Source organism: Pleurodeles waltl, chromosome 1_1 (genome assembly GCF_031143425.1).
Source record: "Pleurodeles waltl isolate 20211129_DDA chromosome 1_1, aPleWal1.hap1.20221129, whole genome shotgun sequence".
NCBI lineage: Eukaryota > Metazoa > Chordata > Amphibia > Caudata > Salamandridae > Pleurodeles > Pleurodeles waltl.
The window spans coordinates 579575689-579647777 of record NC_090436.1 but is presented as its reverse complement, the minus strand read 5'-3'; positions in this window follow the sequence as shown (position 1 = coordinate 579647777).

The window sequence follows — 72089 nt, the reverse complement described above, 5'->3', positions numbered from 1 at the left end:
AGTGTAGTCAAGTATCATAGAGTCGAGCGGCATGAAATACAGCGGCATGATGTGTCGTACAGTACAGTAGGGTGTTGTAGTCTATCATGGAGTGGAGTAGTGCGTTGTAGAATGGAGTGGTACAGAGTGCAGTAGGGTGGAGTAGAGTGTTGTAAAGTAGAGTGAGGCTGAGTGGAGTGTCGTCCAGTACAAAGGAGGAGAGTGTTGTAGAGTGGAGTGTTGTGTCATATAGTGGAGTGTCATGTTGTTGAAATAATTGGAGTAGCATGTTGTTGAGTATTATACAGAGCAGTATGGGGCATAGAATGGATGACCATATAGAGGAGTAGAGTGGCACAGAGTGACATGGAGTGTAGTACAGTGCTGTAGAGTGGAGTTGCATACAGTGGAGTAAAGTGTATTATAGTGGAGCAGTGCAGAGCTGAGTATGGTACAGTGGCATGGAGTGGGATAAAGTGTAGTACAGTGAAGCATAGTAGAGCAGAGTAAACTGTATTGAGGTAGCACAGAGTGGAATAAAGTGTCATTAAGTAGATTGGTGTGTCCCAGAGTATTGTGGCATAGCATGCAGTAGAGTGGAGTGGTGACGCTTACAGTCAAGTAAAGTGTCATAATTGGAGTACTGTTATATAGCACAGTGCAATGGTGTATTGTACAGTGTTGAAACGTGCTATAGGCTACTGTAAAGTAGGGTGGCATGTAGTCTAGTAGAGTATGGAAGAGTGGGGGGCCTACAGTACAATATTGTATGGTGTGATAGATTGGATTAGCATGCATTGTTATAGAGTAGAGTGGCATAGAGTAACAAAGAGTGGAGTGGGGTATAGTGGAGTGGAAGAGTAGAGTGTTTTACAGTAGAGTACTGTGTCATAGTCTAAAGTGGAGTAAAGTGGGGTGCAGTGGGATACAAAGAGTTAGGGAGAGTGTCCTACACTGGACTACAGTTTGCAGAGTGAGATAGAGTGGAGTAGAGTGGCATACAGTGGCATACAGTATAGTACAGTGTTTTACAGTGGAGCGTAGTGGTATAGACTGTAGTAAACTGTGAGAGAGTGGCTTACAGTCTATTAGAGTATTGTGGAGTGAGGTTGCATAGAGAACAGTAGTGCATACAGTGGGGCTGTAAAGAGTGAATTGTTGTGCAGTGGCTCAGAGTGAGGTAAAGACCCCTAAAGTGGAATAGAGTGGAGTAGAATTGAGTGTGGAGTAAAGTATAATAGACTGTACTGGCATGTTATACAGTAGAGTGGACTGGAGTGGAGCGGAGTGTTGTGACATAGCATTGAGTCAAATACACTGTTATAAATTGGAGTACTGTTTAGTACAGTAGAGTGGAGTGCTGTGTTTTTGAGTACAGAAAAGTGTTATATCATGTAATAAGAGGGTTGTACAATGGAGTGTAGTAGCATTTTACAGACTGGAGTTATATAGACTAGAGTACAGGGTTGTACTGTGGAGCAGTGTAGAGTGGAGTGGTGTACAGTGGAGTGGTTTATGGTATAGTGAATTAGCTTAGAGAGGTGTAGCATATATTGAAGTGGCGTACAGTACAGTCAAATAAATTGTTATAAATTAGAATGGTATCTTGTACAGTAGAGTGGAGTGCTGTGTCATACAGCATTGGAAACTATTATAGGGTGGAGTAGAGTGGTGCACAATAGACTGTGCAGGCAGAGAATTGAGTCCAAATTTCGACAGTGGAGTGTACACAGATTGAGTAAGTATGGTCTAGTAGAGTGGCATAAAGTGTAAGAGAGTTCTGTAGAGTGGACTTATATAGAGTGAAGGAGGTCGCATAGAATGGCGTAGCATACCGTGGAATAGCCAACACTGTATTGTTCTAGAGTGGCATGCAGTAGAATAGTGTTGAGTGGAGTGGCCTACAGCGGAATAGCATATAATGGAGTAGCATATACTGGAGTGGCATACAATGGAGTAGCATAGACGAGAGTGGGATACAGTGGAATGGGGTAAAGTGGAATACCATACAGTAGAGGGGTGAAGAGTGGAGTTGTGTACAGTGTAATAAAGTAGAATGGAATCTCATAGGGTGGGGTGGAATACAGTGGAATAGCAAAGAATGGAGTATGTTGAAGCAACAAAGAGTGGAACAGTGTAGAATGGAATACGGCAAAATCGAGTGGTGCAGAGCAGAGTGGTGTAGACTGGAGTGGCGTACATTTGAGTGGGATAGAGTGGAATAGCATCTAGTAGAGTGGCATGAAGTAGTGTACAATGGACTAGCACAGAATGGAGTGGTGTAGAGTAAAGTGGCATACACTGAGATGGCATAGAGTGGAGTAGTGTATAGTGGAGTGGCATTTTGTGCAACAGTATACACTGCAGTGTCATAGATTGGGGCATTATACAGTGAAATAGCATAGATTGGATTAGATTATAATGGAGTGGCTTATGGTGGAGTGGTGGAGACAGGAGTGGCGTACACAGGGGTGGGGTAAAGTATTATAGCATACAGAAGAGTGGTGTACAGTGGAGTGGTGTCCAATAGAACAGTGTAGAATGTAATGGATTATAGTGGCATACAGTGGAGTGGCACAGAGTGGAGTAGCATACAGTGGAGTGGCATACAGTGACATAGTGTAGAGCGGAGTGTTGTATATTGGAGTGGCATACTGTGGAAGAGGGTGGAACAGCATGGAGTGTAATAGCATACTGTGGAGTGGTGGACAGCGGAGTGGTGGACAGTGGGGTGATGTAGACTGGTGTAGCATACAGTGGAGAGAGATAGAATGTAATAGAATACACTGGAGTGGCATACAGTGGAGTGTCATTCAAAGGAATAGTGTAGAATGGAGTGGCATATAGTGGAGTGGCATACAATGGATTGGCACATAGTGGAGTAGCATATGGTAGATAGGCATACAGTTGAAAAGCTTGCTGTGGAGTTTTGTAGAGTTGACTGTCATACAGTGGAATCACATAGAGTGGAGTGGTGTACAGTGGAATGCCAAAGAGTGGAATAGCGTATAGTGCGGAAGCATACAGTTGAGTGGCGTACAGAGGAGTGGAGTAGACTGGAGCGGTGTGGAGTGGAATTGCATACAGTTTAATAATGTAAAGTGGATTGGCATACAGTGGAGTTTTGTATAGTGTAGTACCATAAAGTGGAGTGGAGTGGCATACAGTGTAGAGGCATTGAGTGGAATGGGGCAGAGTGGAATAGTGTATAGTAGAGAGAGGTACAGTGGAGTGGAGTTGAGTGGAATGACAAAGAATGGAATGGTGTACACTGGAGTGGTTCTTGCTGAAATACCATAGAGCAGAGTGGTGTGTAGTATAGTAGTGTACAGAAGAGAGGTGTGAGAAAACAGGGGTGATTGCAGAGGCCCACTAACTTTTTGCCCCCATTTTTCACTTTTTGCTGGTGGTTACCTGACTCTGATGGTGCCCTGGGTACTGCTAACCAGTCCCAGGGCCTGTGCTCTGTGTAAAATCAGTATGCAAATTAGGCTAATTATAATTGGCTAAGTCAAACTACCTATAAGTTCCTAGTATATGGTAGGGCATGTGGGTTTCGGGAACCCAGCATAGGTAGTGCACCCATAGGTGCACTGCTGAGGTGCCCAGTGTCATTTTAAAGGCAGGCCTGCCTTACTGGCTGCTTTTAAATAAGTTGAAGAGGTGCATTGTGGGAGATGTAGTCCCAGACCCCAAGAGGCATACCAGAACCTCTGAACCCTTGGCTGGTGCTGTGGACCACTTTCCTGAATCAAACACTTCTGAAAGTAAGTGTGACAGTGTTACCTCGTGGGTGGCCTGAACTCTGGACTTTGTTCCTTTCCAGTGTGACCTTTTTTAACTCTTTGAGCGATATTTGCTTCAATGCGCTAGAAGGCATTAATTCTTTAAAAATTAATATCTCCGGTTCCCCTTATCCGATTTTCTTTGTTGTGGTGTCATTTTAAAGATAAAAATATAATCTATTTTTATAAATTGATTAATGATGTTTAAACTGTTTCCTGTGTTTTACTTAATTACAGTTTTGTGATATTTGAATGCTTTGCGCTTTGTCTCCTAAGTTAAGCCTTGTCGCTCGTTGCCAAGCTATCAAGGGTTGAGCTAGGTTTAATTTACTGAGACCTGACTGCACCAAAGTGGAGGTTAGAGGCCTACTGCTAAGTGTAGGTACTTACCTGCCCTTACCAATAACCCATTTTCCAACATTTGTGATGCGCAGTGGGGGGATGTTGTACTTGTGTTCAGTATCACATTATAGTTTTAAGTAAAAAAAAAAAAATCCTTTAAATTTCCATAGTGCAAAAAATGTTTTTAATTTTTAATTTGGATTAATTTCAATTATTGAATTTTTGTGATTTTTCTAAATTCTTGTTTCCAATTTTTGCAAAAAGTTTTTGTTGACACAAAACTAGGGAACCAATTAGCTTGATCTGGCTAGCCTACCCACACTGACAGTAGTCCAGCTTAGGGGTTTGTGTACTGAGAGGAAGTTGGCTGCAACCACTGACCTCAGGAAACATGTCCTGATTAAATGCTTGACAGCATGGACTGAGGCCCAAGAAGAAGGCCCAGAGGAAGCTCCAGAGGAGGAAGAAGCGGGGGAGGATGCTAGTTCCAACCACTCAGGGGAGGGAGGGCATCTGAGCCTAAGTGAACATGAGGAAGACCGGTCCTCACTACATACAGTCACTAGGGTCATACCTAAAGCTAGTTGGGGGAAAGGGGTCCCTTCAGGAGGAGAGAACCTGTCCCTCAGGGAAAGAGAGCTGGAGGCCCAGCTAGCATTTATAGCTTTCGAGGCAGAGAAGCTGGTCCTAGAAAAGAAAAAGTGGGCAAGGAAAGAAAAAAGAGATGGTGGCAGCGACAGAGAAGCTGAGGTGTCTATGGGTGGGGGTTTTTGCCCCAGATTACCCAAGGGGTGGTTCCTGCCTATGTAGATGGGGATGACATAGATAAGTGGCTGGAGGCCTTTGAGAGGGCCCTCCAGAAGGGAGAGGTAAGCCTCAGTACTGGGATTCACTTCTTTGGGAGTTGGTCCCCAACTCTAGGAGGGATAGGCTCCTAACCTTGAGGGGGAAGGAGGCAGATTCATACCCCAGCATCAAGAGATGCTCAACTAAAAAGTTTGGTCTGACCCCAGAGCAGTATAGGATGAAGTTCAGGGACACCCAGAAGGTCAATACCCAGTCTTGGGTTGACTTTGTAGACACCTCACTTAAGGCACTAGAGGGCTGTATTCATGGTAACAAAGTAAATACTTATGAGGGGTTATACAATATGATCATGGGAGAGCAAATCTTGACCAATTGTATCCAAGAAAGGTTACGCCAGCATCTAGTGGACTCTAAACTGAACAACCCTAGAGACCTGGGGGAGGCAGCTGATGAGTGGTTGAGAACCAGGGTGGTTGTCAAGTCCCAGGATGGAGACTCCAAGAAGGTGGGGTTAGGTCCCAAAAAACCTTAGGAGTGAGGTGGTAAGCCCACCTCAGAGACTCCCTCTGTACCCCAGAAACCTAACAAGGAGGAGAGTAAATCCCACTTCCACTCTGACAAGCAGAGACAGGGATACCCAGGGATAAAAAAAACTCTTGGACAGTAAGGCTTGCTTTGACTATCAGCAGACAGGTCACTTCAGAGGAGATGCAGCCTGTCAAAAGAAGGTCGTTAGCATTGGGCTGTCCAGTGTAGCCATGGAGGAGGATTCCTCAGATGATGAAGTCCTCCTAGCATTGGGCTGGGAGACAGGACCAGATGGTAAGCTGGTGATCCCTGAGGGTGTGAGTAGGCACTTTCACCCCATTCAGGTGAATGGGATCCCAACCACTGGCCTGAGAGACACCTGTGCCAGTCACACTATAGTGAGTGACCGGTTAGTGACCCCAGACATGTATATCCCAGGAGAGACCAGGAAAGTCAGGATGGCGACAGGGGAGGCCACCTCCAAACCTGTAGCCATAGTGCCCCTAGAGAGGGAGGGTATCCTAGGCTGGTTTAGGGTGGTAGTCAGTTCTGACCTCCACCTAGATTGTATCCTGGGCAATGACCTCCCAGAGGTGAGTCTGGTCCTAGATGGGGCAGTCGCCCAGGGCGCCCCCCCAACCCAAAGTCCTGAGGAGTCAGTCTCTACAGTTAGGAGACAGAGGTCCCCAAGAAAAGGAAAGAGGAAAAGGAAGGGTGGGACACTCTTAAAGAGAGTTCCAGGGAGACAAAGGCCTTCTGCCCCAGTAGGGGGGGAGCCCAGATTTGGCACTGGTGAGGCCTCACCTGACCCCAAGGAAGTCCTGAGTAGTCAGGCAGCTGTCCAGATGCAGGGTGTTGACCCTACACTGACAGAAGGGAGAGTGGAAGAAAGTTGTCTGCCACAGGAGGTAGTATCCCCCCACTCTAGACACCAAGAGGAGTGCCAGGACCCCACAGTTGCCCCTAAAGCAGCTCAGCCACCTGTCAGTGGGGAGTTTAGGGTGTGGTTCTGGGTACTGACAGCTGTCAGTAGCCTCTGCTGGGTGCTAGCGATGCAGGGCCATGCATGGTGGTCTAGTATTGTTTTGTAAATTTGATAGAAGTATTGTGTTGCCCATGCTACACCATGCAGGATGCAAGGGTACTTCAATATAATAGTACAGCTAGGCCATAGTTATATTTATGGGCACAGTTTACCAATGTAACTTTGCGGTATAACATATGACAAGCAAGTGTATAATTGGGTAATGGCTGTTTTTGGAAAAGTAACCGGCATCCAAACTGTTTTTCTACACTTTGTTGGAGCCTTAGATATAGGTAAGTAGAAGTCTTAACCAGTTCTGTGCCACGGACGTAATGGTTACGTCCTGCGGCACAGTGCTGCTGTGCAGAGGACGTAACCATTAAGTCCTCGGCACACAGCCCAGAGGGAGCGCTCTTTTAGTGCCATTTAGGCCATTTCTGCCCCCCCTCGGGCCGGCTGAGCTAGAGGCCAAAATCCACAGGTAGGCACTCTTTTCAATGAAAAAATGTCATGTGTCCACGTTGTGTTTTGGGCCATTTCCTGTCGCGGGCGTTAGGCCTACCCACAGAAGTGAGGTATCATTTTTATCGGGAGACTTGGGGGAACGCTGAGTGGAAGGAAATTTGTGGCTCCTCTCAGATTCTAGAACTTTCTGTCACCGAAATGTGACGAAAATGTGTTTTTTAGCCAAATTTTGAAGTTTGCAAAGGATTCTGGGTAACAGAACCTGGTCAGAGCCCCACAAGTCACCCCATCTTGGATTCCCCTGGGTTTCTAGTTTTCAAAAATGCGCAGGTTTGCTAGGTTTCCCCAGGTGCCGGCTGAGCTAGAGGCCAAAATCCACAGGTAGGCACTGTTTTCTATGAAAAAATTTGATGTGTCCACGTTGTGTTTTGGGCCATTTCCTGTCGCGGGCGCTAGGCCTACCCACACAAGTGAGGTATCATTTTTATCGGGAGACTTGGAGGAACGCTGGGTGGAAGGAAGTTTGTGGCTCCTCTCAGATTCTAGAACTTTCTGTCCCAGAAATGTGAGGAAAATGTGTTTTATAGCCAAATTTTGAGGTTTGCAAAGGATTCTGGGTAACAGAACCTGGTCAGAGCCCCACAAGTCCCCCCATCTTGGATTCCCCTAGGTCTCTAGTTTTAAAAAAATGCACAGGTTTGGTAGGTTTCCCTAGGTGCCGGCTGAGCTAGAGGCCAAAATCTACAGATAGGCACTTTGCAAAAAACACCTGTTTTCTTTAAAAAAATGTGATGTGTCCACGTTGTGTTTTGGGGCGTTTCCTGTCACGGGCGCTAGGCCTACCCACAGAAGTGAGGTATCATTTTTATCGGGAGACTTGGGGGAACGCTGGGTGGAAGGAAATTTGTGGCTCCTCTCAGATTCCAGAACTTTCTGTCACCGATTTTTGAGGAAAACGTGTTTTTTTAGCCAAATTTTGAGGTTTGCAAAGGATTCTGGGTAACAGAATCTGGTCAGAGCCCCACAAGTCACCCCATCTTGGATTCCCCTAGGTCTCTAGTTTTAAAAAATGCACAGGTTTGGTAAGTTTCCCTAGGTGCCAGCTGAGCTAGAGGATAAAATCTACAGGTAGGCACTTTGCAAAAAACACCTCTGTTTTCTTTAAAAAAATGTGATGTGTCCACGTTGTGTTTTGGGGCGTTTCCTGTCACGGGCGCTAGGCCTACCCACACAAGTGAGGTATCATTTTTATCGAGAGACTTAGGGGAACGCTAGGTGGAAGGAAATTTGTGGCTCCTCTCAGATTCCAGAACTTTCTGTCACCGAAATGTGAGGAAAACGTGTTTTGTTTGCCAAATTTTGAGGTTTGCAAAGGATTCTGGGTAACAGAACCTGGTCAGAGCCCCACAATTCACCCCATCTTGGATTCCCCTAGGTCTCTAGTTTTAAAAACAGGTTTGGTAGGTTTTTCTAGGTGCCGGCTGAACTAGAGGCCAAAATCTACAGGTAGGCACTTTGCAAAAAACACCTCTGTTTTCTTTAAAAAAATGTGATGTGTCCACGTTGTGTTTGGGGGAACGCTGGGTGGAAGGAAATTTGTGGCTCCTCTCAGATTCCAGAACATTCTGTCACCGAAATGTGAGGAAAACGTGATTTTTAGCCAAATTTTGAGGTTTGCAAAGGATTCTGGGTAACAGAACCTGGTCAGAGCCCCACAAGTCACCCCATCTTGGATTCCCCTAGGTCTCTAGTTTTCAAAAATGCACAGGTGTAGTGGGTTTCCCTATGTGTCGGCTGAGCTAGAGGCCAAAATCTACAGGTAGGCACTTTGCAAAAAACACCTCTGTTTTCTTTAAAAAAATGTGATGTGTCCACGTTGTGTTTTGGGGCGTTTCCTGTCACGGGCGCTAGGCCTACCCACAGAAGTGAGGTATCATTTTTATCGGGAGACTTGGGGGAACGCTGGGTGGAAGGAAATTTGTGGCTCCTCTCAGATTCCAGAACTTTCTGTCACCGAAATATGAGGAAAACTTGTTTTTTCAGCCAAATTTTGAGGTTTGCAAAGGATTCTGGGTAACAGAACCTGGTCAGAGCCCCACAAGTCACCCCATCTTGGATTCCCCTAGGTCTCTAGTGTTAAAAAATGCACAGATTTGGTACGTTTCCCTAGGTGCCGGCTGAGCTAGAGGCCAAAATCTACAGGTAGGCACTTTGCAAAAAACACCTCTGTTTTCTTTCAAAAAATGTGATGTGTCCACGTTGTGTTTTGGGGTGTTTCCTGTCGCGGGCGCTAGGCCTACCCACACAAGTGAGGTATCATTTTTATCGGGAGACTTGGGGGAACATAGATTAGCAAAACAAGTGTTATTGCCCCTTGTCTTTCTCTACATTTCTTCCTTCCAAATATAAGAGAGTGTGTAAAAAAGACATCTATTTGAGTAATGCCCTGTAATTCACATGCTAGTATGGTCACCCCGGAATTCAGAAATGTGCAAATAACCACTGCTCCTCAACACCTTATCTTGTGCCCTTTTTGGAAATACAAAGGTTTTCTTGATAGCTATTTTTCACTCTTTATATTTCAGCAAATGAATTGCTGTATACCCGGTATAGAATGAAAACGCACTGCAGGGTGCAGCTCATTTATTGGCTCCGGGTACCTAGGGTTCTTGATGAACCTACAAGCCCTATATATCCCCGCAACTAGAGGAGTCCAGCAGACGTAACGGTATATTGCTTTTGAAAATCTGACATTGCAGGAAAAAGTTACAGAGTAAAACGTAGTGAAAAATTGATGTTTTTTTCACCTCAATTTCAATATTTTTCTTTTTCAGTTGTTATTTTCTGTAGGAAACCCTTGTAGGATCTACACAGATTACACCTTGCTGAATTCAGAATTTTGTCTACTTTTTAGAAATGTTGTGGTATCTGGGATCCAGCATTGGTTTCATGCCCATTTCTGTCACTGACTGGAAGGAGGCTGAAAGCACACAAAATCATAAAAATGGGGTATGTCTTAGTAAAATGCCAAAATTGTGTTGAAAAATTGGGTTTTCTGATTCAAGTCTGCCTGTTCCTGAAAGCTGGGAAGCTGGTGATTCTAGCACAGCAAACCCTTTGTTGATGCCATTTTCAGGGGAAAAAACACAAGCCTTCTTCTGCAGCCCCTTTTTCCCATTTTTTTGAAAAAAAACAAAATTTTCACTGTATTTTGGCTAATTTCTTGGCCTCCTTCTGGGGAACCCACAAAGTCTGGGTACCTCTAGAATCCCTAGGATGTTGGAAAAAAAGGACGCAAATTTGGCTTGGCTATCTTATGTGGACAAAAAGTTATGAGGGCCTAAGCGTGAACTGCCCCAAATAGCCAAAAAAAGGCTCGGCACAGGAGGGGGAAAAGGCCTGGCAGCGAAGGGGTTAATTGTTGTTCAGTAGCTATTACCACATTATTAAAATGGTATAATTAGGGATTTAGTTATTTTTTTACATCTTTTGAAATAAGTTTATGGAGTACCACACTTTTACCTAGTAAGAACTGTCATTTTATTTTTATTGAATGTTCCTTTTTTTTAAAAACAATTAAGTTGTGCAAAATTTGTACTGTATTTGGTAGGTAGTTCCATGGATCTGTACCCTTATTTTACAGAATTAAATATGATAACATTATAAATGCACTGAACTACACTATATTTGTGAAATGTATTGAATTACAATGTTTTTTTCAATTTTTTAAGATGTGTATTTTTTAAGTACAACAGTAGTACTGTGGTACTTCTTAACATTTAGGTAGTACTGTGGTACTTCTTAACATTTTTTAAAATATATGGAAACTTAAAATTCTTTTTCCCCACTTATTACCACTGTACTAAATTGGTAATAGGTATGTGAAAATATAAAACCTAATACTTACCTATATCTAATGTCAAAGGCCAGAACACAGGCAAAGTGGCTTAAAAATAACATGGATATGTTTACCTTCTGCCAGATTATAACTTGTCATCACCATGTAACCTCGGTAGTTTCATGAAATTTGGTGAAATTAAGCAAAAGTACTGCAGTCACAGATATCATAAGTTTAAATTCCTTATAGCTTTTAAAAAACCCTACCTACCTGTAATATAAAAGTGATAATCTTCACACTGCAATCCCTACTCCCCACCTTATTCCCCTATGAAATTTAACTTTAAAAACAAATACAGTATATACAAACGAAAACAAATATAACACAATACTTTTTAAATTATGTTAAAAATGTTGTAAAAAATAAATAAAGATTATAATCTTACACATGATAATTTGAGACACAATATTTCTGACATCACAACATATATGACATATTGTTGTGTTTCACAATATTTCTCTGATATTATATTGTTAAAGTATCCTGCAAAATACCCACACAGTGTGTCTTTTGCAAGTTCAAAACTGCCCTTGTATGAAATTGAAGTGATAGTTGAAGGCTGTAGGAACCAGCCTCCAATAATTCTCACAATCCTTGTTAGTGTGAGCTTAATATGTTATTAAGTCAACCTGTGCTTATCCCTATGGTAGCTTGGCACACAAGCAGTAAGGCTTAACTTAGAGGCAATGGGTAAAGTAGATATGTATTACTGAAGCAATAAATATGTTAAAACCCCCCACAAAAAACAATCTCAAACCAGTTTAGTGAAATAGAGTGCATTATAATGAATTAAATGACACCAAAACAACAGAAATCCAATCAGTAGAATGAGAGGTTTGAGATTTTAAAGCTGAAGGTTAAAATAGGGATCAAAGGGGGTAACAGGACATGCCTTTTACCTTCTGACTTTGGTACAAGGATTGTACTGCACTGCACTGCACTGCAATATTCTTGGTCACTCTGTATCATATCCGATGAAACCTTCAGATAGGCAGGGAGAAGTATATTCTGACCACAGACAAGGATGCAGAGCTTTAACGACAGCATAGTAGGGTAAGGACTCACTCCCTCAGAGGCCAGAAGAGTGGATCAGGTCAGGTCTAGTTGTCTCTGTCCAGCTGGAAAGCAGGAATGGACTCTGGAATATGTTGTACACTTGTATTTTACACAAGAGCTCAGCCAACTGAGGCTTGGAGTCACATTTGGGGCCCTGGGTTCATAGCTAAAGGGACTGGTAATTCTTCAGGCTTTGAAAATCAGGGCAGTCTCTCTTCTGAGTCTTCACAGGACCAGGTGCATTCTGATTTCAGGGTCTGGAGATACCACTCTTTAATGACCAGTGCCAGCCTGAAGTTCTGGAACACCCATTTGTCTAACTCTAACACTGGTTTTGGTCAGTTCTTCCATTTCCCATAGGTCTTGCTTCTGCCTGGGTAGTGACACAAAGGATAGGCAGGCCCAGCTAAGTGCTGAATCTGCCAGTGACAGGGTAGGCTTCTTCTGAAGACAAGAAGCACTGGGTAGAGCTAGATGCTACAATGTAATGTGCAATTAGGGTATGTCATGCAGGCCTCTCTACACCCAGGTCCTTTGAACAATGTCTGGGAGCAATATACGTCACACCACAGGATATCCATCAATAGTGTAGAGACCCTTTGCACTTGCAGAAATGCATGTTTGGCTTAAGCAGAAAAATGCCAACTTTCTTATTGTTATCAACGCCATTGGGGGTACCATTTGTGACACAGATAAACAGATTTTGGTCCCATTTGACATAAACCTGTTATACACAAATATTCTGCAGCATACAACCCTTAGTTTGATAAGGAAACAATGGAATCTTACCCTGATAAAACCATGCAATTAACTTCATTATACAACTAAGTGAAATTCCCTTCCCAAAATAAACTATGTTTAAAAATTGAAGCTATCTACAAAAGTGATAGTGAACCTTAGGTAAACTTACCCAAATGTGTAAATTACTCAGAAGTATAAGTTAACCCTTCTGAGTCATGCCTATGAACTTATTGATGGCAACACATTATTTTATTATTTTACTGACTAGTGCTTTGACTTAGAATTCTCTAATGTGAAACAAATACTTTAACTAGGTACTCATGTTGCAAGTTATTTGGCTTTTTAACAAAAAATTCAATCCTGTTTGTGATTAACATCTGAATTACATCCCTTGCTAATTCAACATTATCCTCATTGTGGTGGAGGCAGCTTTGACAAAGTTAGCTTTTGCCTTGGAGATCAATTCTATACCAGTGAGAATTTCAGAATAGGGCTGTCTGTTTAAATGTTCATACACAATGTGCAATATGTACCCATCTTGTGCTTACATATACTTAAGATTGGGCTGAGCATTGGAATGAATAAGATGGCATGGCTGTGACACGCAATGGAAGATAATTGGTCAAAGAATCTAGACTAATTCATAAGCCAATTTTCTGTTGAAAGTAAATAGCATGTGGAAGAGTTTAACCACTGCACTCTAGAAATATAATAGCAAACATATATCCAAGTCACCTTGCAGTTCGTACCAACTGTTCCAATGGGAAGCAGGGACTGATTTGCTAATGGCTGAGTCCAAACTGGGATGAGCAAAAAAACAATGGATTAAACCCAGATCTGTGACTGGAGGTGAATTATTTATTCTACATTCCGTCCATCATCTGTTCTTTTTGCATTTGTCATCCTAAGTGGAAAGCGTATGCACAGATGTGGGTCTTGTGATCATTGTGCCACTGGATTAAAGATAGCCTGGCTGATGAGGGGTGATACCCAAAACTGGTCCCAGGATGCTTGTTTCCGGTCCAGGGAGGACCTGGCCTGGCAGTTCGGGCTGGACTGATCCGATAGGGAGCACGGTCACGCCTGATTTGCATATGGCTAGGTCCAAATTGGAGTGGTATGGTAAGCATAAAAATAATAGATTAAAACCAGATCTGTGACTGGGGGTGAATGATTGATTAATTCTGCATTTCACCCATCAACTGTTGTTTTTGCACTTGTGAAGTAGGGCACTGTACTGTGCCCAGCCAGTTTTCCGCCACCACAAATCTGTACTCAGATCTGGAAATATCCATGCAGGGGCTGGAAAAAGCAGCTTACATAATTCTTGGGCTGAATATCCCTCAGTGGCTTGTTCTAATCAGTCAATGAGTAGCATGTAAGCATGTCTATACACTATGGCCCTCATTATGACATTGGCGGTAAATGCTGCTTACCGCCACACTGACAGCCACCAACATACCGGCGTAGTGGTGAATATCCGTTCACCATTTTATGACACACACATACCAATCTGACAGAATATGGCCACATACACAAATCCGCCAGACCAAAGGTCAGTGCAAAAGTAGCAGTACCAACACCCATTCCATTACGCCAACAGAACAACGCCCACCACATTATGACCCACAAATCACCACAGCGAACATTCAACGGTGGTAAACCTTTGGCAGTACATACCACAACGCTCAGATTGGACATCTACATACAAAACAACACTACATTAGCCAATACGAAAAACACACACCTGACACTAATACTCACATAACACCCACCAAGTCACAGCACTATAAAACACACACCATCATTACCCACAACCCTTTAGGAATACAAATCATTGCCACCAGACTGACACCAAGACCACTTAAACAACTAGACACATACCATTACACCCATACATCCCTCACACACCCCACATTACACACCCCACCAAATTACTCAACATACTCTCACCAACACACATCACACAACACTCATGTCCCCACAGAGGCACCCCCGTTTCACAGATGAGGAGTTAAGGGTCATGGTGGAGGAAGTTGTAAGGGTAGAGCCACAGCTGTTTGGAGCACAGGTACAGCAAATATCCATTGCAAGGAAGATGGAGGTATGGCTGAGAATTGTGGACAGGGTGAACACCGTGGGACAGCACTCAAGAAGCAGGAAGAGGTGGCACAACCGACGTGGGAAGGTACGTTCCATAGCAGCAAGGCACCAGCTCGCCATACAGAGGACTGACGGTGGACCCCTACTTATTCTCTCACAGCTCACAGCATGGGAGGAGCAAGTCTTGGCAATACTGCATCCTGAGGGACTCACTGGAGTAGCCGGAGGACTGGACACTGGTAAGTCAACATTTACCACTTATCACCCCCATACCTCCATGTCATCACATCCCCTCAATCTCCCTCCCATCACTCCACTCCATCCCACATACTGCACCTACACATATGACTGACACTAATGCCAGGCCCTGCATGCGATACCAATGCATGGACAGCCCTCCCAGCCCTGCATGGACACCCATCACAAAAGCATGCACAGCATAGGGAAACTAACAATCCCACAATACATCACCATACACATACAAAAGGTGGCAGAACAACACCAAGGATAGCGGGAAAGCCATGGATGTACAATATGTCATACACATGAAGCATAATACATCACTTACATCCCCACAGGTACTCCAGCCAATGTCAGTGGAGAAGAGGTGCCAAGACTATCCAGTCCCCCAACAGAAGATGCACCCAGTGATGATAGTAACTCTGGACTTCTGGATCTGGATGACCTACCTGGCCCATCAGGGACCACTGGACAGCCGGTCACCCAAGCCCACTCACAAACCACCACAGAGCCTCCCCCATCAGGATCCAACATCACAGCACCCATCCAGCGTACCCACACCTCTGTCCCCAGGACACGTCAATCAGCAGTGTGCCCACCTGTACAGGGACCCCAGGCCACACCTCGCCCCCAAGACAATCAGGGACCTGGGGTCAGTGGCAGTGGGCACACTGTTCAGGGGACAGAGGCATAGGCCAACAGGGACAGTGGGAGGACTGCTGTGCACCAGGGGGAGGACAGGACCAGGGAACCTACTCTCCAGGAGGCCCTCTTCAAGATCCTGGGAGCCTACCAACATTCCCAGGACACGATGGGCCAGATCCTTGACAACGTGCAGGAGAACAGGCAGCTGTAGGAGGGATAGTATAAGGGGATCAGGGAGGACTTGCAGGCCATTAACACCACCCTGATCCCCATAGTAGGGGTGCTGGACGACATAGGCAACAACATGAGGGAGGCAACAGCACACCAGTGGGCCCCTACCAATAGCCAGTCCATTGACCAGCCTTCCACTTCCACTGCCGCTAGTGGGCCAGAGGCCCTGCCACAGGACCCACAGGACACCAGCACCCCTCCCCCTGGAGGTGAACAACCCCACAAACATTCCCTGTGACCCAGACAGAAGCCAGAGACACTTTCCAAGACCACCACCGGGAAATTAGACTCTCCTGATTGTCCCCCTTGTGTCCCACTCAGTCACCTTGTCTACTTTGAACTGCCATTGCTCCCCTCCTATGGCCCCTTGGACACTGGACCTGTGCTACAAACAGACTGTTACAATACCCTGCACTTTCCTCCATCACCATCCTTTCCCATTGCACTTTCCCCTAAATATCTTAGCACTACAATAAACACCCATGAGCACAACTCAACTACTTGTATGTCATGTGTTGAAAATGTGAATTTATGAAAACGGTTACATTCATTGAACATTAACTGTACATTGTGAGAGCATAGAAATAATGACCTGTAGCTGGCTGTAGTCAGCATATCAGTACACAGTTGTTATATCACCAACATCTGAAAAAATAACAAACCATAGGTCATAGTAAGTAGAGGTAAAAGAAAGTTAATGGCATTATGCCACAGCCACACAGAATACACCAATAGTCATAGAAATGTGAAGCTGCACTGTCTCACCTGTGTGTCATTGGAAGTACTGACAGATAACTGATGTTCTGTTGTCCTCATCCTCATCCTCAGCCTCTTCATCCTCACTGTCATCAGCGCCAACTGCTGCCACAGGGGCATCTCCTGTCTCCTCCTACTGTGGAAAGGGTATGTGACGTCTGAGCGCCAGGTTGTGTGACATGCACCATACCACCACTATCTGGCAGACCTCCTCGGGTGAGTAGCACCTGTCAGATGGAGGCACCTGAACCTGGCCTTCAGGAGCCCGAAGGTCCTCTCGATGATCCGTCTGGTTCGCCCATGTGCCTCATTATAACTTTCTTCAGCCCTTGTCCTGACATTCCTCACAGGGGTCAGCAGCCACAATAGGGTTGGGTAGCCAGATTCACCTGCAAGTATTGAGGGACAACATTTAGCCACACACAACCCTTTGGGGTTAACACCAGAGGCATACACTAACATACAGTGGTTGGGGACCAAGGCTCACCTATTAGCCACACCCTGTGCCTCTGTAGTTGGGCCATCACATGAGCGATGCTGCTATTCCTAAGAACAAAGACATCATGCACTGTCCCAGGTTACTTAGCATTGATGTGGGAGATGTACTGGTCCGCTAGGCACACCATCTGCACATCCAGTGAGTGGAAACTCTTATGATTCCTGAACACCTGTTCATTCTGATGGGGGGGGACAAACGCAATATGTGAACCGTCAATTGCCCCAATAATGTTGGGGATGTGTCCCATTGCATAGAATCCGGCCTTCGCAGTGGCTAAATCTTCCACTTGGGGGAAAACAATGTAGCTGCACATGTGTTTTACCAGGGCAGACAACACTCTTGCCAGCACTATTGAGAACATTGGCTATGACATTTTTGCTGCCAAGACCACTGTCATTTGGAAAGAACCTGTTGCCAGGAAATGGAGCACTGATAGCACTTGCACAAGAAGGGGGATCCCAGTCGGATGATGGATAGATGAGATCAGGTCAGGCTCTAACTGGGCAAACAGCTCTGTGATTGTGGCCCTGTCCAGTCTATAGGTGAGGGTAATGTGCCTGTTCTCCAGTGTAGCTAAGTCCACCAGGGGTCTGTAAACGGGGGTATGTCTCCACCTCCTATTCATCCGCAGCAGAAGGTATCTAAGGGACACAGGAGTGAGTACGCTGTCACAATTGGAACAACCAAACCACAACTGCAGTCCACATGGTGCACAAATGTATTGGGACAGTGTTAATGGTGAAGTATGTGTCAATCTAATCTGTGACGCAGTATTGTCGATCTGCCTGTTTCCCCCCACCGAAATGGCGAACGGCCTGTCCTGAATGTAGGTGGAAATGAGGTAATTCTGCCGACTTTGGCCGTCGTGGCGGAAAGCAGTCTTGCACCACCATGCAATTCCACATTGGATAATATTGGGCTTTATGGAGTATAGTGGCCAGTGGGGATCTACGCTGGCTGTGGTGTACACCGCCGCGGACTTGATCGCCATTTTCTATCTGATTCCTTACTTGTTTCCTGACCTTCAACAGGAGAACACCTACACTGCGTGTGCTGTTGTGACCTGTGTCTAGAACCTACCATGGCCCGTGTGACTGAGGAAAGGGCCCCAGTCTTCACTTCGGAGGAGTTGGAGCGACTGGTGGATGGGGTCCCACCCCAGTATGGGCAGCTGTATGGGCCTCCAGACCAACAGGTGAGTGCACTTTGGGCATGCTGCATGTGGGAAGGATGCATGGAGATGTGTGTGCAAGCATTATCTAAGGGAGGTGGAGGGGTGGCGGGAATGTCCTGTGGCGGTGTACATGGTGTGCGCTGGTCTATGTGGGTGGCAATGGTGATGAACTGTTTGTTCTCCTGTCTTTATTGCCTCTGCAGGTCAGCGCCTATCAAAAGAAGGGATTATGGTGTGCCATTGCCAAGGACGTGCGGACCCAGGGGTCTATGGCAGGCAGAGCACCCACCGTCAGAAACAGTGGGAGGACCTGAGAAGCTGGGCACAGAAGACCGCGGAGGCCCACCTAGGGGTGAACATTGGACCCTGACACACTGATGGACTGCATTCTGGCAGTGGCCTACCCTGAGCTGGATGGGCGCTTGAGGGAATCACAGCAGCCACAAGGGGGTGAGTACAGTGGGTATCATTACATATTTTGGCTGGTGCGTTGGTATCCGGGTGGTGGATGTGTGTTAGTGGATGCCCCTAAGGCCAGGCCAGACATTGCAGCGTGGGTCATCTGAAGGGTAATGGATGTATGGCAGATACAGGTAACCTAGCTTGTTAACAGTCCATTTCAGCCAGGACATCGTGCAGTTGGTGGTGTGTGGTCCTTATCTTGCCTTAGTGACTAGTAGTGCAGCGCACAGTGCTTAAGCCTGTTCCCTGTGTCTAACGGTGATGTGTATGCCAATAGTGGTGTTGGTGCAGTCATTGACCCAGTGTATCCTTTGTCTCTCCCCCCTTTCTTGTTTTGTGATCCTGTCCTTGTGTGCATTAGCATCATCTGGCAGAGGAGCAGGGGCACCGGTGACAGAGGGAGCTGCATCCCACAGCCCCAGGAGGCAGAGTCCACTGACTTCGAGGGAACCAAGCGGACGGAGAGCGAGGGGAGCAACACGGCGGAGACTGGAGGAGACAACACAGACTCAGATACCTCCTCCGATGGGATCTCCCTGGTAGTGGCGGACACCTCCTTGACCACCCCAGCTCCAGGTATAGCTGCCACCCCCGTACCAACACCGCCCTCCCAACAGCCAGGATTTTCCCGTGCCCACTCACCCGGGAGGGTGGGCATCTCCTTCACCCCAGGCACGTCAGGCCGTGCCCCAGTGAGCCCTGCTGCCCTGAGTGAGGAGGCTATTGACCTCCTGAGATCTGTCTCTATAGGGCAATCAACCATTGTGAATGTCATCCAAGGATTGCCATCCCAGATGCAGCAATGCAATGCATTCCTGGAGGGCATTGACTGTGGATTGGCAGCCCAACAGAGATTGATTCAGGCTCTGGCCTCCTCTCTGATGGCAGCCATTGTCCCTGTTTCTACTGTTCCCCCTCCAACTACCACTTCCCAGTCCCATTCTCCTCAACCCAAACCCATCCCAGGCACACATACAGAAGAGCATGCACACAAGACAACACCCAAGAGTGGCACAGGCAAACACAAGCACCACACTTCATCCCATAAGCACTGACACAAACAGCATACAGTTGCAGACATGACAATACCCACTGCCTCCACTGTCTCCCCTCTCCCTCCTCCTCCACCTCCCTACCAGTCATGTCCACACTCACACCTGCATGCACTACATCAACATCTACCACCAGCATCACCACACCAAGTAGCACACACACCTCACTAGCAGACATCTCCACAACAGCCATGCATGCATTCCCTCTGTCCTCTCCCACCCTGTCTGTCCCCCCCTAAAGGACACAAACGCAAGCACTCACACACCCAACAGCCATCCACCTCATATCAGCATACAGCCCGTGCACCTGCACCCAAATCAGCATATACCTCCTACAACCACTCTCTCAACCTCCACTCCCATCATTTCTCCCTCCTCCCACCCCACCATCCCTAAGAAGCTTTTCCTTGTCCAACTTGACCTCTTCCCTAACCCTCCCCCTCCCCCTGTCCTGCCCATATGAGCAGAGTACCAAAGACCCAGCCCGGCACCTCAGCCAAGCAGTCCACGGGGACAGTGGTAGCACCACCTACTCGTGGTGGTAAGGATACCACACCTCCATCGAAGAAGGGGAAGGAGCCTGCACCTACAGGCAAGAAGGGGAGGGAGCCTTCACCTCCATCCAAGAAGGGGAAGGAGCCTGCTCCTCCATCCAAGAAGGGGAAGGAGCCTGCACCTCCAGGCAAGAAAAGGAAGGAGCCTGCACCTCCAGGCAAGAAGGGGAAGAGGCCATCCACCCCTGCCAGGAAGGGTAAGGAATCCACGCCCCATGTAATGGAGGAGACAACGCACACTACTCCAGCAGGGCTGTCAGGGTGACACCTCCACCACCACCAGCTGTCACAGGGCCCCCACTGCCAGCTGATGAAGTGCAGCCATCAGCAACTGCAGAGTCTGCCCTGGAGGCACCTCCATCCACCACAACACTGCAGCCATCAGACAGTGCAGAGGCTGCCCAGAAGGCACCTCCATCCATCAACACACTTCAGCCGTCACTGCCAGCAAACGCAATGTAGGCCACCCTCCAGGGGCTGCTGTACAAGTTGTCCCATCCAGAATCAGTGGGAAAGTCAACCACTCCAGAGACTGTGGCCTTGCACTCCCCAGGACAGAGCAATGGGCATGGTCCCCCATCCAGAACCAGTGGAAAAGTCACCCACTCCAGAGACTGTGGCCTTGCACTCCCCAGGACAGAGCAATAGGCATGTTGCTCCATACAGAGCCAGTGGGAAAGTCACCCACTCCAGAGACTGTGGCTTGCACTCTCCATGACAGAGCAATGGGCATGTTGCCCCCATCCAGAGCCAGTGGGAAAGTCACCCACTCCAGAGACTGTGGCTTTGCACTCCTCAGGACAGAGCAATGGGCATGTTGCCCCATCCAGAACCAGTGGGAAAGTCACCCACCTGAGAGACTGTGGCCTTGCACTCCCCAGGACAGAGCAATGGGCAAGTTGCCCCCTCCGGAACCAGTGGGCAAGTCACCCACTCCAGAGACTGTGGCCATGCACTCCCCAGGACATAGCAATGGGCATGGAACCCCATCCAGAGCTAGTGGGAATGTCACACATTCCAGAGACTATAGCCTTTCACTCCCCAAGACAGAGCAATGGGCATGAAGCCCCATCCAGAGCCAGTGCACTTGTTCCCGCATCCGGCTGAGGTGCCCCCTGAGGTGCCTGCCCATTTTCAAACTGATGCCCCTGCAGAGTACTATCCAGATGAAGTCAGGATTCGAGTAGGGTCTTAGACTGTGCCCTGTGGCCATATGGGCCCTTTGAACATTAGACTAGGCAGTGTCTCTTCGTGTACATGTGTACATATCTGTTTCATTAACAAATCAATTATGTTTTTTAGATGTTGATTTGATTACAATCACTTTCATCCATTCCGGTTGTCCTTGCATTATTCTGCCGTGTTTCGGGGACAAATAGTTTTTTGTGTGCCGCTGGTTGTGTGTGTGGTGTGTGTGCCGGGTGTGTGTCGTGCGTGTGTGTGTCACTCTCGTTTTCCTCCCTTCTTCCCTTGTGTGTTAGGCTGCTGTACTCACCGTCATCGTCTTCGTCGGCATTGGTGTTCCAGGTGGAGCATAACGTAGAAGATCATCGGGAAAACTTGCAGTTCAGGTTCAATGGTGGCGTTGTTCTTCCCTGTGTCTCTGATCGTGAGTCCTTTCTCTTCTGTGATGCATTTCCACCAGGCATTGGTACCGCCTCAGGAAAGGTGTCGGATTTCAGGATCAAAATATGGTGGGCGGTACTTTGTCTTACGCCTGGCTGTTGGCGTCTACCTCCATGGAGAGTGTTATTTCTGCCCTGGCGGTTGGTGTGGTACATTGGCTGTCTATGGGAGTTATCACCGCCATGGCCATAATTTGGCGGTACTCACCGCCACTTTATCGAGTCGTAATGAGGGCCTATATCTGTTTAGGAGAGCACAAATGAGAGCTGTTATCTGATTTGCTGATTGCAGCTAAGCCTCACCAGTGCGAGCCAAGATGCAATCAGGTAATCAACACCTTTTTTTCCCCACATTTTTTAGTGTGTCCTAGAACATTGCAGCCTGCTGCCCCCTAGAATATCGTACTTTTACTGCACTAGCTGCAGTAAACTCAGATTAGCACAACAGCAGAGCTTACTCGCAAGACTGGTCAAGTAGACCTGAAAATGGTCTCTCTCTCAAAGAAATTGATTCACTATAGCGAGTTGTCGATTATATGTTTCAAGAACTGAACCCGATGCTGGGAAACTGCTGGTCAGATCATTTCCCAGTGGGTTCATGTGAAGCTTTGGATCTCAGAAGGGAAAGTTTGAAAAAAATTCTGAACTTTCTTCTGATGCCATAGGGGTCCACCTCTAAGGCTGTAGGTCCTCAGGGGGAATTTAGAGGCTCTAAGGGTACCAAACAAAGACCAATAGCAAAGTCAGGTCCAGTTGCCACTGGTCAGCCTGGTACTTCATGAACAAGGCTTTCTGCAACTTGTTGTGTTCATGTGGCTACACCGGAGGTCAACAAACTGACCCTTGGAGCCCACTTCTTTGGCCTGGATACTTGCATGCAGGTCCAATCCTCTTCTGATCCTCTGCAGATCCATGAAACTTTCTAAAGGTAGTGCCTGGGGATGCCAAATTTATGCCCGACACCAGCTAGTGAGTAGGGTGACTCCTAGGCAATCCCTAACCAATGGGTTGAAGGTTTAGGGGCCATTCTGCACATATTTTCAGGAATTAATGTTTGTCTACGACAGACAATTCCACAGTGCCCCTTACTCTTAAAATCCAAGATGGGAAAACTCTTCTAATATTTTCCAGAGCCTGTGTGTGTACTCAGAGGTGTGGCCAGGATAAAGAGAAGCCCACTCCTCTGAGGTCACTCAAAACCAGTTCTAGGGGTAAGTATCCTCCCACTTGGTTCAGTGCCAGCCTGACTACGGGGACAAAGGCGGAGCTTTTCAATGTGTAATCTAACATGTTAGAAACAGGCCAGCCCCCTTTGAATTTAGTAAAGTCCCTTGGTCCACCGTAACTGGTCTTCGGCAAGGGGAAGAAAACACCTTCCCACTCCCAGACAATTGTCTCTCCTCTGGGAGCAGTTTTCACACCTCTTTCACACCTCATTAAGGCCAAGCTCAAGCTATCAGTGACCTGAGAGCTAATGCAAATTAGCAGCTTCAGGTAGGGTAAAGGTAACGTTTTAAAAGGTGCATTTACAACATATTTGAATAAAAATTCAACCTCATCACTAGATTGGATATTTTAGAAATATACAAACAAGTCTTTGAATGGAGTTTGTAGCTAGTCTCCATCAAAAGTCATAACTTATACTTTGACTTTTCTTACATGTCAGTTACAGCCTTACCAGTGACAGTGACATTTTCGACCGAGTCACTGAGTGAGCAGGCCATTTCAAGTGTCACATATGTTCCGCTCTTACATTTTATGCTCTTCATCTTGTGGGAAGAGAGACATGCTTAGTGTGTCTTATTTAATATTTAAAATCAGGTATTCCTGCCTGTCAGATGGTGACTTTGCCAGATAGGTGCAGCAGGGTTCAAACTGATGCTACCAAACTGCACAGGGTAGGCCTGAAATCATATTTTCTTCACCATTGTAGTGGATGGCAGAATAGTTCCTGCAGTCCAAAGGTGGCATTACCTTTCCATGCTATGCCAGGGATGTAATTCTGCACATATACTATGGTTTTATAGGAAAGTTTATTGTGCTAATCTGGATTAAGCCGATTTTTACATGTTTAAAAGGGGAGAACCAGCACTTTACACCGGGTTAGCAGGTGTTTTAGTTTTTATTTGATTCATCCCATCTTTGCTGCTTTTATATATTGCTTGGTAATGCTTCTTCAATTGCACATACTTGATCTCTAGCTAGTGATAGCTTACTTTTTTCTCATTCTGTGAACTTTTGTGTAGCACTTTATTTACGCTTGCCCAAATGATTGCTTAGGAACACATAAATGCTTGTTTTCAGGTGATGGCCTACACATTGCTTTCCTAATGCACTTTGGAACATGTGATTTCACACGTACTAATTACATATACTATATATTGTACAGATTCAACTCTAGATGCACATCATACTGTAATGTGCCCAACGAGAGACAAAGGGCCTCATTCTGAGGGTGCGGGAACCGCCAAATGGCCGCTCCGCGGTCAAAAGACCGCGGAGGCCATTCTGGTTTTCCCGCTGGGCTGGCGGGCGACCGCCAGAAGGCCGCCCGCCAGCCCAGCGGGAAACCCCTTCCCACGAGGAAGCCGGCTCCGAATGGAGCCGGCGGAGTGGGAAGGTGCGACGGGTGCAGTTGCACCCGTCGCGAATTTCAGTGTCTGCACAGCAGACACTGAAATTCTTTGTGGGGCCCTGTTACGGGGGCCCCTGCAGTGCCCATGCCATGGCATGGGCACTGCAGGGGCCCCCAGGGGCCCCACGACCCCCCATACCGCCATCCTGTTCCTGGCGGGCGAACCGCCAGGAACAGGATGGCGGTATGGGGTGTCGGAATCCCCATGGCGGCGCAGCTTGCTGCGCCGCCATGGAGGATTCTGTCGGGCAGCAGAAAACCGGCGGGAGACCGCCGGTTTTCCTCTTCTGATCGCGGCCAAACCGCCGCGGTCAGAATGCCCTGCGGGGCACCGCCAGCCTGTTGGCGGTGCTCCCGCCGACCCCGGACCGCCGGGGTCGGAATGAGCTCCAAAGCTCCTTAGGTCAAACAGATTTGAATATTTTTTTAACTTTTGGATCCATGTAGCTCTGTAAATCAGGGTTTGTGGCACCTCCATGAGTAATGAGCTACCTTCATGGCACATTCTTTGTAATTGTGATCAGCATTTGTTTTGGCATTGAGTAGCAAATAATCCTATGGTTCTATGGTAATTAATATGGGGAATGGCACTCTTGGGACCTCCTTTTTTTCTTAGCTTGGCCTCCTTTTATCAGATCTGCATGAAGCTTACATTTTAAAACCAAGGCCCTGATTTATACTTTTTTTGTACCGCATTAGCATAATTTTTTGACGCAACAAAGCGGCGCAAACTTACAAAATACAATTGTATTTTGTAAGTTTGCGCCGCTTTTGCGTCTAAAAATGACGCTAATGCAGCGCAAAAAAAGTATAAATCAGGGCCCGAGTGCACACAAACATAGAGATATATGGTGGTCGCCAGTAGGTAGTTATAGTAAGGACCATGTTTCCATAGGAAAAGTGTTTTTGACTTGTCTATACCTTTGGCACCGTTAGATGAATCGTTAGGAAATTTCCCCCAAAAAAGTGCAGTCGTAATTCTTTTTGCGCACTGAAATGTTTAGGGTAATACTTCTAGTGCAGGCAGAGAAAGAGGGGGCTCAAATAAATTGCATTTCCTATGTTAATTCCCATGGGACCTTTGAAAATGACTACAGCTTGAACCACTAGACAGAATTACACCAAATTTGGAAGAAAACTAGCTTTCCATATGCAGATTGTGCTTTCACTTATTTGGTGTAAATCTGTTTAGTAGTTTTTGAGAAATTGAATGGAAAATAAATTTAGATGTCGCAGGTCCCACATTTGTCACAAAGGCCCTCATTATAACATTGGCAGTAAAAGCCGCTTACCGCCGTGCAGAAGACCACCAACACAACGCCACGGCTGCGGAATTCCGCCACAGCTATTATGACCCACATTTCGGAATCCGCCAATATTCACCCACACAAGTCCGCCACACCAAAGGTCAGTGATAACCTGGCGAAAACAAAACCTCCACCGTCACTCCAACAGAAAAACGCCCACACTATCACAACACACGAATCCACGCTGTGGTCTTTCAACCGCGGTATTCCATTGGCGGTACACACCACTGCGCTCAAAATACACACACTCTTACAAAACACAGCCACATTGGACAATTCGAAATACACACACCTGATACAGATACACACACCACTCCCACACACCCATTACAATATAAAACACACACCCACATCACCCACAAACCCCTACAACCAAAAATTCCGAAAGAAGGCCAGAGAGAGACAGCAACAGCAAGAACAACAGCATCCACAGGCACACAAAACCATCACCCACAGAACTACCACGCACCTCACACAACACACCACTACATATCTGCACACTTATCACCACACACTCCACCCCATACATCACCTACACCACCCCATGGCACGGCAAAGACACCCCAGGTTCTCGGAGGAGGAGCTCAGTGTCATGGTGGAGGAAATCGTCCGGGTAGAGCCACAGCTATTCGGATCACAGGTGCAGCACACCTCAATTGCAAGGAAGATGGAGCTATGGTGAGGAATAGTGGACAGGGTCAACGCAGTGGGAGAGCACCCAAGAAACCGGGAAGACATAAGGAAGAGGTGGAACGACCTACGGGGAAGGTGCGTTCCGTGGTCTCAAGACACCACCAGGCGGTTCAGCGGACTGGCGGCGGACCCCCACCTCCTCACCCAGAACTAACAACATGGGAGGAGCAGGTCTTGGCGATTCTGTATCCTGTGGGCCTCGCAGGAGTAGGTAGAGGAAGGGACTCTGGTAAGACAAATCTTAATTATTACATCACCCACCCTACCTGCATGCCATCACATACCCCCACCCTCACCCTCACCCCCAGCACTCCAACTCCTCACATATGTCCCAACATCACAAACCACCCGTCCCAACACCAACCCCTGCATGCAACAACAAAGCATGGACACCTATCACTAAAGCATGCCCACTGCACATACCCATACAACCCCCTAAACCATCATCACACAAGGTCCCACACAGGAATGCAAGCACTGGGGTACACGGTCACCCACCCATTGCACACCATGCCGCACACAGATGTAATAACCATCCTTTTATACCCCTGCAGGACCCCTACCCAACGTCACCGGACAGGAGGGTCCACACATGTCCACACCAACAACAGAAGAAGCCCACAGTGATGACAGCAGCTCTGTCCAACTGGATCTAGATGACCAGCCCGGCCCATCGGGGACCTCAGGACAGTCGGTTCCCCTCACCCAGTCACAGGCCACCACATACCTTCCCCCCTCTGGAAACACCAGCACAGCACCCACCCAGCGGGCCCATACCTCCGTCCCCAGGACACATCAATCAGCTGTGTGTCCACCACTACAGGGAACCCAGGCTAACCCAACACCCCAACAACAACAGGGACCTGGGGACAGTGGCAGTGGGCACACGGTCCAGGGCACGGAGGTCCAGGAACACAGGGGAACTGGGAGGGCGGCTGTGCAACAGGGGGCAGACAGGCCAAGGGAACCCACTCTCAACGAGGCCCTCTCCTCCATCATGGGAGCCTACCACCACTCACAGGAGACGATGGCAACGGTACTTGCCAAGTTTCAGGAGACCCATTGCCTGCAGGAGGAACAGTATATGGGCTTCAGAGAGGAACTCAGAACCATCAGCTCCACCCTGGGCACCATCATAGGGGTGCTGAAGGAACTTGTGAACACCAGGAGGGACACTGTGGCACTACAAGGGGCCCCTGACACTAGCATGGACGATGAATTGCCCACCACCTCCGCCGGCGCTAGTGGACAGGACGCCTGCCACAGGACCACCACACCAGCACCCCACCCCCTGCAGAGAGAGAACCACCCCGCAAACGGTCCCTGAGATCCAGGACAAAGACAGAGAACAATGCCAAGACCCGCCAAGAAATTAGACCACCCTGATTGTCATCCTACTGTCCCACTTTGTCACCCTGTCCACACTTAAACTGCCCCAGCTCCACTTCCTATGCCCATATGGGCAATGCACCTGTGAGACTAATAGACTGGACTCTGCCATGGACATTCCTCCGCCATCACCCCTCACCATTTCACTACCCCCTCCAATATTGAGCACTTAAATAAACACACTTAAAGCACAAAACAATCTGGAGTCTGTCTGTGATTTCAAAATAGTGTATTAGCAATTACAGTGACAAAATGCTCTTTCAATTGTAATGTCAACATACCTATGTCACACAGCTCTACTCCATGAGGAATCTAAGCAGATGTCACACAGTGGGACCCACATCTGTGAAATTGTAAGGGAAAGTGACAACTCAGTGACCATACACTGGGTGAAAACAACAGACAGTAGAGAGGTAGTAGTGTTAAAGTACATGTAGTAGGCAGGTCTGTACTCTTACCTGTGTCTCACTGGAAATATTGCTGGATCACTGAGTCCCTGTTGTTCATGTCTTCTTCCTCTGCTTCCTCGTCTTCACTGTCCACAGGCTCCACAGCTGCCACAACACCGCAATCTGGACCATCCTCCTGCAGAAAAGGCACCTGTCGTCGCAAAGCCAAGTTGTGAAGCATACAGCAGGCCACGATGATCTGGCACACCTTCTTTGGTGAGTAGAATAGGGATCCACCTGTTGTATGGAGGCACCTGAACCTGGCCTTCAGGAGGCCCAAGGTCTGCTCGATCACCCTCCTAGCTCGCCCATGGGCCTCATTGTAGCGTTACTCTGCCCTTGTCCTGGGATTCCACACTGGGGTCAGTAGCCATTACAGGTTGGGGTAACCAGAGTCACCTGCAAATGGTGAGGGACAACTGTTAGACACGCACTAACCTGGAGGGATATCCCCAGACCCAGACAACCATTCCCACTGTCTTGCTCCCAGGTGCTCACCTAATAGTCACACACGGTGCCTCTGGAGTTGACCCATCACATAAGGGATGCTGCTATTCTGCAGGATATAGGCGTCATGCACTGAGCCAGGGAACATGGCATTCACATGGGAGATGTACTGGTCTGCCTAACTTACCATCTGTACATTCATGGAATGATAACTCTTCCGGTTTCTGTACGCCTGTTCACTCCTGTGGGGGGGGACCAAAGCCACATGTGTCCCATCAATGGCACCTATGATGTTGGGGATGTGTCCAAGGGCATAGAAATCACCTTTCACTGTAGGCAAATCCTCCACCTGAGGAAAAACGATGTAGCTCTGCATGTGTTTCAGAAGGGCAGACAACACTCTGGACAATACGTTGGAAAACATAGGCTGGGACATCCCTGATGCTATGGCCACTGTTGTTTGAAAAGACCCACTTGCAAGGAAATGGAGCACTGACAGCACCTGAACTTGAGGGGGGATTCCTGTGGGATGGCGGATAGCTGACATCAGGTCTGGCTCCAACTGGGTACACAGTTCCTGGATTGTGGCATGGTCAAGCCCGAATGTGATAATCACATGTCGCTCCTCCATTGTCGACAGGTCCACCAACGGTCGGTACACCGGAGGATGCCGCCATCTCCTCACATGTCCCAGCGGACGTTGCCTATGAAGGACAACAGCGAGCACAGAGTCAAACAACTCAGAGGTACGTACCCACAGTTTACACAGAACACCATTCATACACAAAATGTGTGTAGAGTCTAGGCCTAGGTATGTGTGACGCAGTTGAAAATGAAGCCATGTGGGCCCCTGAAATGGCGGCTGCCTGACCTGTAAAGTGGGACAATGGATGTGAGGTAACTGTGCTGGCGTTGTACACCGTCGCGGTAGGCGGTCGAAGACCGCGGCGCAATGCTGCATTGGTTAACATTGGACCCTATGGGTCCCAGGAGCCAATGACGATGTACGCCAGCGGTGACGGTACGCACCGCCGCGGACGTGACTGCCATTTTCTATCTGTTCAATCACTCGATACCTGATCTTCGACAGGAGAGGACCTACACTGCAAGTGCTGCTGTGGCCTCGGTCTGGAAGAGACAATGGCTCGAGTGTCTGGGGAAAGAGCCCCTGCCTTCACATCGGAGGAGTTGGAGAAACTCGTGGATGGGGTCCTTCCCCAGTACACGCTACTCTACGGTCCTCCAGACAAACAGGTAAGTACGCAGGGAGTATGTTGTACGGGCTATGCCTGTGTGGAGAGGGCTGGATGTAAGAAGGAAGGGGGGGGAGTGCTGCATGTATGAAAGACAGTGAATGCATGTGCCACATGGCAAGGGTAGGGATGGGAGCCAATCACTTTGACAGTGCAGTTGGTAATAACTTCTATTTTTCCCCTGTACATTTCATGTAGGTCAGCGCCCACCAGAAAAAAGATATTTGGCGTGCCATCGCAAGGACGTCCGGACCCTGGGGGTCTACCACAGACGGAGCACTCACTGCCGGAAAAGATGGGAGGACATTCGCCGCTGGAGCAAGAAGACGGCAGAGGCTCAGCTAGGGATGGCCTCCCAACGTGGGAGGGGTGCCCGTCGCATGACCCCCCTGATGTTTAGGATCCTGGCCTACCCGGAGTTGGATGGGCGCTTGAGGGCATCACAGCAGCCACAAGGGGGTGAGTACACTCTCATTCTGCTGACTTTGCGCGCAGTGGAGGTGTCTGGGTGGGGGAGGTGGGCTGTGGGTTTCCCTAGGCCAGGGCGAGTTCCGTATGCAAGGACCCTCCATTAGGCAGGCCATGTGGCACCCCACCCCACCTCTGTAGAGTGCCAAGTACACCTAGTCATGCCCCTGTGTCATCTATGTGTGCAGATGTCGTCCATAGCCTTGTAGGCCATTTCCCATGAATTGAACAGTGGATCCCAAGAGCGCGGCATAGTTCAGGGGGCTCCGCCAACGGTAGCGGTAATGCATGCACTCAACATGTCTTTCTTCTGTTGTCCCCCCCTTTTTGTGGTCTCCCTGTTCTTGTGTGCGTTAGCATCATCAGGCAGAGGAGCAGTGGCACAGGAGCACCAGGGGGCTGCATCCCACATGGCCATGGAGGGCCACACTACGGACTCGGAGTTCACCAGTGGGATGGAGGGCGAGGGGAGCTCCACGGCAGGGACAGGAGCTGAGACCAGTGACACAGACTCACTGGTCTGATGGGAGCTCCCTTGTGGTGTTGGCAACATCTGTGCCACCCCCATCTACAGGTACAGCCGCCACCCCCCCTTCCAGCACCGCCCTCCCAGCAGCCCCTCAGCCTTCGCCCCGTGCCCGCTCACCCAGGAGGGTGGGCATCACCTTCACCCCAGGCACCTCAGGCCCTGTCCCAGTCACCCCTGCTGCCCTCAGTGAGGAGGCCATTGACCTCTTCAGGTTCCTCACTGTTGGGCAGTCTACCATTTTGAATGCCATCCAGGGTGTAGAGAGGCAGTTGCAACAAACCAATGCATTCCTGGAGTGCATTCATTCTGGTCAGGTGGCCCTTCAGCGAGCTTTTCAGACTCTGGCCTCAGCACTGATGGCAGCCATTGTCCCTGTGTCTAGCCTCCCCCTCCAACTTCCTCCACCCGACCCAATCCCCTGTACCTCAGCCTATCCCAAGCACACCTACAGACCAGCATGCACACATGTCAATACACAAGGGAAGCTCAGGCAAACATAAGCACCACACATCCCACAGGCACTCACAGAAGCATCACACACATGCAGACACACCAACATCCACTGCCTCCACTGTGTCCCCCTCCTCCTCGTCTCCCTCCTCCCTCCCAATCTCCTCTACAATCACACCTGCATGCACTACCTCTACAGCCACTACGTCCCTCTCCAGCACACCCACCACCACACCCCGCTCACGTGCAGTCACCAACCCCACTACCATTCACACGTCCCCTGTGTCCTCTCTCAGTGTGTCTGTGATGCCCCCTCCCAAGATACACAAACGCAGGCACACACCCTCCCAACAGCCATCCACCTCACAACATCCTCCAGCGCATGCACCTTCACCCAAAGTCACCAAATGTACACCTCCTACAACCACCACCTCTTCCTCCACTCCCAAACCCCCTCCAGCTTCCCGTCCCAGTGTGTCCAAAAAACTTTTCCTGTCCAACCTTGACCTCTTTCCCACACCTCCCACATCCCGTCCGTCTCCTAGGTCCCGAAGTAGCACCTCAGCCACATCATCTCCGGGACCAGTGGTGCCTGTAGTCACCAGAATCTGGAGTGCACCGGCCACCAGGGCACCCAGTGTGGCACGGAGCCACAGCACAGACAGTCCCCCACCTGTCAAGTATCAGAAGTTGGCCAGTGCCCGGCGGAGCGAGAGGGGGAAGACTCCAGCCACCAAAGCCGCTCCCAGGGGTCCCGTTGGGAGTGTGGAGTCAGCTGTGACACCTTCCAAGGTGGGGAAGGGCCACAAGAAACCCGGGATGTGGGGGAAGAGCAGCACGGCAAAGACCGCCATCATCCCCGCTGCCTAGGAGGCCACCTCCAGCACACGCCCAGCTGCCCAGGACAGGACCGCCAGCACAAGCCCAGCTGCCCAGGACAGGACCGCCAGCACAAGCCCAGCTACCCAGGACAGGCCCGCCAGCACTAGCCCACCTGCCCAGGAGGGGCCCGCCAGCAAGATCCCCGCTGGGTCATGAAGGACCGCCAGCAGCTGAGACCCCGCAATGGAGACCACCATCTCAAGCAACGCTGAGCAGGGCACCGCTGTCTCAAGCACCGTTGGCCCATGAGCTGCAAGGGCACTGATGCAACTGAGTCCGTCACGGGGTGAATGATGCACTCTGGGCACCTTGCCCCCTCCAGAACCAGTGGAGAAAAGCATCCACTACCCCAATCCTTGGCAGGATGAAGCACTCTGGGCACCATGCCCCCTCCAGAACCAGTGGAGACTGTCATCCACTACCTCTGTCCTTAGCAGGATGAAGCACTCTGGGCACCATGCCCCCTCCAGAACCAGTGGAGACTGTCATCCACTACCTCTGTCCTTATCAGGATGAAGCACTCTGGGCACCATGCCCCCTCCAGAACCAGTGGGGACTGTTATCCACTTGTGAGACTGTGAATATGCACTCCCCAGGATTGAACAGTGGGCAAACCACCCACTGGAGAGACTTGTGAGACTGTGGCTTTGCACTCCCCAGGACTGAACAGTGGGCAAACCACCCACTGTAGAGACTTGAGAGTCTGTGGCTTTGCACTCCCCAGGATTGAACAGTGGGCAAACCACCCACTGTAGCGACTTGAGAGACTGTGGCTTTATACTCCCCAGGATTCAACAGTGGGCAAACCACCCACTGTAGAGACTTGACAGACTGTGGTTTTGCACTCCCCAGGATGTAACAATGGGCATGTGGCCCCCTCGTGGATTTGGCATCGTGCACTCAAGCGGCTGAGGTGCCTCCCCTTTCCCTTCCCCTGAGATGCCTGTTTAGTTGCTCTCTGATGCCCCTGCAGTGTTCTCTCCGTCATGGTCAGGGATCTTGTGTGGGCCTCGCCCATACCGTGTGGTCCCAGTGTTCCACAGACTTTCTTAGAGCACTACCTGGACTACTGTGCTTGGTATATATTTTGTATATGGTGTATATATATATATTTCTGCCTACTTGCTTTTAATATATTACAATGGTTACACTCATTTTCTATTGTCTTTGCATTCTTCCAGGAGGTATGGGGGGTGTAATTGTGATGTATTGATATGCATTAGTGTGTGTGTTGTAGTGGGTGAGGGTGGGGGTGTTGCGTGTGTATGTCTCTGTTTTTTCCCTCCCCCCTCCCCTGTGTCGTAGGTGCAGTACTCACCGTGGTCTTCGCCGCTGGCGTTCGTGCTGCTGGTAGAGGAGCAGGAAGACTATTGCAGGTAGAATTTGGAGTTCCGGATCCATGGCGTCCTCGTTCCTCGTGGGGTGTGTAGAGGTGAGCGTTTTCCCTTCGGATTCCTGTTTCCACCGTGTTTTTATCCACGGTGAATCCGCCCTGGAAAAGGTGTTGGGTTGGCTTGTCATAATAGTGTGGGCGGTACATTGTCTCCCGCCTGTCTGTTGGCGGTGACCGCTGCACTGTTTGTTTGTACCGCCGTGGCGGTCTGAGTGTTAAAGTGGCTGACTTTGTTGGCTGTTTCCACCACGGTCGTAATTGCAATTTTTTTACCGCCGGCCTGTTGGCGGTCTTACCGCTGCTTTAACACCGACCGCCAGGGTTGTAATGACCACCAAAGTTTTTGCAACAATTGTGATGTATGCGCAAACCGCAATGCTGTGATAGGCTAGCTGCAACCTAACTAGAAAGTTGGGGCTGCCATTTTGGGAATGGGGCATAGTCACCAGGGCTGATAACTGACATGAAAAGTGGGGTCAGGGTGGAGTTACCTTCACCTCAGGGCTGTCAAATTATGACCTTACAATTATTTGTTTCCACACCTCATGATATTCGCGATGATATCATGGTTCTCAGCGTGACCCCCTGTTTAACATTGTGATGTAGTAATGATTATCGGTGACAAGAAAAAAACATTTAGAGAGTTATTTATACATTAATTATATATTAATTAATTTAGTCAGTAGCACTGAGAAACTTATGCACCCAATCACAGACCCACTCACACCCTTATGCACCCATTGACAGAGTTACTCACACCGTGACGGACCCATTCGCGGATCCACTCATACCCTCAAGCAACAACTTACATACCCAGTCAAACCCTCATGCAGATTCGGAGATCCACTCACACTCTCATGAACCCATTCCCAAACCCAGTCACACCCTAATGCACCTATTCACAGATTCACTCATACCCTGATGTGCCCATTCGCAGACCAACTCACACCCTCATGCACTCATTCACAGTCCAGTCACACCGTCGTGTACCCATTCATAGATCCTCTCACACTCTGATGCACCGATTCACAGACCCAGTCAGACCCTGATGCAACCATTCATAGACCACCTCAAACCCTGCTGCACCATTTGCAGACCAAGTCCCACCCTCACTCACCCGTTTACAGATTCACTCACACCTTGATGCACCCATCCACAGACTCACTCACACCCTCATGCACCCATTGACAGATTCACTCACGCACTGATGCACTCATTCACAGAACCATCCAAATTGTGATGCATTCGCAGACCCACTCACACCCTAACACATCCAATAAAGACATTTTTTTGTCATTGCAATCAATGCTGGAGTGCCGACCTCATTTGTGAAAAAACAAGAGTTTTTGGTTGTTGGTGGGTGCATCAGCGTTACCTCTGACGTTTGGGAGCATGCAAGTACCGCAAGCGAAAGAACATTATAAATATACATAAATATATGTAAAATATATATAAAAATAAGGTTAAACACGTATACACATCTGGATAGTTGACTATGCTGGATTCTTTTGAGAGTCCCATGTGCATGAAACTTAAATGCTAGAACAATGCTGACTTGCTCCTATTTCAACTCGGGTCTCGAGACTTTGATTAAAGGACTCAAATGCTGAGACTCCCATTACAGGACTTGGAGACTTAGGGCCTGATTACGATCTTGGCCCACGGGGTTACTTCATCACAAAAGTGACGGATATCCCATCCACCATATTACAATTCCATTTTATCCTATGGAGATCATGATATGGCGGATGTAATAGCCATCACATTTGTGACAGAGTATTTAATCTGCCAAGATCATAGTCAGCCCCGTAGTCTCCATGTCCTGGAAATAAGATGCTCTGAAGGTATAAGGGGCCAGGGTAGGAACAGGGTAAGAACATTGTGACACCCTAGATTTTTGTGTAGGAGTCCAAAAGGGTACTGGCCTGTGACGATGGGGCTGGCGGTGGCCTCCTGGGCAGAGGAGATGATGGCGGGTTTCTCTGCCGTGCTGCTCCTCCCAGACTTTGGAGATTTCTTCTGCCCCTTCCCCACCTTGGGAGGAGTCACAGCTGAGTCGACACTCCCCCCGGGACCCCTGTGAGCGGCTTTGCTGGCTGGAGTCTTCCCCCTCTCCCGCCGGGCACTGTCCAACATCTGGTGCTTCACAGGGGGGGGGGACTGGCTGTGCTGTGGCTCCGTGCCACACTGGCTGGCCTGGTGGCCGGTGCACTCCACATACCTGTAACAACAGGCACCACAGGTCCCGGAGATTTTTTGGCTGAGGTGCTAGTACGGGACCTGTGAGTTGGCCGGGGGAGTTGGGGGAAATAGGTTAAGGGTGGACAGGAAAAGTTTTTGGGAGACACTGGGACGGGTAGCTGGAGGGTGTTTGGGAGTGGAGGAAGAGGTGGTGGTTGTAGGAGCTGTAACTTTTGTGGATTTGGGTGCAGGTGCATGGGCTGGGTGTGTGCCTGCGTTTGTGTATCTTCGGAGGGGGCGTCACAGACACACTGGGAGAGGACACAGGGGATGTGGAAATGGTAATGGGGTGGTGACTGCACGTGAGCGGGTTGTGGTGGTGGGTGTGCTGGTGCGGGACGTAGTGGCTGTAGTGGTAGTGCATGCAGGTGTGAGTGTAGACGAGACTGGGAGGGAGGAAGGAGACGAGGAGGAGGGGGACACAGTGGAGGCAGTGGATGTTGGTGTGTCTGTATGTGTGTGATGCTTGCGTGAGTGCCTGTGGGATGTGTGGTGCTTATGTTTGCCTGAGCTTCCCTTGTGTGGTGAGGTGTGTGCAGGCTGGTCTGATGGTGGGCTTGGGATAGGCTGGGGTACAGGGGATTGGGTCTGGGTGGATGAAGTTGGAGGGGGAGGCTAGACACAGGGCAATGGCTGCCATCAGTGCTGAGGACAGAGTTTGCAGGGTGCGATGAAGGGCAGCCTGACCAGAATGAATGCCCTCCAGGAATGCATTTGTGTGTTGCAACTCCATTTCTACACCCTAGATGGCATTCAAAATGGTAGACTGCCCAACAGTGAGGGACCTGAGGAGGTCAATGGCCTCCTCACTGAGGGCAGCAGAGGTGACAGGGGCAGGGGCTGAGGTGCCTGGGGCGAAGGTGATGCCCATTCTCCTGGGTGAGCGGGCACGGGGCGAAGGCTGAGGGGCTGCTGGGATGGCGGTGCTGGTAGGGGGGGTGGCGGCTGTACCTGTAGAAGTGGGGGGCACAGATGTTGCCGCCACCACAAGGGAGCTCCCATCGGAGGACGAGTCCGTGTCGCTGGTTGCAGATCCTGTGACTGCCGTGGTGCTCCCCTCACCCTCCGTTCCACTGGTGTATTCTGAGTCCATGGTGTGGCCCTCCATGGCCATGTGGGATGCAGCTCCCTCATGCTCCGGTGCCACTGTACCTCCGCCTGATGATGCTAATGCACACAAGAACAGGGAGACCACAAAAAGTGGGGGATGACAAAAGAAAGACAGGTTGAGTGCATGGCTTACCGCTACTGTTGGCGGACAATACAGACACAGCAGCCCCCTGCACTACGTCGCGCTCTACAGATGCAATTCCTGGGAAATGGCCTACATGGCTATGGCCGACATCTGCACACATAGATGACACAGGGGCATGAATACCTGTACTTGGCACTCTACAGAGGTGGGGTGGGGTGCCACATGGCCTGCATTACGGATGGGCCTAGCCTACGAAACTCGCCCTGGCCTAGGGAAACCCACAGCCCTCCTCCCCCACGCAGACACCTTCACTGCACGCAAAGTCCGCTGAATGATAGCGTACTCACCCCCTTGTGTCTGCTGTGATGCCCTCAAGCGCCCATCCAACTCAGGGTAGGCCACCGCCAGGATCCTGAACATCAGGGGGGTCATGGTTCGATGGGCACCCCTCCCACGTTGGGAGGCCATCCCCAGCTGAGCCTCCGCCATCTTCTTGCTCCAGCGGCGAATGTCCTCCCATCTTTTACGGCAGTGGGTGCTCCGTCTGTGGTGGACCCCCAGGGTCCGGACGTCCTTGGCGATGGCACGCCAAATATCCTTCTTCTGGTGGGCGCTGACCTACATGACATGTACAGGGGAAGAAGAGAAGTCATTACCAACTGCATCGTCAAAGTGAGTGGCCCACATCCCTACCCTTGCCATGTGGCACATGCATTCACAGTCCTTCATGCACGCAGAACTATGCCCTCTTCCTTCTTACAACCAGCCCTCTCCACACAGGCATAGCCCATACAACATGCTCCCTGTGTACTTACCTGTTGGTCTGGAGGACTGTAGAGTAGCATGTACTGGGGGAGGACCACGTCGACGAGATTCTCCAACTCCTCTGCAGTGAAGGCAGGGGCCCTTTCCCCAGACTCACGAGCCATTGTCTCTTCCAGACTAAGGTCACAGCAGCACTTGCAGTGTAGGTCCTCTCCTGTCAAAGATCAGGTATCGAGTGATTGAACAGATAGAAAATGGCAGTCACCCCCGCAGCGGTGAGGTCTATGGCGGTGCGTACCATCACCGCCGGCGTACATCGTCATTGGCTCCTGGGACCCATAGGGTCCTATGTTAACCAATGCAGCATTGCGCCACGGTCTTCGACCGCCTACAGTGACGGTGTACAACGCCAGCACAGTTACCTCACATCCCATTGTCCCAGTTTAGAGGTCAGGCAGCCGCCATTTCAGGGGCCCACATGGCCTAATTACCAACTGCGTCACACATACCTAGGCCTTGTCTCACAACACAAATACAGGCCACATTTTGTGTATGAATGGTGTTATGTGTAGACTGTGGGTACATACCTCTGAGTTGTTTGACTCTTTGGTCGCTGTTGTCCTTCATAGGCACCTGTCTGCTGGGACATGTGAGGAGGTGGCGGAATCCTCCGGTGTACCGACCGCTGGTGGACCTGTCGACAATGGAGGAAAGAAGTTTGATCATCACCTACAGGTTTGACCGTGCCACAATCCAGGAACTGTGTACCCAGTTGGAGCCTGACCTGATGTCAGCAATCCGCCATCCCACAGGAATCCACCCTCAAGTGCAGGTGCTATCAGTGCTCCATTTCGTGTCAAGTGGGTCATTTCAAACAACAGTGGCCATGGCATCAGGGATGTCCCAGCCTATGTTTTCCAACGTGTTGTCCAGAGTGTTGTCTGCCCTTCTGAAACACATGCAGAGATATATTGTTTTCCTTCAGGTGGAGGACTTGCCTACAGTGAAAAGTGACTTCTATGCCCTTGGACATATCCCCAACATCATAGGTGCCATTGATGGGACCCATGTAGCTCTGGTCCCCCCCCCACAGGAGTGAACAGGTGAACAGGAACCGGAAGAGTTATCATTCCATGAATGTACAGATGGTATGTTTGGCAGACCAGTACATCGCCCAGGTAAATGCTATGTTCTCTGGCTCTGTGCATGATGCCTACATCCTGCGGAATAGCAGCATCCCTTATGTGATGGGGCAACTCCAGAGGCACCGGGTGTGGCTATTAGGGGACTCTGGTTACCCCAACCTGTCATGGCTACTGACCCCAGTGAGGAATCCCAGGACCAGGGCAGAGGAACGCTACTATGAGGCCCATGGGCGGACTACAAGGGTGATCGAACGCACCTTTGGCCTTCTGAAGGCCAGGTTCAGGTGCCTCCATATGACAGGTGGTTCCCTATTCTACTCACCAAAGAAGGTGTGCCAGATCATCGTGGCCTGCTGTATGCTTCACAACTTGGCTTTGCAACGACAGGTGCCTTTTCTGCAGGAGGATGGTCCAGATGGCAGTGTTGTGGCAGCTGTGGAGCCTGTGGACAGTGATGAGGAGGAAGCAGAGGAGAAGACATTGACAACAGGGACTCAGTCATCCAGCAATATTTCCAGTGACACACAGGTGAGTAAACATTCCTGCCTACTACAAGTACTTTAACACTTCTACCTCTATCCTGTCTGTCGATTTCAACCAGTATATGGTCACTGAGTTGTACATTTCCCTTACGGTTTCACAGGTGTGGTTTCCAACGTGTGTCATCTGCTTATATTCCTCATGGACTTGAGATGTGTGACATAGGTATGTTGACATTACATTAGAAAAAGCATTTTGTCACTGTCATTGCTAATACACAATTTCGAAATCACAGACTGACTCCAGATTGTTTTGTGCTTCAAGGTTGTTTATTGAAGTGCTCAATATTGGAGGGGGTTGTAAAATGGTGAGGGGTGATGGTGGAGGAATGTCCATGGCAGAGTCCAGTCTATTAGTCTCACAGGTGCATTGCCCATATGGGCATAGGAAGTGGAGGAAGTGGGGCAGTTCCAATATGAACAGGGTTACAAAGTGGGACAGTGGTTTGACAATCAGGGTATTCTCATTTCTTGGCTGGGGTCTTGGCATCGTGCTCCGTCTTGTTCCTGGATCTCAGGGACCGCTTGCGAGGTGGTTCTCCGTCTGCATGGGGGGGTGGTGGGATGGTGGTCCTGTGGCGGTGCCTCCTGTTCACTAGCGCCGGCGGAGGTGGTGGGCACTTCTTCGTCCATGCTAGTGTCAGGGGCCCCTTGTAGTGCCACAGTGTCCCTCCTGGTGTTAAGTATTGGGGGTGTGGGTGATGTGTGGTGTGTGTGGTGATAAGTGTGGTGATATGTAGTGGTGTGTTGTGTTTTGTGCGTGGAAGTTGTGTGGGTGATGGTGTTGAGTGGCTGCTAGTTTGTGGATGGTGGTGTCTCTCTCTGGCCTTCTTTCGGAAATGTTTGGTAGTAGGGTGTTTGTGGGTGATGTGGGTGTGTGTTTTATATTGTATTGAGTGTGTGGGAGTGGTGTGTGTATGTGTATCAGGTGTGTGTATTTGGAATTGTCCAATGTGGCGGTGTTTTGTATGTGTGTGTGTATTTTGAGCTCAGCAGTGTGTACCGCCAATGGAATACTGCGGTTGAAAGACTGCTGCGTTGATTTGTGGATTCGTGGGTCGTGATATCATGGGCGTATTTCTGTTGGTGTGACGGTGGAGGTTTTGTTTTCCCCAGTTTCTCACTGACCTTTAATGTGGGGCGGACTTGTGTGGGTGGCTGAATTTTGTCGGATTTCGAGATGTGGGTCGTAATAGCTGTGGCGGTATTCCGCGGCCGCGGCTGTTAAAGTAAGCCTCAGCAAGGCCTACTAGTGCAAGGGGTTCACCTTTCTCTGCACAAAGTCCTCAGACCAAATAGGAAGAAGTTGGCACAGAAACTGAAATAAAAGACAAAGGGGGTCATTCCAACCCTGGCGGTCATCGACCGCCAGGGTGGATGACCACGGAAGCACCGCCAACAGGCTGGCGGTGCTTCCCTGCCCATTCTGACGCCGCGGTCAGAAAAGGGGATCCGGCGGTTTCCCGCCGGATTTCCCCTGTCTGGGCTGAATCTCCATGGCGAGCAGCGCCGCCATGGAGATTCCGACCCCCTTCCCGCCACCCTGTTTCTGGCGGTTTTTACCACCAGGAACAGGATGGCGGGAACGGGTGTCATGGGGCCCCTGGGGGCCCCTGCACTGCCCATGCCAATGGCATGGGCAGTGCAGGGGCCCCCTAACAGGGCCCCAGCATGATTTTTACTGTCTGCATAGCAGACAGTGAAAATCGCGACGGGTGCAACTGCAGCCGTCGCACCCCTGCAACACCGCCGGCTCCATTCGGAGCCGGCTTCTATGTTGCAGGGCCTTTCCCGCTGGGCTGGCGGGCGCTCCTTTGGCGGGCGCCCGCCGGCCCAGCGGGAAAGCCAGAATGGCCTCCGCGGTCTTTTGACCGCGGAGCGGCCAAATGGCGGTGACCACATGGCGGGCGGCGGTCAGAATGACCGCCAAAGTTTATTAAACCTCATGAGGTGGTACTACAGTTCAAACAGCACCCTTCACTGAAAAAATAAAGGTTAAAGTGATGTTGTAGTTAGGCCTTATAATACTATAACATTTTTGTTTTTAAAAAGCTTTGATATTTACCAGTTATAATTTAAAGAGGTAACTATATCTTGTGCTCGTGATTATAACACACAAATGACATCAGTGATGACATTATTAATGACATCATCCAATCTGCTGCTGTTCTAATTGCTGTATGAACCAGTACATCATTTTAGATATAAAAGTAACTACAGGCATTCATGTCCCTTTAGGTGAATCAAGCTCCTCCCACACACAGCCTTTGTCCTGTACCAAAACGTTTGCAAATAGCTGATGTAATGTGGGCAATCAGTCAGACACAGCTGGACAAGTCCCTGCTGCACATATTCTTCACCTATAAACAAGAGGACTCACTCCCTCTAGACACCTCAGACCCATTAGGTGACCATTAGGTGGTCAAGCCCCTACTATGCACAGCCTTTGTCTTGTACCGAACCCGTGCAAATAGCCGGTCTCTTATGAGAAATGACCAAGACTTGGACAGGAAAGTATCTACTGTGAACAATCTTCACCTTGTGCAGAACCCTTCAATGGAGAGCCCTCTTCTTGTAGACACCAAAAGCCCCTTAGGTGGTAAAGGCCCAGCTACGTAAAGCCTTCACCCTCTACTGAGCACTTTGGAAATAGCCGAACTCATGTAGACAATAAAGCACAAATGGGTGGGAAAATATCTGATGAGCACACTCTTCACTCCTATGCACAACTTCTTATACAAGGCCCACTCACCAAAGTAAGCACCAGTTAGATATAGCCTTCACAGCTTTTACATATTGCCAATCTCTTGTGGGCAATCTACAAGACAGGAGTTGACATGTCTCTGCTGAGCACAGTGCTCACCCTGTACACAACCATTCACAGCCATTCATAAGGATCTCACTCCCTTCTAACACCCCAAACCCATTAGGATGCCATGCATGTGGCAACGGCTTACGCCCATTAGCAATAAAGAGGCTAGAGAAAATTAGGTCTTAAAGTCCCTTGCTGATACCTTCCTGCATGATAAGCATAGGCAAAACTGTCACATTCATTGGATGATGTCATCATTACTGTCGTCAGTGAAGTAATATGTGAGGTCATAAGCAGTGCATGGTGGGAAAACAAGTTATAGTTCTATAATCAACTGATTTCAGTGTTTTTTAAAGTGATAATGTTTATATTATTCCAAGGCCCATCTATAACATTACTTTAACCTTTGCCTCTTTCAATGATATATAGTTAAGATTAAAATGCCATTATAGTTAGGTTTGGCAATAACAAAAAAAAACTCAGAAATTCATTGAAACAAATGAGGGCTCTCAATTAGTGATGGGGTTCCTGGGGCAATAACTGTCTCAGAGGACGGTGCCCTACACATCTCCCTTCCCACTACACACTTTTATATTTTTGAAAAAAAACACATTGTTCAGGACCCAGGAGATAGCGTCCTTGGGGCCAAATGAGTGTTCAGGGAGCAGGGCTGATGCACTCCCCTCTTCGCACTTTCATGATCTAAAAAAAGAAAATACAACAAACCCTTGGGCTCTGGCCAATGCAAGGGAGAATGTAATGACTTTTTTTTAGCGGTACGGAAGTACTACTTTGGTACCCCAAAACAAACAGATTTTATTTTTTGTTTTGGCCCAGAAGGGCACCTGAAAAACCTCCTCACAAGGCCTAAAAGTAAGGGTATTCATACAGTGTCTCTTCATGTAATTTATATTTTTTTCAGGACAGAGGCCCTGTGGCAGATTTACAGACATTTTGTGCTGGGTTTGCATCATTAATTGGGCTCATTAAAACAACTAAACTACGTCGTATAAATAACTACACCCCCAGCTCTGTGAACTCCTCTGGGTACATCCCTCTGAACTAATCCAGCAGGCAGTGAGGTAAGTGGAAACTCAAGATGTGATTCATATATTTGTCACATAGCCATAACCCACATTGACTTAAGTGTCTGGCAAACTGTTCAGCTTCACCTTCCATTGCTCCATGATTTGACACCTTCCATCCCTTGCCCTAGTTTCTGTTTGTAACACCAGCACAGTCAATGTCCATCTGACCATATCCTTTTGCCACATGTGAATGGGTGGAATCGTAGCCGCTTTCCATGACATGGCTATATAGTGTTTAGGTAGTACTAGAGCCAAGGCCTGGAACCCAGCTGTTTGCCTTGTACAGGTAGTTACCATCCCTGTTTTGAGTAAGCAACCCAATGAGCACTGCAGTAGGATAGCAGTAGTAACCTTCAGTATAATTGTAAAACCTCCTTCCAGAACTCAGTAATTACTGAATGTGAATAAAATCTGCTGATTCCACCTGGCATGTGGGGAAAATAGGTCTGGAGCCTTCATATGTTTCCCACTTTGGCCTTTTGAGAGATATGTGTGATGTAAATGATAGAATTGTGTAAACCAAAAACCAGCATTCCTGGAGACCGTCGTAATGGGTCAGAGATTTTGCATCCATGCAGACAGTGGAATCTCCGGAGATAGTCAATCCTACCACTAACCCATCAGAGCCTGAATACCAGGAGTAATTGTCCCATGCAGCAGTTCATGCAGCAGTGCCCCAGGCAAGCCCAAGACCACCTGTTTTGTTTGGTTTGTGTCTAGCACCATGTCCAACTGGCCTGCCGCAAGAGGCAGGTTGAGTTTTGATACCCACATCTTGGCTGTCACTTCATGCAAAGCTGAATACAGAAGAAATTGTCATGGGGTCCAACCTGCACACATCTAGCTGGTCCTCAAAAGTGTGAAGCTTCCCTTCTGTAACCACATGTCCACATTTCAGAAATCCCGCTATGGTGACTTTCTGGCAAATGTCTGCTTAGAGGTGAAGCCCACAATGGGAGTGCCAGGGCATATCGCACCACCCCCACACACCATGAATATACTTCTTCCTGCACCAGACAGCCACTCATAGTAGCATTATAGAAAACACCTCAATAAAAAGGGGATTCCAGGAGCCACTCCTACAAGGCCATGCAAGCATGGATGTAGAGCACACAAGACATCCACCAACTTCATGTCAAGTGTCCACTTTTGCAGGTGCTTGGTGATAGTATGCGCTTAGGACCCTACAAGCAAGGGTGTTGATCTATCACCTAAAAGATCCAGAACACAATTAGTCACCACACCAGAAAACCAGAGGGAGGACTGAGTGCAGGATGGCAGGTGTTATGGAGGAAGGAAAAAGAGGTTGCCCCATATTTGGGGCATACAGTGTGGCTAGCGTGGGGGCTCCCTGTCCAGGGTACCTTCCAGGATGACCCCTCTTTGTTTATCATAGTGTGTTCCACCATAAATGCAGCCACCCATAACAACACTCCCCCTGGTGTTAGCGGAGTAGGACTTACTGTAAGTCATACCTCACCAGTGTTTGCACAACTTTACCAGTTCCCCAGCCATCAAGTATATTTCTTGGAGACAAGCAAACTACCCCACTGCATCTGATGTATGATTGAATCTGATAGCACTTGCTGTAGGAGCCCATCCCCATCACATTGCAAGTCACAATATGGTAATCACGGATCAACATGTTTTCAGTGTGAGTGTGGGTAAATCAAGTCAATGTTTACTGTGTGAGGAGAGGAGAGTGGGTTCAGCGGTTAAAAAACAAACATTGAAACATCATAAACAAACACCAACAGACCCACATCCCTGACATGCCATCAATCTAACACAGCCAACCAATGTCTCCAATGATTCGGCAAGCATTTGATAATCACTCTGCCATTCAAACAGGGTGGATTCAAACAAGTCATGACACAGGATCAGCGTCCAGCTCTGTCGTCCTCTGTATCATACAAGATTCTCCTTCCAAAGTCAGGCCAGATGTTTGAAGATGCCTGAAGATACCACCACATCTACCCCAATCGCAGTACAAGACCCCACAGCAGTTACAGAGAACAAGTAAAGGATATCTCATCAATAAACAACATATTAACAGTTCTGCTGCAATTGATGTGACCTAAAAGCCTCCCTGTAGCTCCTATGGTACCTCCTCTACCAAGGGAGGGTCAACAGACCCCACAGTGTCCTCATCAGAGTCTTTACCACCCAATCCAGCCATCGTGGACTACTCCACCGCTAATAACACAGCAGGATGCTTGGACAAAATATCAGATAAAAAATTGTTTCAAGAATATTGTTACTTCACATATATCGTTGTAAGGAATATCAAACTTAAAAATATCATTTTTAGTGCTGTTTATAATATAGAAGTAAGAAATATCACTAGAGTAAATAATGTTGCATAAAATATTGTGTTTTATTGTTAAATAGTGCGTCATATATTTGTGTAATTTATTTTATTTTGTCTTAGAAGTGTTTTTATTTCTTGAGTTGTTCAATTTTCTATTTGAATTTAATTACATGTTTTGTATTAATTATTGACTTTTTTCAGGAGCGGGATGTTGAATTAATAGGGGACAAAGGTCAGGAGAGTTTTGAAAAAGTTATATTATAATTTTAACATTTAAGTTACTGATTTTTAAGACATGAAATTATTTTAAAATCTTAAAAAATATTTTATTACATTCTTTTTTTAAATCTTTTATTTGAAATGAGATATATTTTAATGTTAGTTTTAGAAAATAATTTTTTTTATAATTTTTACAAAGCATTACATTTGGTTTTCTTTAGATGTTTAAGTTAAACTATGGTAATATTCAATGAAATTGTTAGAACTGTATAAAATGTTTAAACTTTAGAAAATATTTAGAAAACATCTAAAAAATATTTTAAAAAGTTAGCCAATATAAAGATTTGAGACTGTTTTCACAAATGGTTTAGAGAATTTGATGATGTGTAGGAAATGTAATTCTGTTGTTTTAAATTTATGAATGTTAGATAATTTTAACTTAAAAACTTGAAAAAAATATTATTCAAATCGAAATTTTATTTTTTAAATTTAAATTTGTATATAAATGTTAGTAGTTTTTAAATATTGTCTCAAACATTATTATATAAAAATTAGTAAAATGTAATATTTTTTATTATTCATTGTGCAGTGTGGTTTAAAAAAATGTTTTATTTTGAGCTATAATAAAAAAAGTACCTTTTAGTTGGTTATAGCATCCCCAAGACTTTGCTTTTTACATTGAATCTAATTTTTACACATTTTAAAACGTTTTTAATGCATTTTTTATAAAAGTATTTACCTGATTTTTATCAGTTGAGTCCTTATTTGTTAAACACTAATTTTTTTTATTTTTTAAGTATACTTTATACTTGAGGGGCGTGGCTAACAGAGCAATCATGGCGGACGCATAATTCCGAGGCTCTGTCGGGGCCTTTCAAGATCCTGCAGTAACCGGCTCCCCTCGTGGGCCAGAAGCACACGCGAGGTGGTGAAGAGTTGAAGGACCCGGTGGGGGCGGCCGATCTGAATTCAGTGAGTCGAGAGTGGCTCTGAGTGGCTTGTAGGGGTGGGCCCGGGCATGGACTGGAGCCCGGCCTGGACGGAGCTGCGAGGGGGGGGAGCTGCGACGCGTGGGAGCGCTTCGCTGGCAGACGGCGAAAGGGCATAGCCGCGAGAGGCAGATCAGACCTCTAGGACATTGCCGGCCCTGTGGGGGTTGCCGGAGCAGTGAGGGAGGCCTCCCCTGCCCCTTTCTGCCGGTGGACTGTCGCCCTATCAGCGGCCTTGGGCAGATGCGGAGAGTCGCGGCTCGGCGCGCCGTCAGCTGGTGCCCGTAGCCGGCTCTGCGGTAACATCAGGAACCGGTGCAGACTGCCAAGACGGAGCTTGAGTTCCCTGGGCTAGCGACGCAGCAGTAGAGTTTAGCCGGGGACGAATCTCTGAAAGTTTCACGCACTAACGAAACCCCTTTCCGACATCACTGTGCTGGAGTACCGAGACCCAATCAGGAGGTGCATATGACAGTTCTTCCACCACTGGCTTGGGTATGGGAGTTTTGTGGAGGCACTCTGCTTGCAATTGATGTCGGCACCTGTGACCTGTTTGTGGACACTCACTGCCTTGTGCTAGTTAAGGGTGAATTGGCACTGGCTGAAGTGGCTGAGGAAGGGACAAACCTAACTGACGCCGGATCAATATCTGCCGGAACTGGCAATTGACCCAAGAGTAGGAGTTGGACACGAGCAGGGAACTTGGAGTGGATGTTATTGCTGCGTCTTTGGTGGTCACAACACGATGCCGGAATCTGGAAGGAAGCGTGGAAGGAGGGTCGGTAGATGAGGACTTACTGGGCAGCAGATCCGTGAAAGTAGTTGATTTGGGTCTGCTATGAATGGTGTTCCGGTGATGCAGCATGATGATATTCATGCATTGCACCTAGTGTGAAAGAAAGCAACCCATGACCTCTACCTTTTGTAAAGACTGTCAGCTCGCCAAACTGCTTTGTGAATCCCACTACCTTAGTATCTTAACTGGTATCAAAAGCCTCCTGTAGCAGAATATAACGTAAATTGCCACGGATGTTTGTGTCTTTCTATGTACAAATACTTGAAAACAGCACCCGTCCATCAGCTATAAACAAGACGCTGCCTTGACTCAGCTGTGAAAAGATACACTGAATCAGCATGGCTGGACTGCAGCAGGCCTGAGTCGGGATGAGATAAACAGATTATGGTCGACCCAAACTGGAGAATCCACAGGCTGACTTCGTAGCCTAGGCCGGGGTACGCCCGGAGGTGAACCTGCGAACAATCATATTGTAGCGGCGAGTAGCCCTCCGCCCCATTCGACGTTTGGAATAAAATACAGTAGGTCCCGGATGACTTCCAGGTGCAGGACCGTAAACAAGGCTCTGCATCGTAAAACCACTAGCAACTATAAAAAGGAGATCATGGATGACCTTCTGCAGCCCACGGTACAGGCTACCTTTTCATAAGATCCTGGGTGCAATTGAGGACACTAAAACAACCCAGAGACACGACATTAACCAATTGGCAGTGGAGTTGGGACTATTGAGGGCAGACCACCACAAACTGGCGGACAGGGTGAAAGAAACAGAAACAACGTTGACGGAACTCACTCCGAAACACGATAACCTCGTGGCCGCGGTCTCCCACTTGACTGACCGGGTACAGCGCCTGGAGCGACGGGTAGAAGATGCAGCAGGGAGAAGCCGCAGGAACAACATACGTGTTGTGGGCCTCCAGAGGGCACAGAAGGAACGAACATGGTGGAATTCCTCGAGGGATGGCTGCGCAAGGTTGTGGCTCCGGAGCTCCTCACGCCCTTTGTATCTTTAGAACGGGTGCATCGGGTGGCCACAAGACCTCTGGAATCAGGAAGACCACGCGAGTGGTAGTGGCGAAGCTGATGCACTACAAGGACAGAGACACCCTGCTCCAGAGAGCCAAGGAAGCTGGGCCCTAGGAGGTAGCAAACGGCGTGGTGATTTTACCATGGAGGTCCAGATGAAGCGAGCCTCAATCCTGGCGGTGAACAGAGCCCTCCGGGAGGTAGGGATTCACTTCTGTTTCCGGCCAAATTGAAAGTGATCTTAGACGGTAAAACCACGTTCCACCATACGCCGGAAGAGGCATGGGAATGGTTGGAGGCGAGAGGAATGGCAAAGGGCCAACACAACCGAGCGAACAAGCAGGCCGGGCAGGCCGAAGAGGACAGAAGAGACAACGTAACAGGAATTGATCGCAAGCAGGACCGACTATGGCTCAAAAAGAGTTGGCGAAAAAGGAAGCACTGGGTGCGGCGGCGTCTGTGTGCGGGGGAGCACCCCCGGCGGACGGTAGCAGGAGAGACTCGGATCACGCGTCTGTGTCCTCTGGAGAGGGCTCCAGCTATTCTAGAGAAGCCCTGAGTGTGACCCCACAGACGGCTGACGAGCTGGGCTGAACAATTCCATAGCCTGGCCCCAAGGTGAGGAGACTTATACGGACAAGGCCCCGATGGGCATGCAACCACCCCCCTATTGGTTTGTCGACCACTCAACGGAGAATGGCGAGAACTCTATTTAACTTGTAGCTATTGCTGCACTGATGTGCTGTTTTGTGGGCAACCTACAGTTTGTGAAGCGTCCTGGGGTCCGGGAGTTGGGGGTTGCAATTTTGTTTTTCTGATGGTGACGTGGGTGTTGAGAATTGCATATATAAAATTCAGCAGATGAAGGGAGGGGGCCGGACGCCTGGGGGATATGGGGATTTAGTTACGACTTAGTTATTCAGATATGACCGAATACAACTTCCTAACTTGGAATATAAGGGGTATGGGATCACCCTCTAAAAGGCACAGAGTGTTATATTTGAAGCAGCGGGGTGTACATGTGGCTATGCTGCAAGAGACTCATCTCACTGCCACGGAAATAGATAAATTGAGGCGCAGATGGAGAGGACAGTTGTTTGCCACCAAGTATTCTGCTTCTGCCAGGGGAGTACTGGTGTGGGTAAGAGCGGAGTCCCCTTCGAGGTTAAAGCCGCTGATGTGGACCAGGAGGGCAGGTTCGTGATAGTGGAAGGTAAACTTCATGGTGTCCCGATTGTCCTGAGCAGTGTATACACCCCTAATCAGGATCAGATCCCCTTCATGCAGCGCCTGTCGAGCCACCTTACACACCAGCGGGGGGAGCTCCTGATAGGAGGGGACTTTAATAGTGTAATACATATAGAACTGGACCGCTCCACTCCACCACTAATTGGCGTAGCAACACATAAAATAGCTAATCTCTTGGTGGAATGGATGCAGGGCTGGAACCTGGTGGATGCCTGGCGTGTTCAACACCCAAAGGACAGGGACTACTCCTATTACTCAAGCCTGCACCGGTTGCACACCAGGATAGACAGGGTAATGTGTTCTGCACCTAATGCACAGAATGTGACTCACACTGAGTACCTGGGGCGCACCCTGTCTGACCACAACCCCCTATTAATTACTTGGAGGGCAACTGAAGATAGACCCCCTATACTGTTGTGGAGATTATGCCCAGCTGCGTTGGGGGACCAAGCATATAGAGAGACACTCCGTTCCTATCTTGCGGATCACAATAATATCAATATAGGCTCTGCATCGTCCAGAGGTGTGGAGTGGGAAACACTTAAGGTCACAGTAAGATGACACTGCGTGAGTCAGACAGTTGGGATTAAGCGTACCCTGGTGCGGGAGTTAATTACATTAGAAAAGATCATTCATGAAGAGGAAAAGGAAGGGAGTTGAGCAATGACAGACCGTGACAGACTTAAGGAGGCGAAGATCTCACATGCCCGGATCGAAGAGCAGTAAAGGTGCCATAGTGTGCAGAGGTATTTGGCCTCAGTACAGGCAGAGGAGGGCAGGTCAGGGAGGATGCTGGCATGGTTGGTGAGGCCGGAGGGGGAGGGGACACCTATTGTGAGTGTGCATGACATGAGGGGGGTGCACAGAGATACACCCAGAGATGTTAATTGAGAATTCAGAGAGTACTATACCTTTCTTTATAGACAACCGGACACATTGGGGACTGAACCGTTCCATGCTCATTTCCACCCGTTGCTGCTGTGTGCTTTGGCAGTTGAGGAAGGGGACAGACTGGGTGGTCTTGTGACATTAGAGGAGTTCCAAGACACCATAATGCAACTAGCAGCGGGGAAGACCCCGGGTACGGATGGACTCCCAATGAACTTCTACAAGATGTAGTCTGCACTATTGGCTCCCCGACTAGTTGAAATGTATGCAGAGACATTCCAGTGGGGTTTACTACCTGATTCACTAAGGGAGGCTCTGGTGGTCCCCCTGCCCAAGGGGGACACCGGTGAGGCATCAGTGACAGACTTTAGACCGTTGTCAATGTTGAATTGTGACTTTAAAATTCTAAGTAAACTCATGGCCAACAGGCTGCTTCAATATGTCCCCAGTCTAATACACGAAGACCAAAACGGGTTTATCCCGACGCGAAACACCTCCCTGAACCTGAGACACCTGTTTGCCCTTTTGCATATGCCACGAACTGAAAAAAACTCTGGGGCGACAATACTGGCAATAGACTTTGAAAAGGCCTTCTACTCACTGAGGTGGGACTACTTGCGAACGGTGATGCTCCAGATGGGGTTGGGTAAAGGCTGGGTGCATTGGGTAGACTTGCTGTATGCAGCCCCCCTGGCAAGAGTGAGTACGGAGGCGTACCCCATACATAGGGGCACCAGGCAGGGATGCCCACTTTCCCCGTTATTATTTGCCTTGGCTATTGAACCACTGGCGGCTCGACTCCGGATGGATGGTGGGGGCCGAGGGGTGGATTGGGGACAGACTGAGCAGATTATCTCACTTTACGCAGATGACGTCTTAATATATCTGAGGGATGGTGAGACTGGATTGCCCTGGGCCTTGGGTGAATTGGACATCTTTGGAAACCTCTCGGGAATCCGCTTGAATAGGAGTAAGACCTTTGTCTTTCCCCTGATGGCGGGTGGGGGTCGACCCTCCTCATGCTCGGAAGATGTAGTATGGGCCCCACGCACCTTCAAATACCTGGGCATACAGGTGCTCCATGACCTTAAGGATCTCCGCTAGGGCAACATAGGCAGGGCGCTACGCTCACTCCGATTGTCCGTGGGATTCTGGAGGTCACTTAAATTAACCATATCAGCTAGGATATCCCTATCCAAGATGATCATGCTCCCACGCCTCCTCTACTTTTTTACTAATCTACCAGTGTCTGTGCCCGCAACTTGGTTTCGCGAGTTAAACGCACTACTTAGGGACCTTATATGGGATGGAGGTCGCAGATGTACCTCGCTCCCTGTCCTTTGTAGACCGGCTCTCGTTGGGGGCCTGAGTGTTCCAGATTTTTAACTCTACTGTCAGTTGCAGTGGATCGCTAGGTGGTTCGCAGGGGAGGGTCACCTGGATAGATGCACCGTCCATGGGGTGAAGGAGAGAGACTGGATACTGGTCCACATGTTGGTTTGAGGAGGGGCACACAGGGAGGACAGTATTCTAATGAAGGTTGCAACAGATTGTTGGAAGCGCTGCTCACGTCGGGTGGTGGTGGGAGTGGCTCACTCTCCGGCCTTGCCCTTATCAGTACTGGTGCAGGATTCTACAGATGGGTCATTGATGGGCTGTGGACTAGGAACCTGGGTGAGAGGTGGGGTGGAGACCTTGGGTGACTTCTTCCAAAATGGAGTATTGAGGTCTTTCCCTGACATGACTGACAGGAATAGAGTACCGGGTGGACAGTTCTTGTCCTATCAGTATTTGCCACACCGTATTAAGAAACACTGGGGTACAGTCAATGCTGAGCCTGACATACATAAGATTTTGCATCTCCTCCTGACATCGGGTGAGGACACCCACCTGGTTACCAGGTTGTATAGGACTCAGGTTGAGTGCACTATGGTCCCCTTGCAATCGCTCAGGGATACATGGGAATGGACACTGGGTGGAGATTTGACGGAAACTGAGTGGAGGAGAGTACTTGCATATCCAAGGATGGTATCAAGGAATACACGCTTACGGTACATACAATATAACTACTTACACAGGACGTAACTCACTCTGCAAAGGTTAAATCTCATCTACGGGGGCGATTCTAGAACATGTCCCAGGTGTAGTGAGCCTGATGCAGACCTGGATCACATGCTGTGGCTCTGCCTGGGACTCCAGCGATCCTGGGAGGCGGTGCTGAGCGAATTAGAGGCACTACTGGGTGTCAATTTAGCCCTGTCCCCCTTGGTGTGCCTGATGGGCCTCTACTCAGGAATAACTACCAGGGCGGTAGGTGCCCGATTCTTAGACTTGGCATTGGTGCTTTATAGGAGATAGATAGCCTTGGTGTGGAGGTCACCTGGGTGTCCTCCTTTAGGGGCATGGAGATGGGAGGTTACAAAGTGGTCTAGGGCTGAATTACAGGTCCTGAGGTGCGAGGAGTTGAAGGGAAAACGCCAGAAGCCCATTGGCCCCCTCTGGGAGGAGATTCCAGACAGGGGGGAACTCGGAGAATGTCAAAGGGGGACCCCTCTGGAGATAGTCTGACAGCCTGTGGACTAGAAACAGGGGTACAAGCACGCATAGTGAGGTAGCGATACGGAATACTGGCTGAAGAGGTGGAACTTGATCAATATACTGTGAGTGCAGGGGAGAGAGAGACAGATAACACCTGGACGCAGCTGACCCTGTCTGGGACTGCAGTGCTGCCCTGGTGGATTAGGACTACCAGTATCTCCAATCCCTCCTATGGAGGTAAACTGCTGGTGCTGGTGGTCCAACGATGGTGCAACCGCCACAGTTGTAATGTGGTGGTCAGACCGACGCCAAAGCGGTCAGACCACTGCTTTAATGGCACTCACACCACCACCACAACCCTAGTGGTTTCAAGACTGCCATGGTTGTAATGACACCCTAAATTTGTGTTTCCAATATTGGGGGTTTTGACAGATATTTGTGAGTTCGATATTAGTGTTTGTGTTAATTATGTCAACGGAGTTGATAGTTTTGATCTCAATATTAAATTTCCAAAATTTGTGTATCTCAATTTATGTTAGATCGCTATTATATCAGTGAACCCACCTCAGCCCTGCCCAGGGATGCTTAAGACTTTGTCGGTTTACCCCGAATGTTTTGGGTTGAACATTGCATATCCCTCTTAGTCTGACACTTGGTCGCTCCTCAGGTATAGGGACACGTTGTGATTCACCCCTAAAATCTAGCCAGGTTCGGACCTCGTTCGGTGTCAATAAGAAATGAGCCTTGTTGACCAAATGGGCTTTACTACACAGGGGGTGTAGAGAGCGTGACTTGGCACAGGAAGGATTTATTAACGGGGGCTCCATATGCAAGCTGTGGATGGCAGAGGTGGAAATGCTCAAGGGGGGGGCCCTAGACCACGTGATACCTTGCCCCTGACAGTACACCCCCCGGCAAGTGCGGTCCAGGGCCCGGCTTGTTCAGGTGAAGGAGGTGGAAACAGTGCACTAGACGGGGCGCGTGGATATTGCCCACGGGTTCTCATGAGTCGTTTTCGGGGACATAACCTTTCCAAGACACTAAATAACAAAGGGAGGATCTGCGATAGCGAGAATCCAGAATGGACCGTACCTCGTACTCCCACTGTCCTTGAACCAGAAGGGGTGCGGGTCATGTCACACTGGAAGGATGAGCAGGTTTTAGCAGAGAGGTGAGAAATACTGGGTGAATTCTTAAAGAGGGTGGCAGTCTCAATTTATAGGTCACTGGGTTGACTTGGCGAAGGACCTTGTAGGGACCTATGAACTTGGGGTGAAATATGCTCTTATTTTTAAAAACAAAGTTGTTAGTAGACAACCAGACCTTGTCTTTTCCCATATATAGTCGGGACCAGGGCGATGCTTCTTGTCGTACTGTTCTTTGTATTTCGTCTTTGCTTGATGCAAGTTGTTTTGTAATTGTGAATGCACCTTTTGCATATGAGATACCATGTCTTGGACCGCTGGTGTGGTGTGAGCCGAAAAGGGCAATTTGACTGGTAAGATATGTGGGGGTGGTGAACATACAGACCATAAAAGGGAGTAGTGTTTATTGAGGAATGATGAGAGTTGTTGTGAGCCAATTCTGCCAGCCATAAGAGGTTGGGCTACGTGGTTGATGATTCGGTAGCGTAGCATCGCAAGTACTGCTTTAGAGTCTGGTTTAGCCTTTCTGTCTGGCCATCATTCTGAGGATGGTAACTAGTAGACATTGCAGAGTCTATCTGTAGGGTTTTGCACCATTTTTGCCAGAAATGTGTGGAGAATTGAGTTCCTCTATCGGATAGAATGATTCTCAGAAGTCCATGAAGACGAACAACATTGTGAAGAAGTATGTTTGCTAATTCACCAGCTGTTGGAAGAACTTTGCATGTAATAAAATGAGCGTATTTGGTTAGGCTATCTACTACAACCAAGATGACTGTGAAATGTTGTAACTTGGGAAGCCCAGTAATGAAGTCCATGGAGATATGCTCCCAGGGGTGACTTGGAACGGGTAGTGGCATTAACAAGCCTTTGGGTTTACTGTGGTTGCTTTTGCACCTTGCACACACTTTGCATGACTGCAGCATTTGTGTTAGGTCTTTGGAGAAGGTAGGCCATCAGAAGTATCTTTTCATTAATTTAGTTGTTTTTTGCGGACCTGGGTGTCCTGCTAAAGGGTGGCTGTGTAACCAGTGAAAGGCTGTTTGTCGCAATTCTACTGTAGGTAGGAACACCTGAGAGTCATGTAAGTGTAAGCCCTGAAGGATGGATCTTTTGGCATCGTGTTGCAACCAGTCTTGCCATTGCGTGGTGTGGAAATGGGTGCAGATGAGATCGAAGAACCTTTCTGCAGCTACCACGCATAAGACCTTATGATAGGCAAGTGTTTTTGTTTTCCATGCGTAATTGATGAATCCTGTCTAGCTAGAGCATCCGCTTTGTGATTATCTGTTCCTGGTCTAAAAGTCACCACAAAGTCAAATTCTGTGAAAAACAGCATCCACCTTAATTGTCGGGGAGTTAATGCTCTGGCAGAACTCATGAACTGTAGGTTTCTATGATCGGAGTAAACAGTTATTGTGTGTTTTCTTCCAAGCAGATAATGTCTACATTCTTTGAAGGCATCTCGGATAGCTAACAATTCTTTGTCCACAATGGTGTAATTTTGTTCAGCTTTATTTAACTTTCTTGACATATAAGCAATGGGATATAACTGTCCAGTAGTTGGGTGGCATTGAGAGAGTATAGCACCCACAGCAACATCCGAGGCATCTGTTTCTACTATGAATGGTTCTGCAGGATTGGGATGAGCTAAGATGGGGGCAGAGGTAAAGGCCTTTTTTAAGTCTTGAAATGCTTCCTCTGTTTCTTTTGACCAATGAAAGATGGGTTTTTTGTGCAGTAATTTTGTGATTGGCGCTACTTTCTGAGAGAAATGGTCAATGAAGCGCCGGTAAAAATTTGCAAACCCTAGGAAATATTGAATGTCTTGTACAGATTTTGGTGTGGGCCACTCTGCCACAGCTCGGATTTTCCTTTCTGTCATTTGCATCCCATTAGGTGTCAAAATTACTCCCAAGAACTCTACCTCTTTGGTATGAAACTCAGGATAGATGATGAGTTCTTAATGTTTGTAAGACATTCTTTACATGTTTTTCATGGGTTTTTTCAGAGTCTATCAAAATGTCGTCAATGTAGACGATAACGAAGATGCCTAGGTATTCACTCAAGACGTCATTTAGGAAGTACTGAAAGGCTGCTGGGGCCTTACATAAGCTGAATGGCATTACATGGTATTCGAACAAACCATACCAAGTTTTAAAAGCTGTTTTCCACTCATCGCCTTCACATATGCGGACTAGATGTTAAGCCCCCCGTAAATCCAGCTTGGTGTATATGACTGCATTTTTTATCTGGTCTAGCAATACCGGTATGAGGGGTAGTGGGTATTTGTTCTTGATGGTGATTTTATTCATTGCTCTGTAGTCAATGCAGGGTCTTAATTCACCGTTGATCTTAGGCACGAAGAACAGTTGAGAAGCCGCTGGGGATCGTGACGGTCTAATTAACTCATTAGCAAAACATTGGTCAATATATGCACGTAGATACTGATTCTCTTTTTCTGACAGCGCATAAATCCTGTAATTTGGTATATTGGCACCAGGGTTAAGGTCGATCAGACAATAGTACAGTCTGTGGGGGGGTAAGGCACTTGCTGCCTTTTCACTCAAGACATCAACATATTCGGAATATATACCTGGTAGGACTTTTCCTTCTCTGCGGCAGTGGCTAGATACTGTTGAGGTTGTCTTTTTCTTTTATTTTTTGGTTGAGAACAATTATTTTGGCAATGTGAAGAAGAAAAACGTAACGTTTGTTTTTGCCAATCTATACTTGGATTATGTAACGCTAACCAAGGCATACCTAAGATAAACCTATATTGAGGGGCCTGAATCATATCGAACTGGATTTTTTCATGATGTTCTTGATTTGTGACATCTCTACATACCATTTGTATCAGTGAGGTGTGCAGAGTAACTGGGCCTCCCTCTAATTCACTACCATCTACTGCTTGTATAGTTTCAGGTATCTTTTTCTCAATGCTAGGTAGTCGTAATTTCTGAGCAGTTTGCAGGTCCACAAAATTCCCTGTCGCTCCTGACTCTATTAGGAAATGTACAGGATGTTTTCTTTCTTTGACTATGAATTCCACAGAGATTCGGAAGTGTTTCACATGATGACTGGTACAAGAACATACTGAAGGGATAGCAAAACTACCCAAGAGGTTCCCTTCTTTGTTTCTTGAGCTTTTTAGTTTTCCTCTGGATTTTCCAGGGTTGCAATCTTTTGTTGTGTACTCGTGATTGGGTCCACCTTGTTTTTGGGTTTTGATTGGCATTCTTTTACAAAGTGACCCTTTTTTCCAAAATATAGACATTGACCTTTTCAACGTCATATATCTTTTCTTCTTTGGTTAGGGGTTGTCAAATGGTCCCAATTTCCATTGGTTCTGTAATATTGTCTGCGGATGAAGATGGGTGCTTGTATCTATCCATACGCCAATTAACTCGTTTTGGCCTTTTCTTTTCCCTTTTTTTTCTGTAATTCTGTGATCAAACCTAAGAGTCAGGTTTATCAAGTCTGTACAGGTTTTTGGTTGTGGATCGATTTGGCCCAGAACATCTTTCAAATCTTCCTTCAATCCTTGGTAGAATATTGCTGACTTTTTCTCATCAGGCCAGGCGGTTTCCATCACTAACCGATTGAAGTGGGATAAATATGTGACTAAACCTTATTGCCCTGTCGCAATTCTAACAGTTCTTTGTCTGCCAACATGGTAACTGCATGCCTATCAAAGTTCTTCTCAGATTCATCTAAAAACAGACGCCAATTATATAGCAATGGACTATTTAGCCGCACCAAAGGAACAGCCCAAGAAGCTGCGTCACCAGACAAATAAGAGATGAGAAACGCGATTCTGGATTGCGGATCAGGAAAAGCAGCAGGTCGACAGGTGAAATGCAAAAATGTAAATGTAAATTAGCACTTGTATAGCGCACTACTCACCCGTTAGGGTCTCAAGGCGCTGTACTCATACCGCTATGGAACCCCTCCTGGCTTTTCCCTGTGAGGGGCCCACTCCTGAGCACCCCCAGGGTGAAGCCAGGCATCCAAGCGCTGTTGGGGCCGTTGTGGAGATTAAGCAAGCTATTGCCCAGAGTTGCAGAGTGGGACCCATGAATTAGATTAGGCACCGAGGCGAGAATTATCTGGTCAAGGGGAATTGAGCCCAAGACCTGCCGAAGCGGGACTTGAACCCTGGTCTTGAGCCAGATCTCTGCTTCAGGGTCTGCCGCTCTAACCATTGAGCCACACTTCTCCACAAATGCAGCTCTACTTGTGTAAGAAACACCTGATCCTTGCCAGCATCTCCCGAAAATCTTTCTGGTGCAGCTAAAGGGATTTGCATGGGTACGTGCACAGCAATACTAGTGGGTGTAGCGGACATTGGACGTGGCTGGGGGGTGGCTCCTGTTCTATCTACCTTAGCTTGCAACTGGGTTACCTTATTAACCAGATCAGCAGTAATGTTCTTTGATTCTACCAAATCTCTGTGCATTTGCATAATTTTCTGCATTAAATTATCTAAGGTAGCCATATTGTGCCGCTTCCACGCAGATTAAGAGGGAATTGAATTTGTGGGCTCACTATTCTGTCAGGGTCGCCCTTTCCTCGGAATCTGTGCATTGCTGAACAAGGGCGCCCACCTCCAGGCAACACCAACTCAGAATGCTTTTCTAGCACTGAGTTTTGGAGGCGCCAGGTGAGGGGAAGGGGAGTTAGGAAGGGGAACAGCAGGAGGGAGATCTGAAAGACAAAAAGTTAATGCAAACACACTGTAGTGACATAACTGTTATCACACATTAGAATAGAGACTCTTGACTTTTAGAACTCAAATGTCCCAGAAGCGACAGAAAGCTTAAAGTACAACAATCTAGATTTGTTCGATATCAATGAAAAGATTATCGCATTTCACAGAGAATCACTTAACAACAAAAGCCTATAATCAAAGCATGCCAAACAATCTAATCTCCTAAACAAATCTGAAGTAGACTAAAGCTGCTTCTTTCTTCGTGGATAAAATATTGTAGCCAGGGAAAGCGTCAAAAAATGCGGTCCCTGAACCAAAACACTGGAATAAAGGTCAAGGCCTGTTGTACAAGTAGCAAAATGAAAAATGAACTTGAATACAATGTTCAAAGTCTTTTAGAAAAACAGTAATATAAGGGGCCGTAACTGAAATGAGAGAGGCCTCGAGAACAACAACCTCTCACCTTTGCTTCTGAGCGTGTGTGCAACTGAATCTCTCAGCTCCACCGAGCACTTCCGGTTGCAGACTGTAATAGGATACAAAAAGTACCCAAGGGAGAGCGTCAACCTTTAATTTGACTGGTTACAGCAATGCATATTTGTACCTCAAAGTGTGGATCCTCTGTTTCACCTCATGGAATGTCTCTTGCTGTAATCTGACCTCAATTGTATAATCTGGGAAAATGGTAACAGTACTAAGGCTTCAATATGAGTGGGGTGGTCTGTGGACCGCCATGAGAGCTGTGGCGATCCAGCTGCCATTGGCTTGTCGGTTAGACAACTGTATTACGATGCATTTGTTTCCATAAAAATAAAAAGAACGCAGCAGTCCCCGGGCACCGTCAGGCAGCGCAGGATGCTGCGGTGGCAAGAGAGGCCAGGGAGGCCATTGGAGCCAGTGTTTTGGCCACACACATTATGAAGTTGCCTTCTGACAGGATAACCACCACATTTCAGCAGGTGAAAAAGGAGAGTATAAAGGAAGGAAATCACCTGCAGACAGCATCACAAGTCCTGTGCTGCCATGAAGCCAATCACACTTGTACTGCCGCAGCTGCTGCTCATAGATGGAGCCCAAAATCCACACCACCGTGGATGCAACCAATGGTAAGAACACCTACCTAGCGGTGCCATTAGGCTAAAAAAATAGATTGTCGCACTGTCATCCACATGATATGGGGGGGTCACACTATGTGGGCCAAGTACACTTGTCATTGTGTCTCTGGTTGGAGTCATTCACAATAAATGTCAAATTCACAGCCATAAAATTCCCCCTTTGGGAAGGTCAGTAACACTGCACTGCCACACTCCAAAAAAACACTGCTGCTTACCTTAGACACAGGGACAATAAAGTGTACAGAACATTGTGTCACACAACAGCAACATCACATCAGCATCACACATAATTAAACTTCACCTTCACATTGTGCAAATATCATGGACTGTCATCAGAATGAAGACACACATGTATGGATGTGTCATTTAACACAAATACCCCTCCAATGAAACATCCCTGTAAAATCACCCACACATATCACCCACATTGCAACACAATGGAAGGTCAATGGAATGCGCAATATTTTGTGAGATAAAGATCCAAAGCTCACATGCAAACAATACCTGCACAACAGGGATGCGGGCACCAGGAGGACTCCTGGAAGGAAGCTGTCATGGGACACATTTCCCTTTGCACATGCCCCAAAACACCATTTGCAGAGGAACTGGCCCTTCATGTATCTCATGAACAAGCAATAGTTGAGCCAAGTGACATGCCTATCTGCCAAATGTGCAATTGCAAGTCAAGAAAGCAGATAAACCAGCAACAGCATGGACCATGCATGTAGATGAAGTAGCTGGAAGGTACACACATCAAAATGGACACATGGTCCAGTTGACAGTTGACAGACAGTTGCAAAGTACTCGAAGCGCTGGCTAGCATGCCTCTACTAACTTAGCACCAAAGCTTGAACTCCATAGTGCATAATGACTTACTAATAAATGAGAGGTAATTCATTTTTATTTTTCCAATAAAAGTGTTACTTTTGAAGAAGTGTTTGTTCAGAGCATTGTGTACAATGTGGCCCTCCTTATGAGTTTGAAGCATGGGAGAGCCCGTCTGTTAAACTCTCAACAGGATGGCTGCCACCTTCGTGGTGACCACCCCACCAGACCTATTAGGAATTTCCTGCTATGCCGGCAGATGGAAACCTCGGTTTCCGCCCACTGGCCTACTGATAAACAGGCTACAGAATTGTCTCCTGCTCGTGAGCCAGTGACAATGCTATAGCCTGCAGGTTCCACCAGCACCCTTGCAATGTTCACTGTCTGCACAGCATTGAACATTGTGACAGTGCTAGGCAGGGGACCCCAATGCATGGGCAGTGCAGGCCCCCCCATGGCCCCATGCACCTGTTCTCCACCATGAAAAGCCTGGTGGAGAACAAGGTCATAGGAGAACAAGGTTGTGATTTGCAAGGGTGAGGCCCGCCACCGCCAGGCCTTCTGGATCACTAATCAGAAGGGACAGTAAAGCTGACAACTTTTGAAGTTTTAGACAGCTGAGTAAACACCCAGATTTGGAGTTTTTTACAAAAGTGAAATTCTATGTCCAGAGTCCAATGTAACCTGGGGGCTAGTATATTCCATAATTTAGAGCATTAAACTGAATTTATCAGAGCTCTGCGGGCATTGCAGAGAGAGTAAAATGTAATCCTCTTTGCCACCGGAAGCCAGTGAAGAAATTTGAGGGCGTGCTGAGCATACAAATGTCTGGGAACATAATAAAGTAAGTAGGCAGATGCATTTAGCACCACTTGAAGTTTCCTCATTGTAGACTTCGGAGCTCCCAGGTACAAAGAATTTCCATCATCTTGTTGAGATACTACAAGCGCCTGGAACACTAATCTGTTAGATGGAAAAGAGAGCATATGGAGAATTTTCCTCAGTGTTCTGAGATACCATGACAGGACAATGCTAGTTTTCCAGCCTGGATATCCATCAGTGGCCCTTGTCCTACCACAACACTAGGCTTTTTACAGCGGGCTTATGAGATCGTAGGCCATCCAAGATCTAAAAATTATGATTCTTTAAAGGAAACCTATACTGTATTGCCAAACCAGGCAGTGCATTTCCATTCTTTTTGGACTGTCCGTCACTCTTGGGTGCCTGGCTGAACCTTCCTGGTAGTTAAGCTGGAGTCCTGAGCTTTCACCAAGTTTTGTTCATGCAGGAGAGGACTAGGAGAAGGCCTACATATTGAAACAAACAGTAACTGTATCATAGAGAAAAGAAGAAGGACAAAGTGAAGCAAGTTAGGCTTCATAAGGTGTCAGAAGTGTACCAAGAACACTCAGAGGCATAGTAAGAACATAAGAGGAGTTTGATGTTTGAGCCACCAATGCAGCAAACACATACTCAGGAGCATTTCACAACAACTTACTTCTCTCCAGTCTACAGAGCTGAGTGAGTGGTTTCTCTTTGAAGTCAATAACTTTCTAGCTGTTAAATGAGTCCCACCCTTAGTCTTTCCATCCTTCTCCTTCTGATTTAGAGGAACTCCGTCCCAGTCCCAAACCAAGCGAGGTAGACCTGTGTAGTCTTGTGCACTGTTGTTGAAGAACACATAGAGAAACAGCACTGGAGTATTTTGTGTAGATTTGTGTTTGGTAACTAAAGTGACCGGTCTAGACTGAGGAAGCAGACAAAAGAAGTGGACCCTGCAGGTAACTTTCACTCACTCTGAAAGACTAATCACTTTCAGGAAAAACTATCAACCATTGGGCCCAAAACGTTGCAAATCATCAGAATCAAGTTTACAAATTTGTGGATCTCCCTCCCTCACAGTTAGCCACCACATACATCATCAATGATCACTCACAATCACTCAATATATCACTACTCATTGGTGCAATAGTTAGTAGGTACCTCTTCCAATCCAAGCATGTGATTGAACAAAATATTATCTCCTCCTTTGGAAGCAAGTAGAAACACACTGAAATGTGGAATTGGCATTGACAGCCCTTTAATTAATGATCCTCTAGGGTAATGTTAAAAAAAGGATAGGCAATGGCATGTGAGGGAGGCAGGTATTGTCTCCAATGTCCTGAAGTGAATGTGGGAGCTTCTTCACTGCACACAGGTTCAACCCCAATCCGGCCATATAATAATATGTGACTAAAAAATGGTGGGGCAGCATAATCTGCCACAAACATAATGTTCCACTAGCAATTTTTTTGCAAATAAAGAAATATGTTCAACACCAAATATTTAAAAAGTTCTATGGTGGCAGTCCGGGAAGCAGAGTTTGTCCTCAAACTCGGATGGCTGACTCAAAAATTGGTCAGCAAACACACTTGATTTTGATCAATCATCCTCTTCCTCCTCCTGTATTGTTTCAGTAACAGTGTAATCAGGTGGTATAAAATGCTGGTTCATTTTGATATTGTTTAATCTCTCCACATTTTGAGGGGAAAGACTGGTCCTTCTCACTGTAGCAACTGTACCAGCTACACTGAACACAGGTTTAGCAGACATGCTGGCTACTGGATAAGTGTCAGGGGCAAGGTATAGCGCGGTCTAGGGCCCGCCCCCGCCAGCGTTTCCACCGCTGCCATCCACAGCTCGCATATGGATCCCCCATTAATAAATCCTTCCTGTGACAAGTCGCGCTCTCTACACCCTCGTGTGGTAAAGCCCACACGGGCGCTGGTCGATGGTGGCTGTGCTGCAACTTCATCTGCCATGTGCCTTCGGAAAGCTGGGGCTTATAAGAAGGACTACCATTCCCAGTTTTACACTAGCAGCGGCAGTCTTGGGGCGTGGCTGGTCTATAAATATCAGCCACACCCTACTTGGCCCGCTCACTATTCTGGAGGCATCCTTGGAGCAAGAGTGAGTTTTTCTCTCTGTCCCAGCCGGATCTAACGAGTAGGTCTTACTCGTGAAGGTGAGTCGTTCCTTGGAGCTTGACACTCTCCCTTGGTACTCTTGTATCCTATTAACGTCTGCAACCGGAAGTCCTCGGCAGAGCTGAGAGATTCAGTTGCACACACGCTCAGAAGCAAAAGTGAGAGGTCGTTGTTCTTAAGGCCTCTCTCATTTCAGTTACGGACCCTTTTATTACCGTTTTCGCCACAGCTCTCATGGCGGTCCACAGACCACCCCACTCATATTGAAGCCTTAGTACTGTTACCATTTTCCCAGATTATACAATGGAGGTCAGATTACAGCAAGAGACATTCCATGAGGTGAAACAGAGGATCCACACTTTGAGGTACAAATATGCATTGCTGTAACCAGTCAAATTAAAGGTTGACGCTCTCCCTTGGGTACTTTTTGTATCCTATTACCGTCTGCAACCGGAAGTGCTCGGCGGAGCTGAGAGATTCAGTTGCACACACGCTCAGAAGCAAAGGTGAGAGGTTGTTGTTCTCGAGGCCTCTCTCATTTCAGTTACGGCCCCTTATATTACTGTTTTTCTAAAAGACTTCGAACATTGTATTCAAGTTCATTTTTCCTTTTGCTACTTGTACGAAAGGCCTTGACCTTTTTCCAGTGTTTTGGTTCAGGGACCGCATTTTCTGACGCTTTCCCTGGCTACAATATTTTATCCACGAAGAAAGGGGCCGCTTTAGTCTACTTCAGATTTGTTTAGGAGATTAGATTGTTTGGTATGCTTTGATTATAGGCTTTTGTTGTTAAGTAATTCTCTGTGAAATGCGATAATCTTTCCATTGATATCAAACAAATCTAGATTTATGTACATTAAGCTTTCTGTCACTTCTGGGACATTCGAGTTCTAAAAGTCAAGAGTCTCTATTCTAATGTGTGATAACAGTTATGTCACTACAGTGTGTTTGCATTAACCTTTTGTCTTTCAGATCTCCCTCCTGCTGTTCCCCTTCCTAACTCCCCTTCCCCTCGCCTGGCGCCTCCAAAACTCAGCGCTACAAAAGCATTCTGAGTTGGTGTTGCCTTGAGGTGGGCACCCTTGTTCAGCAACGTGCAGATTCTGAGGAAAGGGTGACCCTGACAATATGCCATACACTTTATTGTCAGCCTGCTGAGCCAGCCATTGGCGAATCTTCCCATACCAATACATCAATGGGTTTTGATCCACATGAGTTTTGATCCACTTGCCCCTCTTTTGGGTCTTCCAGATATTCCTGGAACATCCTCTGAAGTGTAATTTGTTCTGTAACTTGATAGATCCTCTTTTATCTTTACCTCTGCACTGGACTTAGGATCTGCCACTTGAAACCAAGCCAACGCAGAGCTTGGGTTTGATTCTTCTGATGCTGTTCCTGCCGTTGTTTTTATTGCTATCTGCTATGAGACAAGACTGCCCTCTCTGGAAGTTGAAGGCAGCACCAGAGAACCAGAGAAGTTCCAGCCATTCTTCTTCTGGTTCTCTAACTTGCTCAACAATCTACCTCTTATATTCTAAAACATCCCCTTCAGAAAAAGGAATGAAAGGAAAGAATGTTTTGTAGCGTGGATCAAGTAGGGTGGCACAGATGTACTCTTTGGATGAGATAATCTCATTTTGCAGCCTTGCATTACAAATCAAGCGATAGCTTAGGCTCTCAACCAAGGCACGTGCTTCTGGGTTTTCATTCACACCTCCGAGTGCAAACCTTTCAGGCACCTTCTTTAACAGGTCCTGTAGCAGATGCAACAACGGGATAGCTTGGCCTATCATACTGTCCTCCTTGCTAACTTCCTGAGTGAAAGCCTCGAAAGGGAGCAACATCTGTGTCAGGCATTTGGCCAGGTCCCATTTGTCCACATTCATGGCCATAGCTATCCCAACTGCACCTCCTCCTCTTAGAATGACATAGTCATTGATCTGTCTGTACTACTCAAACAGACGCTGCAATATAAAATAGGTTGAGTTCCAATGTGTTGGCATTTCCTGCATCAGGGCTTTAACTGGTATTCTATTACTATGCTAAATAATCTGCAGCTGTTTCTGGACTTTAAAAGAATGGCTGAAATGAGTGCAGATCTGTCTGCAGGTGGCCAGTATGTTGCTGACTATGGCCCTCATTTTGACATTGGCGGTAAATCCCACTTACCACCATGCTGACTGCCGCCAACATACTACTGCCGCCGAGGATATCCGTTCACCGTATTATGACACACACACACACCAATCCATCACTATTCAGCCACACACACAATTCTGCCACACCAAAGGTCAGTGATAAACTGGCGGTATTCAAACCCACACAGTTATGCCAACAGAACAACGCCCACAGCATTATGACCCATGGATCACCACAGCGGACATTCAATGGCGGTAAACCATTGGCGGTACATACGGCTGCATTAAAAAAACACACACACAAACAGAACAACACCACATTGGACAATTCAAACTACACACACCTGAAACCCATACACACAACACACCCACACCACTATAAAACACCCACCCACATTACCCACAACCCCTTACGAATGCAAACCATTGGAACGGGACTGACACCACGACCACAGACAAGACCAGAGACACCCACCACCATCACCTATACACCACCCACGCACCTCACAACACACACCCCAACACACCACCCCATACACCCTCACCCACACTACTCACACAACACCCATGGCACCACAACGACACCCCAGATTCTCTGAGGAAGAGCTAAGGGTCAGGTGGAGGAAATCATCGGGGTAGAGCCTTAGCTATTTGGAGCACAGGTGCAGCAGATATCCATTGTTAGGAAGATTGAGCTATGGCGAAGGATTGTGGACAGGGCCAATGCCGTGGGACAGCACCCAAGAACAAGGGATGACAAAAGGAAGAGGTGGAACAACCTACAGGGGAAGGTACATTCCATTGCTGTAAGACACCAGATCGCAGTACAGAGGACTGGCGGTGGACCCTCACCTCCTCCCCCACAACTAACAACATGGGAAGAGCAAGTCTTGGAAATAATGCATCCTGAAGGCCTGGCAGGAGTAGGAGGAGGACTGTACTCTGGTAAGTCAACTTTTTACTACTTTCACCCCTCTACCTGCATGCCATCACATACCCCGACCCTCACCCTCACTCCCATCACTCCACCACTTCCCACACACCCCACCATCACAACCTACTCCTCCCAATGCCAAGCCCTGCATGCCATACCAAAGCATGGACACCTATCACTAAAGCATACACACTAGAGACAATCAGCTAGCCCACCACATAACAACTCACACAAGATAAAGCTAACAGGGTATTTACAACCATAGAGGACAACCCACCCATGCACAATATGTCACACACAGAAACAATAACACTGCATTTACATCCCCACAGGTATCCCAGCCAATGTCACCGGAGAAGAGGTGCCAGCACTATCTAGTCCCCACACAGAAGAGGCCCACAGTGATGACAGTGACTCTTCTCACCTGGATCTGGATGACCAACCTGGCCCATCAGGGACCTCCGGACAGTCGGTTACCCAGGCACAGTCACCACAGAGCCTTCCCCCTCAGGAAACACCACCACACCACCCACCCAGGGTACCCATACCTCTGTCCCCAGGAAATGTCAATCAACAGTGTGTCCACCACTACAGGGACCCCAGGGCACACCCAAGACCTGGGGTCAGTGGCAGTGGGCACACAGTTTAGGGGACAGAGGCACAGGACAACAGGGAAGCTGAGAGGACTGCTGTGCGCTGCGGGGGAGGACAGGCCCAGGGAACTGACTCTCCAGGAGGCACTCACTGAGATTCTGGGACCATACCAACATTCCCAGGATACGCTGGGCCAGATCCAGGACAACATGCAGGAGAACAGGAGCCTGCAGAAGGGACAGTACCAGGGGATCAGTGAGGAATTGAAGGCCATTAGCAACACCCTGGTCTCCATAGCAGGGGTACTGGCAGAAATGGGCAAAATTATGAGGGAGGCAGTCTTACAACAGCGAGCCCCTGCCACTAGCTAGACTACTGAACTGCCCTCCACCTCCACTGCCACTAGTGGACAGGACGCTTCGCCACAGGACCAACAGGCCACCAGCACCTCTCCCCCTGCAGAAAGAGAACCACCCTCAAACGTTCCCTGCGATCCAGGCAGAAGCCAGAGACTATTGCCAACACCCCTGTCAGGAAATTAAATTCTCCTGATTGTCCCCCTTGTTTCACACTCAGTCACCTTATCCACCTTGAACTGCCATTGCTCCCCTTCCTATGTACCCTTGGACAATGCACCTGTGCTACAAATAGACTGGAACTATACATTGTACTTTCCCCCACCATCACCCCAGCCCATGGCACTTCTCCCTTTTCTTCTTAGCACTGCAATAAACACACTTTGAAAAAATACAACTATGGAGTATGTCAAATGATTTAAATAAGTATTTGTTTAACAAGGTTTAAACATTGCAATTCAACTATACAGTAATGTTTAAATAAGAAAGACCTGTACTTGGCTGCAGTGAACACACCAGGAGCGATAGGGGGGCACCAACATCTGCAAAAAGAGTTGCCAAAGGGTACAGTGGGTGGGCATAGAAGTAAGAAATAACAGCCTGCCAGTGACAATGTGAAACAAAAAAATGACAATGAAATGTGAAGTTACATTGTCTTACCTGTGTGTCAATGGAAGCATTGTCCAGTCACTGCAGTTCTGTTGTCCGCATCCTCATCCTATGCCTCCTCATCTTCACTGTCCACAGGGTCCACTGCTGCCACACGGCCACCTCCAGCCTCCTCCTCCTGCAGAAAAGGCACATGGCGTCTCAAGGCAAGGTTATGCATCATGTAGCATGCCACGATTATCTGGCAGACATTCTTGGGTGAGTAGCACAGGGATGCACCAGTTAGATGTAGGCACCGAAACCTGGCCTTCAGGAGGCCAAAGGTGCGTTCAATGATCCTTCTTGTTTGCCCATGTGCCTCATTGTAACATTCCTCAGCCCTTATCCTGGGATTCTTCACTGGGGTCAGTAGCCATGATAGGTTGGGGTAACCTGAGTCACCTGCAAATATCGAGGGACAACAGTTAGCCACTCACTATCCCTTATGGCCCACACCATACACATACACAAACATCCACTGGGTGGGAACCAGGGCTCACCTTTTACCCACCCATTATCTGTAGTTAGGCCATCACATTTGGGATGCTGCTATTCCTCAGAATAAAGGCATCATGCACAGACCCAGAATACTTTGTATTGACGTGGGAGATGGACTAGTCCGCCAGGCTCTGTACACTCATTGAGTGAAAACATTTTCGATTTCTGAAGATCTGTTCATTTTGCTGGGGTGGGACAAATGCAGTATGTGTACCAACATTCACCCCAATGATGTTGGGGATATGTCCTATTGCATAGAAGTCAGCCTTCACTGTGGCCAAATCCTCCACCTGGGGGAAAACAATGTAGCTGCACATGTGTTTAGTCAGGGCAGCCAACACTCTTGTCAGCACTATTGAGAACATTGGCTGTGACATTCCTGCTGCCAAGCCCACTGTCACTTGGAAAGAACCAGTTGCCAAGAAATGGAGCACAAGTAGGACTTGCACAAGAGTGGGGACCCCATTGGGGTGACGGAGAGCAGATATCAGGTCAGGCTCCAGTTGGGCACACATGCAAGTCCACCATTGTTGCCAAGTCCACCAAGGGTCTGTACAATGGGGGATGTCTCCATCTCCTATACATCCTCAGCGGTTGCAATCTATGGGGCAAAAGAGTGAGGAGCCAGTCATAAACTATACATTATAGCCCCTACAGTTTAATGCATGATGTGAATTTTAAAAGTATTAGTGGCATTTGTCCTGTATGTACAATTGTAATCTGTGACATAGTTATGATCCATGGCCTGCCACCCCCCCTGAAATGGCGTCCGTCTGCCCTGCATGGAGGGACACGTGAAAGTGAGGTAATTCCGCTGGTGTTGTGCGCCATTACGGGACGCGGTCTGGAACTGCTGTGCAGCGCCTCATTGGATAATATTGGGCCCTATGGGGTACAGTGGCCAATGGTGATGTATGCCGGCGGAGATAGTATGCACCTCCGTGGACATGCCTGCCATTTTCTTCATCTGTTCACTCACTTGCTACCTGACCTTCAACAGGAGAGGACCTGCACTGCATGTGCTGCTGTGACCTGTGTCTGGAACCTACCATGGCCCATGTGACTGGGTAAAGGGCCCCTGCCTTCACCTCGGTGGAGTTGGGGAGACTAGTGGATCCCAGCGGTCCTACCCCAGTACGTACTGCTGTATGGGCCTCCAGACCAACAGGTGAGTACACTGTGAGCACGATGCATGGGGCATGAAGGCATGGAGTGGTGTGTGTGGAGGCCTCAAGTGTGGGGGGTTGGTGGATGAGGTCTGGGCAGCGTGCAGCATGTGTGCTGGGCCATGTCTGTGCAAATGGGGGTGGGAAGGGCTATGGTGGGCCATGAGTGTAACAGCCAGGACAGTCTGACTAATACCTTTCCCTGTGTGTATTTCATCTGCAGGTCAGCGCCCATCAAAAGAAGGGTATATGGTGTGCCATCGCCAAGGATGTGCGGACCCTGGGGGTCTACAGCAGGCAGAGCACCCACTGTCAGAAACGGTAGGTGGACCTGAGATGCCGGGAATGGAAGACGGCGGAGGCCCAGCTGGGGATGGCCTCCCAACAAGGAAGGTGTGCCCGTCAAATCCTGACCCCCCTGATGGCCTGCATACTGGCGGTGGCCTATCTGGAGCTGGATAGGCACATGAGGGCATCACAACAGCCAGAAGAGTACAGTGCCCATCATTACTACTTATGCCTGGTGGGGTGGTATCAGGGTGGGGGATGTGTGTCTGTGGGTGCCCCTAGACCAGGCCTGGCACTGCAGAGTAGGTCCCATGTTGAGCAGGGTTCTGGTGTGAAATTCCTCCAACCTAGCTAGTAGGCATCCACTACTGGGCAGGGATGTGTGGGTCCCAGGTATGCTGCAGTTGGCGCTATGTGTCTCTCCCCCTGCCCTGGTGACTCGCATTGTTACTAGTAGTGCATTGCATAGTGCGTAGGGCTGTTCCCTGTGTGTGAGGGTGCTGTGTGCGCCAACAGTGGTGTAAGTGCAGCCATTGACCTAGTGCATCCTTTGACTCACCCCCCCTTTTTGTTTTGTCATCCTGTCCTTATGTGCATTAGCATCATCTGGCAGAGGAGCAGAGGCACTGGCGACAGAGGGAGCTGCATACCACAGGACCCAGGAGGCAGAGTCCACCTACTCTGAGGGCACCAGTGGGATGGAGGGCGAGGGGAACACCATTGCGGGGACTGGAGGGGACAGATCTGATACTGATACCTCCTCCTATGGAACCTCCCTGGTGGTGGCAGCCACCTCTATTCCCACCCCAGCTACAGGTACAGCCGCCAACACCCGTACCAGCACCGCCCTCCCAGCAGCCCCTCATTGAGTTGCCTGTGCCCGCTCACCCAGGAGGGTGGGCATCTCCTTTGCCCCAGGCACCTCAGGCCCTGCCCCAGTCAGCCCTGCTGCCCTGAGTGAGGAGGCTATTGACCTCCTGCGATCCATCTCTGTTAGGCAGTCAACCATTGTGAATGCCATCAAGGGGCTGGCAGCCCAAATGC